Source organism: Anolis carolinensis, chromosome 1 (genome assembly GCF_035594765.1).
Source record: "Anolis carolinensis isolate JA03-04 chromosome 1, rAnoCar3.1.pri, whole genome shotgun sequence".
Classification (NCBI taxonomy): Eukaryota; Metazoa; Chordata; class Lepidosauria; order Squamata; family Dactyloidae; genus Anolis; species Anolis carolinensis.
In genome coordinates, this window is record NC_085841.1 from 190,164,050 (window position 1) to 190,236,138 (window position 72,089).

General features: G+C 40.4%; 1 long non-coding RNA gene across 1 annotated transcript; it reads right to left on the bottom strand.

Moving 5' to 3' along the window:
* Window positions 1–27,295: 27,295 nt before the first annotated feature.
* On the bottom strand, window positions 27,296–34,474 carry LOC134293831 (uncharacterized). The gene is made up of 3 exons (XR_010000800.1): window positions 33,604–34,474; window positions 33,298–33,351; window positions 27,296–27,536 (listed from the first exon to the last, which is right to left on the bottom strand). It is a non-coding gene; the product is annotated as an uncharacterized LOC134293831 (long non-coding RNA).
* Between the last annotated feature and the right edge of the window lie 37,615 nt (window positions 34,475–72,089).

Here is a 72,089-nt window from a genome sequence, read left to right on the forward strand (position 1 = left end):
TGCGTTCTAGGAGAATAGTTTTCTGGCCAATATGAATTGCACTGAATAGCTTCGCTGCTTCAAAGCCTGGCTGCTTTTTATATAGGAGCATCCTTCCTTGGGCAGGTTGAATGGGATGGAGTAGTCTCGTGGCTTCAAAACCTGAGGGAAATCTTGGTTGGCTAGGTTGAACAGCACTGACTAGCCTTGCTGCTTGCAAGCCTGGCCGCTTTCTACCTTGTGGAATTCTTGGTTGGCAAGGTTGAATAGCAATGAATAGTCTCAGTGCAGCAAGTATGAATGCAATTAGTCACCTTAATTTTCATTTAATGACCGTGCAGCTTCAAAGCCTGGCTGCTTCCTGCCTGGGGGAATCCTTTGTTGGGAGGTGTCAGCTGGCCCTGGTTGTTTCCTTTCTGGAATTCCCCTGTTTTCAGAGTGTTGCTCTTTATTTACTGTTCTGATTTTAGAGATTATATTGTTCTGTATTATTATACCACAGTAATTTTAGATATTATATTTATAATCTTACATTATCTGCTTAGAACTGGAATATATGAGGCCCCTTCTACACAACTGTACAAAATCCACACTGAACTGGATTATATGGCAGTGTGGACTTAAAATAATCCAGTTCAAAGCAGATACTGTGGATTATGTACCTTGGCATTCTGGGTTATATAGGTGTGTGGAAGCACCTTGAGTCTATGCTGCCATATAATCCAGTTCAAATCAGACAATCTGTACTTTATAGGCAATGTGGAAGAGGCCTAACTGAAACCTGGCTGTCCCTTGGCCGAGGAGGTTGCTAGGAGACGAAGTGGGCGGAGCCTACCATTCTAACTGGCAACAAGGGGAAAAACAGTTCTTCCTCTTCCTCTAATTTGGATTTTATTTTTCTTGGGTTTTTTGTTTGTTTGTTTGTTTGTTTGAAAGACATATTTTGGATGACTATGTCTTTTGTGGCCAAATTTGGTGTGATTTGGTTCAGTGGTTTTGGTTTTTTAGTCCATAATAAAATGCACATTACATTTTTATATACAGTAGAGTCTCACTTATCCAAAATTCACTTATTCAGTGTTCTGGATTATCCAATGCATTTTTGTAGTCAATGTTTTCAATACATTGTGATATTTTGGTGCTAAATGTGTAAATACAGTAATTACTACATAGCATTACTGCGCATTGAACTACTTTTTCTGTCAAATTTGTTGTATAACATGATGTTTGGGTCCTTAATTTGTAAAATCATAACCTAATTTGATGTTTAATAGGCTTTTCCTTAAAGTTAAAGGTAAATGTTTCCCCTGACGTTAAGTCGAGTCATATCTGACTCTGGGGGTTGGTGCTCATCTCCATTTCTAAGCCGAAGAGCCGGCGTTGTCTGTAGACACCTCCAAGGTCATGTGGCCGGCATGACTGCATGGAGCGCCGTTACCTTCCCTCCGGAGAAGTACCTATTGATCTACTCACATTGGCATGTTTTCAAACTGCTAGGTTGGCAGGAGCTGGAGCTAACAGCGGCCGCTCACGCCGCTCCCGGTGTTTGAACCTGGGACCTTTCGGTCTCCAGCTCAGTGCTTTAACGCACTTCGCCACCGGGGCTTTTCCTTAATCCCTCCTTATTCTGCTGGCCCGTATGCTGGCCCAACATTCTGCTGGCCCGTTTATGTTGGATAAGTAAGACTCTACTGTATAAAGATATGTATGATGGCATGCTTGTGTTTACATCTATCTACACCTCTGCTTACTTACCTATTTATTGATGAAATACTTATTAACTTTAAATAATGAAGGGGACTTTTGGAAAAGCAGTTTGGTCAAAGACTACTGTTCATGCCACTTCTAAGGGGGGGGGGGGATGCCTCTTCTTTTCCCACCACTTGGCACTGTAACAGGGAACAGAGGTGCACATCTGTAAATAAATGCATCATTAGATTCTCATCAATTTGTAAGCCTCACTTGATGTATGGTGAAAATAATCCCAGCGGGGGACAGAGAAGCAACTACTTGCTTCCCAGTTTGCACAGGGCACACAACACAACATGTCAGGAGGTGGGGGGGACAGACTTTAATGGAGATGGTTTATTGTATTTTCTCTTTCTTCACCTGGGGGGGAGGGGAATTGATCATTGCAACTGTCCACAACGAAGAACTATTTAAAATATACCATCACCAATATACTCATTAGCCAAGGAACTCTGGACATATTAAAAGAACACAGTAAAACAACTAATGAGGCACTTGAGTAGTAACAGGTTGTCATTAGAGCAGCATCTGCTCTCATCAGAGTTAATTATTCAGTTGCTTTGTTTTCCAAGTAGGTGTCTGATAAAATTTAGCAGAATCTTAATTAAAACACATTTTCAAACTCCTTAGATGCTCATCTCATCTAAAGAAATCGAGACAATATTCACCATAAACATCAAGCTTCAGTTGAGCCATCAAACGGAAGAAGGAATTCAGCCAACAGAAGTTGCATGTGTGTGTTTGAGACACATTAACCATTACAGTGCTAATAGATTGTGAATAAGAAGCACACATTTGATATCAGGGACTGCTGTCTTTTGTCCTGTAGAACTTCCCTCCAATTAGAAAGAGATGGCGCATTGCCAATTAAGACCCCAACCCTATCCTTCCATGACCTCAGACAGAGTAGACCCAGGATAATTCTATTAACAAGGCGAGTGGAATATCTTCTCTCAAGATTATTAAATATGCTCTAGATTATGAAATATGATTTTCTGTGGGAAAGCAGATGCGACTACTGAATCACATATGTCCTGCATCAAAAACTAGAGCTGATGTGGTCTATACAATGCAATTTTCTGAATCAGCACCCTAAATAACCAAACCGAATCTAAAGTTGACCAAAAACTGATTCGTAACCCTTTTGGTACTAATGTTGGAGAGTGGTCCCTGGTCAAAGTTATGGAGATTTGTAAAAGGACACCATGATGTAATGGGTTGACTGGAAAGGCATGTGTCGACAGCTGATTGGCTGAGCCAGCCAGGAGCCAGAATTCTGATTCGATACTGTCTCTAGCTTGCTGCTGAGACAAACGGTTTTAACTGCCACTTTCACCTCGGAGAACGAAGAGAGTGCTCACTGGAAATAGTCAGGAAGGAAATGGCTGCCAACTGTCCAAAGCCTGATTATTTATAAGCCAAATGAGGCGTATTTAAGGACTGTTTAAAGGGGCTGTTTATTCCTTCTATTCTCTGTGTGAATTCAGAGAGACTTCTGTATATATTGTTGCCCTGTTTGATGTTTTGAACTGAAATAAAGATACTGTTACTTGTTACACAAGCCTGAGTGACACTTTATTATACTGCAGGGTATATCTTGGTTCAGAAACTGTGGTAAAGCTTCTATTTCTTTATATCTACAACCTATAACAAAAGTGGTCCCTGGTCAAGTGGTCCTGATGAAAGTGGTCCCTGGTCAAAAAAAGGTTGGAACCATTGCTCTAACTACTGCACCACATGAGCTTTGCTCTTCATGTCCTAGCAGTGGAAGACCAGCTCCATCGCTAGCCTCTTCTGCCTTTTCCTCCACCCAACACAAGGATTTCAACATCCAAGGATATTTTGGGGGGAACTTCAATGCCACAAAGGAAGAGAAGAGGACAATTATGTACACCCTAGCTGGTTTGTAGAATAAAGGCTAGCATAGTCCTGCTCTGTAGTATTGCAGTCGTGTAAGATCCAATTTGACATTTCTTTATGGTGAGACAGAATTTCCACAATTAATATTGTTCACTATTGCTATTTAAGAAGCACTTTATGTCTTACTAACTAGACACACAGGCACACACACACACATATTGTGCTTGGGCTGAAAACATTTGTGTCTCGTATACAGCGTAGCTTTTGAACAAGCAAAATTAGACTATGTAATCCAGTGAATAAAATGCCCACTTGTAAGGCAGAATGCACCTGCTCTCTTTCAATTTGTAGAGGCTCTCTGTTAACTTTTAAAATCCAGTGTGCCTGTGGAACAAAAAGATATGAGAGAACGGCTCAGGTTTTGCCTCATAAAGCACTTAAATGACAACCATTCTGAAGGATGTAAATTTTGCATTGCAAAAACTCTCGGTTGTCATAGAACCACACATCTGATTATTAAGAAATCCTTAAATATGTATTTTGTCATGTAAAAGGCAGCTTTAAAAGCCAGGAGAGCTGAGTTTTTTAAAAAAATTCAAAGAAGAAGCCAAATCCAAAATGGCACCAGCCATCTGTTAATGCAAGGCTTCGAAGCTCCCTTCATGAGAAATCCCACAATTTTCAAGTGACAGGAATTGAGAGCCACACTGTGGTAATGCAGATAATATAATTAATGAGGGTGGTGTATATATCCTCATCCCATTGCTTTCTCTCTGTCTGTCCTCACGTTTTTCTCTGCCACACACAGAGAGTGCATACACGGCTTTGAATCTTTGTTGTCCTGAACATGAGCCAATGGTTTTTACGACTCATGAAGCAAGCACAGCAGCAGTGTGCCTTGCAGGATGTGTGGTTATACATGTGGAGAGACTCCCTGTGTCATCAGGCCAAACCACTTGATAATCGGTCCTCGGCTCTGGGGTTGCTGCAAGGAGGCATAACCAGGGAGAAGCAGTTTTGTTGCTTTCCACATGTGGGTCATCCCATTTAAGCCAGGCCTCAGTGAAAAGGGGGATTTTTTTGCACCCCTCCACCCATCTGAAAAGTAAAACATTTAAATGAAAACAAGTTTCATATTTTATAAAATAATTAGCTTTGCCCGGCCACACGTTGCTGTGGCTTATGGGAATCATTTGTTGGCCAGGTGGAATAGCAGTGAATAGCCTTGCAGCCTCAAAGCCTGGCCGTTTTCTGGAATAGCACCCTCAATTAAAGAGCCGCTTTGAAGCCTGGCTACTTCCTTAGTAGGGGAATCCTCGTTTGGCCAGCTTGAATTTCACTGAATAGTCTTGCAACTTAAAAGCCTGGCCGCTTTCTACACAGGGCATCCTTGCTAGGCCAGGTTGAATGGGATGGAGTAACCTCATGGCTTCAAAGCCTGGGGGTTTTTCACCTAGGGGAAATCTTGGTTGTCCAGGTTGAATAGCACTGAATAGCCTTGCTGCTTGCAAGCCTGGCCACTTTCTACCTTGGGGAATCCTTGGTTGACCAGTTTGAAAAGCAATTAGTAGTATTGGTGTGGCAGGTATGAATTCTGCAATTAGCCACCTTGATTAGCATTTAATGACCTTGCAGCTTCAAAGCCTGTCTGCTTCCTGCCTGGGGGGATCCTTTCTTGGGAGGTGTTAAATGACCCTGATTGTTTCCTTTCTGGAATTCCCAATTTCCCTGCTTTCAGAGTGTTGCTCTTTATTTACTGTCCTGGTTTTAGAGATTATATTGTTCTGTATTATTATACCACAGCAATTATTACATATTATATTTATAATCTTATATTATCTTCTTAGAACTGGATTATATGAGGCCCCTCCTACACAGCTGTATAAAATCCACACCGAACTGGATTATATGGCAGTGTGAACTCTAGATAATCCAGTTCAAAGGAGATACTGTGGATTATCCTGCCTTGGCATTCTGGGAAATATAGCTGTGTGGAAGGGCCTTGAGTCTACATTGCCATATAATCCAGTTCATGAAACATCTGGAGGGCACAGTTTCTCTGGCCAGGACAAAGAATGGAACTTTTGCAGTGATCCACATATCCAAATCTCCGCATACCCGCATCTCACCATTTAAAAAAACACCTCCTAGGTTTCTGGCGGACATTCCACAGCAGCCATCTTGGGAGCTTCTAAATCTTGGAACAAAGCAGCAAGTCTGGACAATGGAGACAGAAATCCCAGGTCTAACAGGTCTGTATGTGGACCTCCTCTGAAGTCCTGGGATTTTTGCCCCTGTTTAAAACCCGGGATTTAGTGCTGTCTGGAAGCGCCCTAAGGGCCCTTCCACACAGTCCTATATCCGAGAATATCAAGGCAGGAAATCACACATTATCTGACTGTGGTCTCAGATAACCGAGTTCAAAGCAGATATTGTGGGATTTTCTGCCTTGATATTCTGGGATATAGGGCTGTGTGGAAGGGCCCTTAGAAAAGGTACACCTCTTCAGCTATTCCTAAATTGCAACTCTCATAGCCCTTACCAGCATATTGAATGATAATGGATACTGAGAATTGCACTCAACAGCCTCTGGAGGGCTAAATTATATTCACTTCTGAGTTATAGGGGGAACCATTATGAAGATTTTAATCCTCCTCAGGGCCCTTCCACACGGTTATATAACCCATTCTAAGTCATAGTCCAGGGTCTGTCCATTATCAGTCACATAACTCGTTCTTATTATTATTGCTGCATTTGCTGCTCAAATACCTGGTCCCACAGCCATATTTTGAGTTTTTCCCAAAAGACAGAAGGGATTTCATTAGGGAAGGAGTTACACAGATGAGGGGTCACCACTGAGAAGGCTCTGTCTCTAGTCCCCACCAATCAGACTTGCAAGAGGGTGGGATTGAAAGGGCCTCCCCCGAAGATCTTAACCTCTGAGATGGTTCATAGAGGGAGATACATTAGAACACGTAAGCTGGGCTGGAACTGTTTAGAGCTTTATAGGCTAAAGCCAGCACTTTGAATTGTGCTCGGTAGCAGACTGGCAGGCAGTGGAGCTGACATAACAGGGGGGTGTTATACTCCCTGTACGCTGCTCCGGTGAGCAATCTGGCTGCCGCCTGTTGGACTAGTTGAAGCTTCCAAACAGTCTTTAAAGGCAACCCCACATAGAGTGGATTGCAGTAGTCTATTCGGGATGTAACAAGAGCGTAGACCACCATGGCCAAGTCAGGCTTCCAAAGGTATGGGTGCAACTGGTGCACAAGTTTTAATTGTGCAAAAGCCCCCCTAGCCACCACCGAGACCTGAGGTTCCAGACTCAACTATGAATCCAGGATCACATCCAAGCTGCAAACCTGCATCTACAGGGGGAGTATAACCCCATCCAGCACAGGCTGTAACCCTATACCCTGTTCGGCCTTACGACTGACCAGGAGTACCTCTGTCTTGTCTGGATTCAATTTCAATTTGTTTACCCTCATCCAGTCAGACACAGCTATCAAGCACCAGTTCAGGACCTGCACAACCTCCTTAGTGACAGGTGGAAATGAATGACAGAGTTGAACATCATCTGCATACAGATGACACCGTACTCCAAAACTCCTCATGAGCTCTCCCAACGGCTTCATGTAAATGTTAAACAACATGGGGAACAGTACTGAGCCCTAAAGGACCCACAAGACAATGGTTGCAGGGCCGAGCAGGTGTCCCCCAGCAACACCTTCTGGGACTGACCCTCCAGGAAGGACTGGGGCCACTGCAGAACAGTACCTCCCAGCCTCACTCCTGCGAGGCATCCCAGAAGGAGACCATGGTCAACAGTATCGAAGGTCGCTTAGAGGTCCAGCAGAGCCAACAGGGACACATCCCCCCTGTCCAGTTCCTGATGTAGATCATCTACTAAGGTGACCAAGGCTGTTTCAGTTCCATGTCCTGCCTTGAAGCCAGGCTGTGCTGAATCTAGAAAATCTCTGGAGTTAAATACCATTTATTTAATGCCATTAAAATGTCAAATATTAATAAAAACCATCCAAGAAATTGCTGGAGAGGCTGTCAGGAAGTGGGAACATTAGGCTTGCTCAAATAATTCGATTTCCCCGTTACTCGTTACTAATTCGTTACTTTTGTAACTTGTGAAGCAATATACGACCTTGATTGTCCACACGTCTGGATATCGCGGTTTCGAACCGCGACAGGCCGTTTTTCTTATTTCGTCGTTTTTTTCGTTGGGAAAAAAAGGTTTTGCAAATCACCCAAACTTGTTTAAGTGCACTGGGGCAACCTAGCATGTTCTTTCCACCTTGTGGCCAATCAGAGAGCACGTTTAACCCAGGGGAGGGGCTGGTAGTACGTCCTGAATGAAAAGAGCGTGCACGGGCGCCTCGTGGCTCATTTCGGGATCTGCAGAGAGAGGGTGGGTTGGGAGTGAGATTCCGCAGGCAGACAAGATTGCTGCGTCACAGCTTCCTTGGCTGAGCTAGAGCTACAGATTAGAAGACCGGGAGAAAAGGTTGGGTGGGTGAGGTGGGGTGGGAAAGTGTTGGGTGTTTCAGAATTTTTTTTTTCCCAAAGGGCCTGTGGCTTGGCGTTTGCCACCAGCCCTGCAATTTTTCTGCTGCGCCATATTGCCTGCTGCTGCGGGCGGGGTGGGCTTTCGTTTTTATTAGGAAACTTCTCTTTTTTTCAACGCTAGTGAGATTCCAGGCACTGCAGGCAGGCAAGATTGCTGCATCACAGCTTCCTTGGCTGAGCTACAGATTATAAGACTGGGAGAAAAGGGTGGGTGGGTGAGGTGGGGTGGGAAACTGTTGGGTGTTTCTGCAGGGTGTTTTTCCAAAGGGCCTGTGGCCTTTTTCCCCCCACAAGCTTGGCGTTTGCCATTTGCCCACCAGCCCTGCAATTTTTCTGCTGCGCCGCCATATTGCCTGCTGGTGCGGGCGGGGTGGGCTTTCGTTTTTATTAGGAAACTTCTCTTTTTTTCAACGCTAGTAGCAAAGTCTGGCCAAAGGGTTGCACATCCCATTGTCCTGCATTGCATCCCACCTCCTTTGGGAAAAAAGGGAGCCTGTTTTTGCTTCCTGCTGCTGTGCTGCTCTATAGGCCTTGCGATCAGTGCCAGGGCAGCCACTCCAACAGTGATTCCATTGCGCAAAGTCTGGCCAAAGGGTTGCACATCCCATTATCCTGCGTTGCATCCCACCTCCTTTGGGAAAAAGGGAGCCTGTTTTTGCTTCCTGCTGCTGTGCTGCTCTATAGGCCTTGCGGTCAGTGCCAGGGCAGCCACTCCAACAGTGATTCCATTGCGCAAAGTCTGGCCAAAGGGTTGCACATCCCATTATCCTGCGTTGCATCCCACCTCCTTTGGGAAAAAAGGGAGCCTGTTTTTGCTTCCTGCTGCTGTGCTGCTGCTCTATAGGCCTTGCGGTCAGTGCCAGGGCAGCCACTCCAACAGTGATTCCATAGCGCAAAGTCTGGCCAAAGGGTTGCACATCCCATTATCCCTGGTCAGTGGAGCTTGGGACCCCATTTCACTAGCTGCCTCAAAGGCGCCATGCCCTTCCCCTTGGGTGGTAGGGTGGTGGCATGGGGCCGGCCAACGGTGGCCAGCCCCCCTGGTCAGTGGAGCTTGGGACCCCATTTCACTAGCTGCCTCAAAGGCGCCACGCCCTTCCCCTTGGGTGGTGGCGTGGGGCTGGCCAACGGTGGCCGGCTCCCCAGGGGAGTGGGATCCAAGCCCCCATTTTGCCATCAGGCGATAAATCAAACCAACGTCGCACAAATCTTACATTTCTTGGGAGGGGGAGGGGCTTGACCACTGTGGTATAATGGCCTCCAATATGGATGCCTGGGGAAAGTCATTGCGCATTGTGGCAGGCAGCACAATGTGTCTCTTGGCCAATGGCTCCCAATGCCCTAACATTTTGACAGATTTACGGGCACTGAAACAATGTTACACAAGTAGAAGAAGGACTTTCACAGTGAAGGAACCCCTATTGAACAGGAAATAACAATTCAAAAGCAGGAACAGATTTTTTGCAATTGGTAAATAAAGATTTTTTATATGAACTATAAAATTGCGCAATAAATCTTAGGAAAGGGCAAACACTCTGCAATTTAGCGAACAAGCAGGGTGGATTGTGTTCTCCCACTGTACCAAATTTGGTCAGTATAGCTGAAAAAATGAGTGCAGGAGAACCCCCTAACTCCCCCCCCCTTGGGCTGTTTTTGGGCCACTGCGCATGCGCGTCCGCCATTAACGAATTAATTTTGAAAATAACGAATTTTCGTTAATTTCGAATTTTTTGGGGGGCAAAATTCGGAAATGTCTTCAGAAACGAAACGGTACCCCCCTCTGCTTTTGAAACGAGTTTAGAATAAATTTTTTCGTGGATCGCTCAAGCCTAGGGAACATATATACATATGTGGTGGCATTGTAAATATGTAAGGAAATTTTGGTATAAAATATTTCAAGAGATAGAGGATATAATGAGGATATAATGAACATCAAATTGGAAAGTACAGCCCTGGTATTGCATTATTATCAATTTATAATAAGAATAAGATGGATAAAAAAGAAAAAGAAGCAATAACAAATTTAATGACAATAGCAAGATTGCTTATAGCAAGGAACTGGAGAAAAGTAATAAATGTTCAGATTGAAGAATGGTATAAGGAAGTATGGAAATTGGCAATTAATAATAAGCTAACATGCAAATTAAAAGTTAAAAGAGGGATATGGAAAAAAATGATTTTGAGGATGTATGGGGGAAATTTATTGAGAAAGGACTCCAAAAAAGGGATGGAGGGCTAACGCCTCAGGAAGAAATGAGATTTTGGTTAGACAATACATAAGAAGATGCTCGGGGTGGGAGGGGGTTACACAGTGGTGAAGAAATATAGATGGACAAATGTTAACATTGTAGTAGATATAAATCAACAGTAGATATAAAAGAATAATGCAAGTATTGTATGATACATTATATATCTGCTATGCGATAAAAGTAATTATTGTATGAAAAATTTTAAATTCAATAAAAACTATTTTTTTTAAAAAAAAAAAGAATCCCTGGAGTTGCGAGGCCACTCTTCACTCCCCTTCATAGGAAATACACAGCAACTGAATCATAAGGAGAATGGCAAATGCCAGAACCAAGCTTTCTGAATGATGGCAATCAGAATGAAAAGGTAAACAACACAATCCTGGAAGTTGAGTGCACAGAGCTTTGAAACTGGGCATGCACAAGAAACTTGGAAATGCTGACCATGAAGTCATGAGGTTGCGCAAGATCTGCCAAAAAAAAATAAAACAGGGGACAATGTTGTAGGTTCACATCACACTGATAGGGAGGTGTCATCTCGCAGCTGTGTAATAAGTCTGACACACAATTATTTAATTACATACAAATGTGATGAGGTAAGGAAGCACCCAGTTCTCATCAAGCATTTTAAAACAATAGGTTGCCTACTTAAAATGTGTTTTCAGCAGTGTGTGATTAGGTCCTTTATAAAAACTTCAAAAACAGCACTGCATACAGTGCATAGCATTAAAAACCCAGTGCTATCCAGTTGTGAAATCCCGGTTACACAAAAGTATTTTAATCAACCATCAGAAAATAAGAACTAAGATGGGGCCATTCTGGTTTCTCTGGGGAGGGATTTCTAAAGTCTGGGAGCAGCCACAGAGAAAGCCCTCTTCCTTGTTCTCATGAAGTGGGCCTGAGAACATTGTGGCATAGAGATACGGGCCTTTGTAAATAAACTTAAAGCTGTAATGGGCTCCTAAATGTGAACTATTTAATTTTTTAATGAAGGACTCACAAAAGGAGGAAAGGTGGTTCATCTTCAGGATAAAAGTGTATGTTTCTTGGTAAGTTATGATGTTTTCACATCCTTAAATTATGAATGGTTGAAAAGTGATATGTAATGTTTTGTGGGGTGAATGTTTTGGCAAAAATAAAAAGTCTCATTTTCTAATGAAATAGGTATTATTTGAATATGTGCTCATCACATTCATAAAACTGTTTTCTAAAAAAAAAAAACCTCAACATTGTGATGGCCCCTCTACTCAAAGAAAATATCTTCTTTAAAACAATATTTTACATATTAGTTTCTCCAATGGAATTCAGATACATACCTTGGAGAAGCCCGTTTTGGGGGCTAAATTGCTAACACACACACACAAGTTGGTATGCTGGTAGGATATTGTTGGGGTTGTTATTCAAGACAGTAATTTTTCCTTTCTCTGACATTTTAAGCCAAGCAATCCCATGTGTCTTTTAAGAGCCATTAATAGTTTCTACTTCTATCAGTATAGTAGTTCAAATAATTTCTAAGTCGAATGGAGAGGAGGCATCTTTGATGACATTTTGTTGTGTGGGGAAGCTTTCATTTTTGGAAGCCACTTTGATCATACAATATGGAAAGCATGCTATCTTAGCTGTTTCCTACACAAAGTTGGAACAAATCCGTTTTGGAGAAAATCCACTGGCAAGAGCTCGAAGCCTTGAGCAGTCAGTTTTAACATTTTTTTTAAAAAAATAAAAATTAAATGTATTCTTTATGCATATACTGAGCAGCTATTTTGAGATACTGCCTTCTGGGATGATTACTGTCTGATACCAGATAGGAGTACCATACTTCGTAAGTGTGGGCGTGTGGATAGTTTGATTCCTTCGGGAAGTTGCAAGTAGGGCCAATTAGAGCTTTATTAAAGACTGCTGGCCCGCTTCTCTTAAACAGGCACTTTGAGGTGTGAAACCGATATTTTAGCTGTCAAAAGTAACTAAAAATAAAAAGTGGATGCAAATCTGATTGATTTTATTGTATGTAAGGTCTGGTTTAATGATTTGTATAAATGAAATCTGGGAATGAGTAGCAAGCTGCAACTTGAGCTCATTCTCAACCAGCCACTTTTTAGTCCTCCTCAAAAGTAGAGACAAAAAAATATACAAAATATTTTAAAATGGTTAAAATATGTATGTCTTTCTTCAGCAGAAGGAAAAACTGAGAATCCTGAACTAATGAGAAACTTCAGGACAAATTCTGTGCAAAATATGCACATTTTTTCCACAATAAAACAGCATTTTCTGCACAAGAGATGCCACATGAATGCCGTAACTAGGGATTTGTACTATGCATAACTTGCATATGGAATTCCGTTGTACAAGAAATAGTATTATCTTCATCAAAATAATATTTTTAGCAGCCCGTGTTTTCTGTGCCAAAATGTGGGCTGGAATTTGCTATCACCTAACATAGAGTTATGCATTCATGACTAATTTTTATTCAATATTCCTATGCATTCAATTGTTTATGAAATGCATAAGGACCATAAAAGTCCCCCAGTCCTTTTTTTAATGTCAGGAGTTACTTGAGAAACTGCAAGTTGCTTCTGATGTGAGATAATTGGCTGCCTGCAAGGATGTTGAAAAGGGGATGCCCGGATGTTTTGATGTTTTTTCCATCCTTGTGGGAGGCTTCTCTCATGTCCCCACATGGAGCTGGAGCTGACAGAGGGAGCTCATCCATGCTCTCCCTGGGTTGGATTCAAACCGACAACTTTCAGGTCAGCAACCCAACCTTCAAGTCAGCAGCCTGCTGGCTTTTTCCCAATAGAGTGGTAAGCAGATCCCATTGCTCACTTCAGGTGGTACCACGTAATGTAGGATGTTTGCAAAGGATAGTCAGGCCAGGAGGCACTATGTAGTCAAGTATATTTAACAAAATAGCTCATCTGGAATCTCAGCCACTGTTTTCTCTGTATTTTCTGTGTAGAAAAATCTTTTTTTGTAAAAAAAAAAAAAAAAGCTACGAATTTTGTACAAATAAAATTCCCAACTACAATATTTTATGTACAAAACCCCAAATTTTCTACATAGAAAATGTTTCTTATGCAGAAAACAGTTTTAGACAATGCTGTTTTCTTTGTGAAAATACTACAAATAATTTTTTTCACAAAATTAATTCTGTGAACAGTCTTTAACATCAACACAGTTTAAAAAAAAAAGAATGACTTTAAACTATTAATTGATTCCCTCGAGGAGAAAATTTCTGAAAATTATATCTCTACTCAGAAGCAACCAGATCAATTTTATGACCATGGTTGTTTGTTTTATTTCATTTCACATATGCTAAGATTTTTTGTTATTATTCTAGAAATCACAAAAGGACCTATGGATGATTGGAAACTATAAACTAGTAAAAGAACAAAACAAACAGGCCACTCTGGAATGGGGGAGGGCACTCATTTAAGAGTCACAGAAACAAAATGAGCCAAAACTAAGTCATAGAGTGCTCTTTGACTTTGAAACCTAAGACAAGAAAAAATAGAACTCCCTCTTCAAATTTGCACCATACAATATATGAGGAGGGCATTTCAGAAGACATCTTAGTCCAGAAATCCTCAGTTTCCAGTACATTTCAATTAGGGCTCCTCCTCTATTGTTCTTCACCAGCTGATGAAGGTAATTTTATTTAAGTAGAATTTCAATGGGCAATTGGATGCAGAAAGTCTTTTTGATGGGATAGATGGCTACAGCTATTTTATCATTACAGTCATGTTTTTCCAATGATTTGATACTTTTAAATTACTGGAATTTAAATATGATCGTTTGTTTAACTTTAGTTTTACATTTGTATTAGTTTTACATTTGTTTTATTCTTGTTGCAGGCAATTCATGTTGGGGAAAAGGCAAGTTATTAAATGTGTGAGTGAGTGAATGGATGGATGAATGAGGCTCTAAGAGAGTGAGGTGGTTTTCATCTAACAGTTTCAATGTTGTTTCTCCTTGCCTTTCCAGAGAATGATTAAGTTAGGGTCTTTCTATCCATGGAATGAGCAGATCAACCAGTGATGGCTGTCTGCCCCATGAGGCATAAGACTTGTTGACTCTCTACCAATTTATGAATACACTGATCAAGTAGGATGAGACTCTCCAGAAATACGCATCAGCCGGGGCAGAATATCCAATGATGATAAGTGTTAGGAGTTGGGAGTCCAACATGATCTGTAGGGCCACACTGTTCAAACCCAGTAGTGCCTGGTGGTTTCCATGTCAGGGGGCACTGAATTTGTTCCAGATTTTATCCTGAACGTTACATGAGTTAGTGAAGCTGATGAACTCTGTCCCTCATAACACCAAAGGTAGCTCTCCAGATCTTGTTGGGCTTCAGCTGTGGTCAACCCCTTGTCCCATAGCCAATGTCAAGGTGACATTCATGTCCCACAGTATTTGAATGGCTTAAAGTTGTTCACCTCTCATATGCAAGGCTGAAAAAAAGACTAGATACAAATTCAGCTTTCTCTAAAACTTTATATAGGCTCATGTTTGTAGCATTTAAACCAAGCCTGCATGACCTGTCGCCCTCCAACTGTTTTGGTCTCTAACTCCCAAAATTCCTGTTCATTGGACAAGCAGGCCAGGGCTACTGGGAGTTGGAAGCAAAAACAGCTGAAGGGCCACAGGTTGTGCAGGCCTGATTTAGACTCAATAGTTATTTGGAGTGGGTTACTACATCAGGTGGCACAGTGTGTTAAAGCACTGAGCAGCTGAACTTGTGGACCAAAAGGTCCCAGGTTCAAATCCCGGGATCAGAATGAGCGCCCGCTGTTAGCCCCAGCTCCTGCCAACCTAGCAGTTTGAAAACATGCAAATGTGAGTAGATCAATAGGTACCGCTCTGGTGGGAAGGTAACGGCGCTCCATGCAGTCATGCCGGCCACATGACCTTGGAGATGTCTATGGACAACGCTGGCTCTTCGGCTTAGAAATGGAGATGAGCACCAACCCCCAGAGTCGGTCACGACTGGACTTAACATCAGGGGAAACCTTTACCTTCACTACTACATCAGCATTCTTTATGACAAGACGTTTACTTTTTCTATTTTCATAATATCCTCTTTTGCCAGAATTAGGTCTGGATTAATTATTAGGCTACCCATGCCATAAAGCACAATTGTTGGTCATTGTGACTGCTATTCTTTTCTTCATTCATAACCTTCCATAATTTTAAACAGTCTAATTGCTTCATCATGCACTCTACGGTGCATTAGACATACTAAGGCTGACTGTGTATGTACAATTGCTACCAATTTTCTTTTCATTTTACCTCAGTTCACATCTTCTTTCATTATACTCACTGTAGCAAAACAAGAATACACTTTAGAATGGCCAAGTCTTAGAAAATCACAGTGAAAATACATAATCATTTATGAGTAAATAATATCATTCAGATGAAATATGAGTAAAAACCATTCATCAGAGTGGCTAAAAGTGACATGTGGCATAAAAATAACAACACTGGAATACTGTTAAGATTAGCAAATTCCATTAGCCCATTCCAACTACTGATCCAATTATTTCACTGGAAGGAGAGACAAAAATATACCCATTTCTCTTTTCTTTGGTTTCCCAGGAGAAACATGTAAGGTACTTTAAAGTTATGCATACCCCCATTCCAGGACTGCTTTGGCAATTCTATGAGCAGAATCACTAGAAAAGATTGTAATGTTTGGAAAAGTTGAAATCAGTAGGAAAAGAGAAATACTGCTTTACTGGTACATGGGCTTACAACCTCATCAGACTTGCCACCAGAATTGCCTCATGTTGTGGCGAATCTGGCAGTGCCCAAGAGGGAGCATAGGAAACCAGTCACCCTACACCCCATATCACCTGGCTTACACCTTAACTCATCCCACAGGGTGAAGTGTCCACATTGATTCAAATGTAAGTGGAGGCTAGACCTTAATTTTGATCCCAACAGGATTGGACAGATTGGACAGATAAGAATTCAAAGCCACACTGCTTATGGTGAACTCCAATACATCAACTTCAGCGTTCCCATATTTTTTCATCACTTGTTCTTTTCTAGTTGAAAATTGCTCACTTAAGCATTTTGGTAAATTCTTATTTTTAAAAAGGATGAAATACAATCCTCATCTTATCTTTTTACTGGTCAGGCTTAACTGGAGAGTCAATGTAGTATGAAAACTGCATTGGACATGACCCAGAGAAATGGAGGTCCAGATGGATGCTCAGCCATGCAGCCTGCTGGAGGACTTTGAGCCAATCCTATTCCATAGTCTAATCTCATTCATGGGGCTGTACGGAAGATAAAAGGCAGTTAAACTCAATGGACACAGTGCCTGGAGCACACTGGAAGAAGGTTGAGAATACAAATGGAATACTATGTGAAGTTACAAGGTTTTTATAAACGTTCTTTCTTTAAATACATTTTCTTCCATCAACTCTCAAGTTTCAGTGGCTTTTTGTGGGGCTACTTCTGCTTCCAAATCAAATCTGAAACATATTTTCTGAGTCTTTATACCACCCCATCATTCCACAAATATTCTTTGCTTGCTTCAAGAAGGCTTGGCCAAACTTTTCTGGCAGTGGTTCTGCACGCTGTGATGCTTTGCTACAGCAGCCAGCCAGAAAAGAACAGGCTTACTGCCATCCGAGAACTAGGAAACATCTTACTCCTTATTTAATCAATATCAAAATGGCATATCAACATGCACAATTGTTTGTAACCAATTGGCAAGTACTCTGATTGGGACAAGTTCATTCAATCTCCAAGAGCAATACTCAGATTTTATGAAAGGAAAGAACGGCTGCTCCAGGACCAAAGAGAAGTAGAGCCAAGTCTGGAACAGGTCTCTGTGGTCTCCATCATATCTACCCATAGTATCACCCCTTCCCCTAGGGTGCAATATTTCTTTGAAATGTTTGTGGATAAAGAAACCACATGGTCTAGTAAACAGCTAATAATCACCCAATGAGATAAAATGCCATGACTGAATGGCAAATATCCCAAGAGAGAAATGTCTCTGTTTGCTGCAGAGACATTTCTCTGTAGAGAAATAGCAGCATTCCAGGGTTTTTGGATTAAGACTCCCATTGGACCTAGCCAACCAATGTGCATAGTGCTGGGTGATGCAGTTTCAAAACAATTGATTTATTAACTGATAGCATACCTTTCCCCTAGCACAGCATTGTTGTTTCTAGTGAGTCATGTATTTTTTTTCATGTGTCCAGAGTATGACAGTCTCTCTCATCTTGACTCCTAGGAAGAGTTCAGATTTGATTTGCTTTAAGGGCCCTTCCACAAAGCCCTATATCCCAGAATATCAAGGCACAAAATGCCACAATATCTGCTTTGAACTGGGTTATCTAAGTCCACAGTCAGATAATGTGGGATTTTCTGCCTTGATATTCTGGGATATAGGACTGTGTGGAAGGGCCTTAAGACTCATCAATTTGCCATTCTGGCTGTCCAAGGAATCCATAGAACTCTTTCCAAGAACCACCATTTCAAATAAGCTGATTTTCTTCCTATCTTTCTTCACTGCCCAGCTTTCACAACCATACATAGAAACAGGAAATACAAGGGCATGAAAAATTCAGTTATATATCTTTACACCTTAGGATTGTATCTAATTCCTTTACACCTGCCCTTCCAAGTCTTAGGGCCCTTCCACACAGCCATATAACCTAGAATATCAAGGCAGAAAATCCCATAATATTTGCTTTGAACTGGGTTATCTGAGTCCACATTATCAATATTCCAGTTCAATATTCCAGAAAATGTGTAATTTTATTCAGCTGTGTGGAAGGGGCCGTAGACTTCTAGTGATTTCTTGACTGTGGACTCCATTCTGATTCATTACTGGGTCAAGAAAAGGAAAATCTTGAACTATCTCAGTCTTCATTGATTACTTTAAAGTTATGTAAAACAGCTACTTCCTTGTTGATCACATAGGTGAGTACCCAAATTATGACTTCAACAGAAAAGTTGGGTGAAGGCTACGCTCTGCCAGAGTTTCTGACCAGCATGAAATGGGGATTGAAAAACAATCCATCCCATTCCCTGAGCTGATCAGCACAGGGAAAGGGTGATGGCAGCAACGTATATGTGTTGACAATAGATCAATGGACTTGATGCAGCTGACTTCACAAATTGAGGACACTCTTGTGTTTACTCCAAACGCTTGACTATCCCCTGACTTTGCTTACTACTGCGGAGCAAGTTCTGTATAATCCATAAAAAACTCTTGCTATAAGTTATCATGCATTGTGATCACTGCTAGCACTGGCTTCAAGGTATGTCAATTTTTTAAACTTATATAGATGCAACCTCAGACCAATGAGTATGTAAAGGTTGTTTTTTTGACTGACTTGACCATGGTGGTCCACGCTCTAGTTACTTCAAGGATGGATTACTGTAACACACTCTACGTGGGGCTGCCCTTGAAGACGTTCTGGAAATTGCAATTGGTACAACGGTCAGCAGCTAGATTACTAACCGGAGCCCCTGTTCAAGCAGCTTCACTGGCTGCCGATAATATTCCGGGCCCAATTCAAGGTGCAGGTTATTACCTATAAAGCTCTAAATTGTTTGGGACCTGCCTATCATCCCCTATGAACCTACGTGATCTCTGAGATCCTCCGGGGAGACCTCCTCTCACTTCCACCTTCCTCACAACTACGTTTGGTGGGGACGAGAGAGAGGGCCTTCTCGGCCTTGGCCCCCCGACTCTGGAACTCCCTCCCCAGGGAGATTGGGTTAGCTCCCTCTCTATCCTCCTTCAGGAAACAACTAAAGACCTGGATGTTTCGGTTGGCCTTTGGTGAGACAACCATCGGATAATCTCCCCTCGATGGTATTATACCCCTACCCTGTATTTTATTAGGTCCTTATTATCTATGCACATTAACATATCATTTTATTCTTGCATAGCTGCTTCAGTCTCTCCACCTATGTAGTTGATAGAATGGTGCCTGGTGGTTGACTGATATTATTAACTGTTATAATACTGCCATTTTATATTGTACTATTGTTTTTATCTTTTATACTGTGAATTGTATTTATGTTGCGGTTTCTCTGCTTAATTATGTTGGTTGGGCTTCGCCCCATGTAATCCACCCCGAGTCCCTGCGGGGAGATGGTGGCGGGGTATAAATAAATTATTATTATTATTATTATTATTATTATTATTATTATTATTATTATTAAACAACTTAAGAAGAACTAATATCAAACTATCACTGTAACTAATCACTTTTTAAAGTAACTTGAAGCTCTGGCTTCATCTCATACACACATATGAAGACAAAGAGTGTTGGCTGGACTCCCCTGATCATTAATTATCCTACTCTTATTTCAGAGATTTGGGCTACTTGAAAGAATGTGGAGGAAAGAGTGCTAAGTATGATTTACTCAGGGCCACACAGATACTCTGAGTTAACCACAAGCTTGGTTTTATATGTGGAGTGTTCAATATTTCTTTAATAAACAAACAAAATAAATTGTGGGTTAAGGAATGACCTACCGGTATCAGTGAAAAGGAAGTAATATTACACAGTACTACGCACACATATATTCTGGGCAAGGGGATTGAGGTTAAGAAAAAGTCAATCTAAAATGTATGAACCCAGCAGGAAGAGCTGAGATACCATCCTAAAATATCTATGACAGGAATGTCTGCAGCTGACGTTTCCTCAGCTTTGATCTGAGGAAGCTGGTGCCATCATATGTGCACTAACTGAAAGGAAATCTTGCTTCTTGGCTGGAAAGGTAGCAAAAAAACTGGCTACGTTTTGTCCTGCCTCAACAAAAGTCTGGAGCTGGCTGAAAAAAAGAATGAAATGTGATGGGAGAAATAAGGAACTCGAAGCAAGCCAAACTCCCTCTCCCTGACTCTTTTATGTTTTCTTCACAGAACCACAGAGAAGGGGAGAGAATATGGTACATTAGTCTACTCCTTGCTAATAAAATTGATTGGATCTGCTCCCTCGTTGCAACACACACACAAATAAATATGTTTAGTCATTGCTTGTGATGTGCATATGGACGTGGGCCCAAGAAAGACTCTAGACAGGATCATCCAATTTCCTTTTGGATCAGTTTTTAAAACATATGGTACTGGCTGGTTCATTTTGTGGTGAAAAGCCAAGGAAGGAACCACGGGATGTAGAGCTGAAGGCTGCCATGATTTCAGGGCCATAGTTGGGGGCAGAGTATATATTATATCAATTAAATAACAACAGCCCAAATGGGATAGTGCACTTCTTTTCTCTTCCCTCATGTTAATGCAATGTCCTACCTTTCATCTAACTACTGTTTTCATTTTTGTACCCTCCTTTTATCCCCCCCCCCCCTTCCCAGGACTGAGGTCCAAACTGGCTCACAATGTTAGAAGCTGGAAAGTTTAAAAAAACAAGCAAAAGGCAAATATTAACATAGAATTAAGTGTATTACAATTATTAAAACAATTAAAATAAATAAATGAAAAGTTATTAAAAAACAATTCACAACACCCATGCTGCATACTCTGACCCATTCTTTTAAAATTCTTCTGTTTTAAGAGGCTGCCTAAACAAATCAGTTTTAGCCTGCAGCCAGAAGGACAGCAAGAAGAGGTCATTCTGGCTTATCTGTGCAGGGAGTTCCAGAGTTGAGAGGCAGTCACTGAGAAAGCCCTCTCTCGCACTCCCACTAACTGAGCTTGCAGTGGTGGTGGGACTGAGAGGAGGACCTCTCTTAATGATCTGAAAGGCCAGGGAGATCCAACACAGGGAGATCCTGTCCATTAGATAACCTGAACCTGAGCCATATAAGGCTTTATAGGCATAACCAACACTTTGAATTGCATCCAGAAACAAACTGGCAGCCAATGGAGCTGTCCCAACAGGAGAGTTGTGTGATTCCTGTATCCTTAGTTAGCAATCTAGCTTCAAGTCTTTGAACCAGCTCAAGTTTCTGGATGTTCTTCAATGGTGTCTAGATTCAGCAAGTTATAGAAATACAAATGAGATGCAACTAAGGTACGTATGGACCACCATGGCCAGATCCGACATCTCAAAAAATGGGCACAGTTGACGCACAAGTGCTCCTGGCCACCACAGAAACCTTGGTCTCTAGTGAGAGCAAGAATGTGAAATATTGTTTAGAAGTCACCTCAGTGTAAAAAGACAACCATGTCAGCCTCCTCATCCAAGACAGACAGCCATGTCAGCTTTCAGTGGAATGGCTGTTGGGATACCATGCTCCTCTAAGTCCTGATGTTGCAAGATTATGTTGATTGGTTACATGCAAGGGGTTTGTGCTTATTCACCTGGATGGCTGTTTGTAGTTAGACCACATAGCATCTCATCTTAAGGCATATATGGCAGACTAAGCTATAAAAAGTGCCCAGTTTCCTTGCTTCATATTCCAAATGCATTTGGCACCCATGAACCCATGAATTTCTGTACAGTGGAACCTTTACGTAAGAGCATCCCAACTTAAGAGTATTTTGTGTTAAGAGCTGTTGCTTGGTCCTGGTTTTGCTTTGACATAAGAGCAGCATTTTGAGTTAAGAGCTAATGCCAGAGCACTAGAGTAAAACGCTTTAGGGCTTCAAGGGAGCAGCCTCCATGCTTCCTACTCTTTCTACTTAGCTCTTGTCCACTTTGAGAAACTCTAGGTTAGTTAATTTTGTGTGATTTTTATTCCTGGTATGTTTGGCTTCATGAAGAGAGGGGGAGGGGGAGACAGTAAGAGAGGGAGAGAGGCTGGAATGAGTCCAGTAGGAAGAAAATGATGCATCTGCCTCTTCACTTTGTGCTTTGGGCTTCTTTGCCACAACTTCATGTTTCTACCATTTTCAAGTTTATCTTTCTTTTTCTGTTGTTCTATAGGAATGAGCATGTATATGCTATTTGTTATTTATAAAGTATGTTTTCTTATTTAAGAACACATAACAAAAATGGGGGGGCAGAAAGAATAGCATTTCAATGCATTTCAATGGGAAACTTTGCTTTGAGATAGGAGCATTCTGAGTTAAGAGCTCATTCACAGAATGAATTAAACTCTTAGGTCAAGGTATCACTGTATTCTGAATATCTATATTAAACGATGGGGCCTCTGGTGGTGAAGTGTGTTAAAGCGTGAGCTGCTGAACTTGTGAACCAAAAGGTCGCAGGTTCGAATCCAGGGAGCGGAATGAGCGCCCGCTGTTAACCCCAGCTTCTGCCAACCTAGCAGTTTGAAAACATGCAAATGTGAGTAGATCAATAGGTACCGCTCCGGCGGGAATATAATGGCGCTCCATACAGTCATGCCGGCCACATGACCTTGGAGGTGTCTACAAACAACGTCAGCTCTTCATTTTAGAAATTGAGATGAGCACCAACCCCCAGAGTCAGATACAACTGGGTTTAACATCATATTAAATGATGTGACTAGATTGTGTCAGGGTCTGCAATACAGATGAAGATGAAGGGCTGCCAGGCCCAGCATCTGAGTCAGTAGAAAGCAGGGAACAACAACAGCTGCAGCCTGACACTGAGGAAGCTACCCCTGCAGTGCAGGACCAAGTGCCTCAGGCAAGTGGGAGTCCTAAGTTAACTCAGGATCAGGAGAGCAATGAGGCAGAGTTAAGTATCCCAGAAAGACTGCGACTTAGGACTCATGCTCTTCAGCTGCGTAGATCCACCTGGCTAGCACAGAGAAGGGCCAACAGGTGAGAGCACTTGTGCTCTGGAGCATAAAGAATGGCAGTTTGGATTTGGTCTTTGCTGGGAGCAATGTTTGGAATTTGATACAACTTGGAGCTCTGCCAGATGACTTTGTGTACCATAGCATGTGTTAGACCTTGGCTTTGGACTTCATATTATGTTCGGATGTTTTGGTGAGGATCTTTGGACTGGGCTATTGAATATGACTTTTGGATTATCCCTGCATAGTTTGATGTTTGAATCTACTTTGGCTTGGATCCTGGATTGACTGATGACGAGCATAGTGAGTAGCTCTTTATTCTGAGAGATGCTGTGCAGGGTTGAGACAGATTGACAATATTCGAAACCAGGTACATTATCACTCTAGTGCTTTAAAGCAGGCAGTCCCACATTTCTACTGCCTTCAGAATTCTGGGAAATGTAGTTTGGGAAGGTGAGGACCTCTGTAACTGAGAATTCAAAAGGCCTCACCTAAACTACATTTCCCAGAATTCTACAGATGGCAGAAATGTGGGGCTGCCTGCTTTAATGCCCTGATGTGATAATGTAATAAGTCTATACCTCATTGGAGGATTGGGAGGTGACACCATATTCCATAGTATCTGATCATGTAACTAAAGTCAGCAAAATATAAGAGGTTGTTCAATGGGCATGGAGCGTAAGATCCAAGAGTCCCCTCTCTGCTTAGTTACAAAGTTCCACTGGTGAATGACGGGCACTTGCATTGTTCTAACCTAGCATACTATTGTCAGAATAAAACTGGGGGAAGCCATGTACACGGCTATCTGATTATTTATTTTGATTTCAATCCTTCCGTTTTCTTTAATGGGCCTTTATACTGAACTGGGGGAAGAAGCAATGCATGGATGAATACATGAAAGGGGAGCTGGCATTTTGTTAAGGAATTGTCTTCATTTCGTGTGATGTGGTATAATGATCAACCACCACATATTTTATTCTGTACATTTAATCTTTCATTCAGAAACAGTTGGAAAAAAAAACCCGATTCTGTAAACAAGAAACTAATTGATAACCTGAGAGCAGCTCTGCCATTCTGCATCTGCTGCAACTGATCAGGATTAGCGGTAAACTAGGAAAACTCCACTCCTTCATTTCTTAGGGAGAATAGTAAAAGTAGCTCAGGAAACAGATGCTCAAGCACCCTATTCACAACATGATCCCTTAGGCCTAAATATGTTCCCCATTTGCTAATAACTAAAAGAGGCATTAAACAGAACCAGCAATGAGAAAAAATAACTTTTACCACAACATTTGGCATATTTTGCACTTAATTTGAAGATGCCTTCAAAGTGTAGAAAAGGAGTCACCTTTTCAGAAGCTTCCAGTCATGGCTGTGTTGACCTGCTGTGCTGTGTCCTTTGGCAGTGGAGATTTCAATCTATGATCATAGATATTCTGTAGGACATGTCCATGATAGTTAAAGTCTCCCGCTATGACCCACCTCGAAGCTTAAGATCGTCGGATGAGGCCCTGCTCGCGGTCCCGTCAGCCTCACAGGTGTGGCTGGCGGGGACAAGAGACAGGGCCTTTTCAGTAGTGGCTCCCCACCTATGGAACGCCCTCCCCATTGAAATCAGGCAGGCTCCCTCCCTCCTATCCTTCCGTAGGAAGGTAAAAACTTGGTTGTGGGGCCAGGCTTTCGAATAAGAATCAGCAGCATTAATTACTATTATGTATGCTGGAACTCAATTGACAGACCCAGTCTTTTAAATTTGTACACGCCTATCTATATTTTATAAATGCATTTTATGAATGTTATATGTAAGTTAATTTTTTTAACTAATTTATAGTGTATTGTACTGTTTTTATATGTCTGTTTTATTGTAAGCCGCCCTGAGTCCCCTGTTGGGTGAGAAGGGCGGGATATAAATATTGTAATAAATAAATAAATAAAGTGATATCAAACTGGAAAAAAGGGTATAGCGTGAGTTTAATCTAAATCTGAAATCCATCTAGATCAGTGGTTCTCAACCTTTCTAATGCCGCAACTCCTTAATATAGTTCCTCATGTTGTGGTGACCCTCAACCATAACATTTTTTAAAATTTTTATTAAAGTTTTAAGTGCTTACATAAAAGAAAAAAACGTGGGAGGATACAGGTGAGGAAAGGAAAGAGAAAAATAGGGGGAACAAGATAAAAATAGAAAAAAACACAGAGGGAATTTTAGGTAAGGGTTGGTTGGTGTAGGGTAATGAGGGTAAAGTTTATTTTGGTCTTCCGTTTTTTACTTTTCCTGGTTATATTTCGGTATTTAATTGTCTTTTCTTGTTTGTTGGTCACCATCGTAGTTTGAATTCACCTTTTTGTTTCTTTCAATCCGTTGTTAATTTTCTGTATGCTTCATATTTTTTCCAATCAATCATCTTTATTGGTTTGCCTCTGCTTTCTTTCATTAAATATGTAAGTCTGTCCATATCATAAATTTTGTCTAGCTTTTCTAGCCAGAGGCCTTTTATTGGTATTTTATCCGATTTCCATTGTCGAGCAAAGGTAATCCTTGCAGCTATTGATATGTAGGTAAAAATGATGTCATCATTCTCAGTAAAGGTTGTTATACTTTCTGTTAGGCCTAAAAGGTAAAATTCTGGCTTCATCAGAAATTTCTTTTCCAAGATTTTTTGTGTTTCTTCATGCACATCTTTCCAAAATTTAGTTGTTTCTGAACAGGTCCACCAAGAGTGGAAATATGTTCCCTCCTGCAAGCTACATTTCCAACATTTGTTTACCATAAAATTATTTTTGTTGTTACATCATAACTGTAATTTTGCTACTGGTATGAATCATAATATACATTTCTGATATGCAGGGTGTATGTTCATTCACTGGACCAAATTTGGCACAAATACCCAATACGCCCAAATTTGAACACTGGTGGGGTTAGAGGGGATTGATTTTGCCATTTTGGAGTTGTAGTTGCCGGGATTTATAGTACACCTACAATCAATGAGCATTCTGAAATCCACCAACGATGGAATTGAACCAAACTTGGCACACAGAACTCCCATGATCAACAGAAAATACTGGAAGGGTTTGGTGGACATTGACCTTGAGTTCGAGAGTTCACCTACATCCAGAGAGCACTGTGGACAAAATACTCAACATGTCCAAATGTGAACACTGGCGGAGTTTGGGGAAAATAGACTTTGACATTTGGGAGTTGTAGTTGCTGGGATTTACAGTTTACCTACAATCAAAGAGCGCCTTGAACCCCATCAGTGATAGAATTGGGCCAAAGGACAGCCAGAGAGATCTTCAGCCTTCTCTGCCAAAGGGGTCACCTAAGACCATCAGAAATATGTGTTTTTGGATGGTCTTTGATGACCCATCTGAAGCCTCCTCGTGACCCCCTCAGGGGTCCCAAACCCCAAGCTGAGAAACGCTGATCTAGATGTAGGCATATTTTAACTTTCATATAGAAATCACAAACTTCTCAGTTGGATTTACCTCACAACCTCTGAGGATGCCTGCCATAGACATGGGCGAAACGTCAGGAGAGAATACTTCTGGAACATGGCCATACAGCCTGGAAAACATACAACAACCCTGTGATCCTGGCCTTGAAAGCCTTCGACAACACTTTCCACTGAATTTTGGAGTGCTGAGTTAATTCTGTTATTTACAAACAGAATGAAAAAAATCATAGAATCATAGAATTGGAAGAGACCTCATGAGCCATCCAGTCCAACCCCCTGCCAAGAAATAGGAAAATCACATTCAAAGTACCCCCGACAGATGGTCATCCAGCCTCTGTTAAAAAGCCGCCAAAGAAAAAAACCTCCAGCACATCCCGGGGCAGAGAGTTCCACTGCTGAACAGCTCTCACAGGAACCTATTGCTTGGGCATCTGCCATTATTCCTTTTTTCTTCCTCCCCCCTTTTTTTTGCAGAAGACTGTGTATGTATCACTTGCTTCAGCTTTCAATCCTCTGAGTTCATTTGTCCCTTCTCGTTGACACATTATCACTATGTGAGCCGGTTTTAATACTGCAAAAAATCTTGTTGTGATTCATGTGAGTGCATCAAAATTCTTTCAAAGTGGCTTTTAATGAGAACATTTGTAAACATCACTGAAATTCTGCAAGAAAAGAATCTTAATTTAATTTAATCCCATCAAAATTGCTTTACCTGCAGTGTTTGTCAAAGAGAGAGAGATGCAAAGAAAATGAACAGTCCAGACAAAATTGTGGACAGTCCAGTCTTTAATTGTAGAATTCTCCAAGTTCAGCTAGATTTCACAACAGGAGGGACACACAGCAAAGCCAACAACAGAAGTAATATGAGAAAGAAAGGTGTAATTAATGAAGTTATATGACAGTATCTCTTCATTTTTCTTCACTGGAAAGAGTTGTGTGCTTAGAAAAATTACTTTTTTGACTACAATTCTGAGAATCCTCCAGTCTTCATGATCATGGCTCTTCTAAACTGAGAAAGCAAGAAATAGATAATTTATTTAATTCATATATAATGGTCCATGAAAGAGTTTCATTTAACCACTTTCACTCTATGCGTGGCTACAAATCATTGTATATATTCACAAAGTGATCAGCTTGACTGGAAGAGAAAATGTATCCCACAGGACTGAAAAAAAAAAAAGAATTAAGTAGGGCAGGGCTAAATGGCAACTGGTGCTCCAGTATATACAGTTGTCACTGATATAATGTAAAGTCGGCCTGCGCTCTTTGATGTACCATAAACATGTCATTTTGAGCAGAGTCAGTTTTGCCGGCATTTCATCAGCAAAGGCACAACAAACAGCTCCAATTAAGCTCCATTGCTGTTTATCCTTTGCCTCTTTAAAATGCCCATCTATTACCAGCAGGGTGGTTTGCAATGTTTAGTCTCTAGTGCAGATGATATTTAAGGACCCAAAAGCCTTCGGGCAAAAATTCACTCCATCTTTCTCAGCTTAATCCACTGGTTAAAGAAGAGCAGGGCGTAGGAAAACAACAACAACCAGCCCATCTTGAATTATGCCTTGAAACATATGCCATGTTTAGACAGAGTCAAATTTCTAAAACGCAATCTGGAATCGCAATGATTCAGCCTAGTAATTGAATTAACAGCTCTAAAAAAAATGGGTGTACTAGAATGCAAATGCATTTGAGAGGCTTTGAAAGGGTGACATTCACAGTTTTATGTGCCACTTCAGTTCAGAAATGTCAATACAAGCGATTCTTGGGTTTTGGTTCTCTACATGTTTTGGACTTGAGAATTTTTGAGTGTTGCTTGTGTAGACAGCTGAAGAGCAGGCATTGAGAACCACTGATCTACCCTTTCAGTAGACTTTCATGATTAATGGTTCCCAACCTTTTTTGACCAGGGACCACTCTCTAACATTAGTACCAAAAGGGTTACGAATCAGTTTTTGTTCAACTTTAGATTCAGTTTGGTTAGTCCCGCTTCTGTCTCAAGTGCAGTTGGTGGAGATGAGGGAGAAAGCTTGAATACTCATGCAGATTTTTGTGTTCATTCTGTCCTAACTTACCTTTCTTTGTGTATTCACTTTTAATAATGAATATATTATTCCAATTCAGTTTGTATTATTATGGCAAACATCATTCAGAAAAGCATAAAATTAATGCTTTTGTTAGAAATCCTAGCATTAAATGAGCTAAGAAAGAAGAGAGATCCGTTACAGCGTTGCTATATACTGATAATTTTGATATGCATTGCATATATAAATTTTAGGCTCAGATTTTTTTGATATGAACATTTGTATGTGTGAGAGAGTGGTTTTTGTTTTCAGAACTGGACTGGAAAATTCTTTAAAATGCTAATTTTGGCCCAGATGAATATTCGGCAGGCAGGTCAAATCTGTTAAGTTTATGCAGAGTTTGGGGTTTGAGACAACTACAACTGCACATTGCATTAACCATATATTTTTGAAAGATCAGGCCCAGAATCTATAACCTCTTGACTAAATTCAATAAACAGAAAACTACATGGAAGGGAACATCTCATCCTAACATACTTCAAAGTGAAATACAAAACGAAGCTAGACATTTATGGCATAATGTTCTTTAAGTTAGCAGAGCAAATAAAGTCAGCTTCTCCTTATTGGCTGTTAACCACAATAACCTACTCAATTTCATCTTTTGAACATTTCATATGGGGATTTTCATTTTATTTTATTGACTACAAAATATCCAGTTTTCTGGCTAGAGCTTATTATGTAAAGAAAGCATAAAAGGACTCATTACTTTTTAACTACCAGCAGAGAAGGAAAAGAGTACACATGTCTTATTTGCTGGGAACACAGCATTGCCACAGTACTTCAAGCAATGGACAGTGTGGCCTCTTGTGTTGTGTGTTTGTGTGTGTGTAAAAGAGAGGGACTGTCAAAAAGCAGCACCAACATTGATGCTAGCCCACATAAGATAAAGCTGATGAACCGAATACTTAATCTTAAGACAGTTTATAAGAGGATTTTAAAATTGGAGATGTACAGGTAAGCTAAGAGCATATGGAATCATTTCCAGAAATACAGGCAGCACCTTCTTTACCATACATGAATTCATCAATAGAGCTTGCACCATGTTCTCTAGCTGTAAAGACTCTCAAAGACATATCTACACTGACCAATTAGGTTGATATGGGGTAACATCCATCCATAGGTGGTTACAAAATGCATGAGGGCTGATTTGCATTAACCCAGGGAAAGCCGTTGGGTTGCAACTGACAGCCACATGGCCACCTACCCAATCTTGGGGGCTTCTTGTTCCTTCTTCCATGTTGGTTTTCCCAATTCCTTTCTCCCCTCATCCTTCACATGTCACACAACACCGAAGAAGGAAGATGAAGACCCCAGATCAGGTTGGTGTGAGACATACAAAGGAAAATATGTATGTCCATGAGAGGTTAGCTTTTCAAGAGTATTTCTTCCCTATCTGCATACACACACTTTGTTTTTGTTTTTTTTAAAATCTGGAGTACATATGAATCTGTTCTTCCACAAGGTTGATCCAGTGTATTATCTAGCTACTCATGGCTTCTCCAGTTAGACTTCTCTCAGTCTAACTGTACAGGGGCCTAAATCCTGTTGATAATCTCAATTATGTGTTGGCTCACTATTCATCAATTGACTCAATGAGTCTAATGTAGTTGGCTATAAGCAAAAGGATTCCAAAAAGAGACAGAGCCCTGGACTGCATAGATATTAAACATCTGCTCCTCTACTGAATTTTGTCCCTTACGCCCAAAGTAATAATAATTTAAAATATGAATTCCCAGTACTACATTGTGGCTTCCTGGATATTAGCGAGCCATGATGACTCACATGAGGAAATAGCTATTCCATTGAAATGCCTCTGCCCCATATCGTCTGGTTCTATCTACATTCCTCCACCCTTACTATAGCCCTGATGTCATAAACTATGCTTTGCATAAGGGGAGAGATATGTCTGTGTAAGAGAGAGTCTTTTTGGATACAGTAAGGAGTCCAGGAGACTATGTGGGAAATATGAGTAGCCTTTTTCATGTGTCTCTTTGGATCCAATGCACTGGGAGTATGGGTATACAAGTAGCAGCAAACGATAAATTCCCTCTGATATTTAATGCAAACTTTAAAGAAACTGTTCAAGGTGCTAACTGTATTTACACACAATGAAAAGCTCATTAAAAGTCTGGACTGGAACCCAGAATAGATTCACCACTCCACTGACATTGAAGCCATGAGTTTCAATTTTAATAACACTGTATAACAAAATGTGATTTTTTTTCTGTTCCTGGTTTGAAAGTGTTATTTCCTATTTAATTGTGCAATTTGTTTTTGTGGCTGTCGCAAACTATGTTGAATTGGTTGAGACTCGATGAGATCATCATTGAAAAACTAGAGCAAAATGTGCCACAGGATGTCCCACAAAAACAAAAAAAAATGCAGTTTAATAAAAAATTTCCATGATTTTATGAAGGAACCAATTAGAAAATGACATTTATAACCCAGGAACAAAAATTGTGCTACATAGTGTAATCAGAGAGCCAATATGGTGGGAAAGACTGAAGAAGGCCAGGGTTTGAATCCCTAGATGCAGCTACACTGTAGAATTAAAGTGTATCTTTATCTACTCTGTTTCCCCAAAAATAAGACCTACCCCAAAAAATAAGACCTATCATGATTTTTCAGCATTCTGAGGATGTTGGAAATATAAGCCTTATTTCAAAAATAAGCCCTAGATATAGTTCATTTAAAAAGTCAATTTGGAAAAATAAGACTGCCCCCGAAAACAAGCTCTAAAGCATCTTTTGAAGCAATAATTAATATAAAATCCTGTCTTATTTTGGGGAAAACAGGGTACCATGGCACACTATTATGGATCCTGGCAATTACAGTTTAGTGAAGCACCAGCTCTCTTTGACACAGAGGGCTAAAGATCTTGTGAAACTACAACTCCCAAGATTCCATAGTATTGAGCCATGGTAGTTAAAGTGGAATTGAACTGCATTGATTTTAGAGTGTAGAGTTCAGTTATGGGAATTCATTGGATGATCTTAGGCAGGTTATTCTCTTTCAGTCTCAGGAAAAGGCAATAGCAATCCTCCTCTGAATACATCTTCCCAAGAAAACCCTAGGATAGAGTTGCCAAAAGCTGGAATCATTTTAAAGACATATAACAGCCCCATAATTCCTCCCAATAATTGTGCTAGCAAGGCCTTCTGAGCATTGTGGATTAAAAAAATACTTGAAGGCTACATGTGCCCACCCTTGTCTTGGGGCAAACATTAACTAGAAGACAATTCCTCTATGAGGATCAAATTGTGAGCCAACTTTGAGGTTCTTCAGAGTTCTTCTACAAATGTAACATTAAGTTCAAAAGGAGTGGGAGAAGGTAAACTGAGATGCATGGAAAAAGCTGCAGTTTGTTTATCTCAAAATACAGTGTGGCGAGTGTTGCTGAGATTTTATTAGAGTTAGCTCATCATGGCTGAACAAATGATTTCAGGCTGCACCAAGACCTATCCAAACAAACCAACAACAGGTACTCCCACTTTTAAAATATATAAACCAGCAGACTTTCAATTATATTTAAAACATAATACACATGCACACAGAAATCTACATCTGTCCCTCACTTTCAATCTAGGCATTTCCAATGCTCCTGTTATCGTCTCATACCCCAGCTAGGGGCTGTAATGGGTTGCAGAAAAGAGGAAAATTGGGTTTTTTTATCATTCCTTGGTCTGAAGCAAAAATTGCATGAATGAATCATGAAATTGATTAAACATAAATACCTAGCAACAGCCAAGGATGCACAACATTCTGCCAAATCATATCAACGTCTCATCCAGCCCACTGTTTGTTTGTCACATTGGTATCTTGCCTTTCCATCCAGTGCTGCCCAGTGCCACCAAAATGAGCACATATACAACACCATTATTATCACCGAATAAAGCAAAACACGTTGCATTCATTGTTTTCATTTTCTTCCTAGTCATCTCCTCCTCCACCTGGAAATACCTCATACACTCATGTATAAATCTAGACATTTTAGTTAAATACGCAACTACCAAAACATGGGTCAACTTATTCAAAAGTCAATGTGAGTACTATGCCTTAATGCTTATCAGTCCCTTCTCTGAGTAGAATGATGAAAACGTTGTTGAACCACGAGAACACCCCCTTTGATTAATTTATAGTTTTCCGAGGGCATGAGAATAGAAATATAATTTTAAATTCTTTTTTCTTTTCTTTTCTGAACTTCTGCAATTGCAGAAAACAAGAATATCGGGAGCAAATCAGCGGTAGTGGCTCCCCCACAAAGACTATATTGTTTTGACTCTTTTAATAAAATGTATCTTTTCCTTTCAAGTTTCTGCTTTCTTTGTATCCTTTAATACAATTTCTATCCCCATGTGTATATGTAATATACAAGACTCATGTTAAAATATAACAAGGCAAATCTCAGAGGTCTTTACATTTACATCTCCCCAACAAGGCATTTCTCAGACAGGAAAGGTTGGGCTGATCCCCCTGCTATTCCTGCCAGGAGAATAATCCAGGTCCATGGTGTGTATATATGTAAAGATAGGTAGTTTCTGTATCAGATCTGATTAAGCCAGTCAATGTTTGTTCAGTCAAGTGCTCCATTTGGGCTGAGAGATTGCTGGCTGTGGAAACAGAGGCTTAAGATATGTACATTTACGAAGTTTATTTACAAACCCAAGACTTGATTGAAGAGATCATCACCTTTTGTTCCTAGTGTCTCACATCTTTGTTTTTTCCAAAGTATTTCCCCATCACCTGAAATTGGACAATTAAGCCTTTCAGAAACTCATAAAACATTTTCAAATATGGATACAGGTTTTCTGGAGCTTTTCCCCTCCCAGAGCCGATTGTCCCTCCTGGACCAATCCCCTGTCATCTCCCCACCAGAGGAAATCCCCACCTGGTGGAAGTGATGTCATCGGAGCCCGGCCCAATTCAGATAGGGATTCAAGCCGGCCCTTTTCTTGGCCAATCAAGGAAGAGAGCAGGAGGTTTGAATAGCTGTACCTTCAAAGCATCCACTTGTACTTGCATCTGTCCTGGCCAGATCAAATAAACTTCTGTGGCTTGTCTTCAACCTGCTGAGTGTCTCTGTCCTGGCCCAATTTGGCATAGTTTAGACTCTCCAGGCATGGATCCTTTTATTCGCAGTCCTAGTTATCCACAACGAAAGGAAAGAACTTACTACCTCATCACACCAGAGCATGGATCCACTTTAAATCCATTTTCTGCCTCCTGCAGAATTCTGGGGTTTGTAGTTTAGTGAGGCCCAGGACCTGTCTGGCTGACCTGTTTAAAGGCCCCTCGCTAAAGTGGATTTAAAGTGGATTTAATGTGGAACCAAACTCTAGTGTGATAAGGTTCTTAGTCTGTCTCAGGAGACCCTAAAACAAGCACCAGCTCCCTCTACTCTTTGCTGTGTTGTTGCTTCTGACTTTTAAAATGCTTTTGTGAAGAAAAGGTGGCTGTGGTGCTCTCCCCTCTTTGCAGAATGATCCTCAACTTCTCTAGGGCCATATCAAAATCCATAATATTGGCTCCCAAACCTGCAATTGACTTATAAATGTATATACAGTGTTCCCTCACTACTTCACGGTTCACTTTTCACAGATTCGCTGTTTTGCAGTTTTTCAATAAACTCTAAAAGACTATTATAAATCATAAAAAGGTAAAGGTAAAGTTCCCCCTGACGTTAAGTCTAGTCATGTTTGACTCTGGGGTTGGTGCTCATCTCCACTTCTAAGCCAATGAGCCAGCGTTGTCCGTAGACCCCTCCAAGGTCATGTGGCTGGCATTACTGCATGGAGCGCCATTATAAAATATAAATAATAAAAAAATACATTTTCATTAAAAAATACAATTTACAGCCTAAGGAAGGGAGGAAGGAGAAGTCAAAGGTAGAGAAAAGGAGCCCAAGCAGTAACAGGAGGAGACGGAGGCAATTTATCAACACACGTTTGGTTGATAAAGACTTAAAATAGTGTATAACTACTAAAATAAATTTAATAATTTATTAAAATAAATATAGCATCCTAGTTCGCGGATTTTCACTTATTGCAGGTGGTCCTGGAGCCTAACCCTAGCGATAAGTGAGGGAACACTGTATATAATGCATCTGTGTATATGTCCCCAGGTAGGTGAGTAAAATAGATAAGATGTGTGGTCTATATAATTCTTGGCCATGTCCAGCAACCAGGGCTGCAGAGGTTTAGCCCCAGTTAGGAAATCTGTGACAGTATGAATTAGCTGCTCAAAAGGGTAGCTTGGGCTGCTTTCCATATAATATCAAGGGGAAGGAGTTTTGGCTACAGTCTCCAGGAATTTAATCCACTGTTTCACTAAAAGAGGCAGTGGAGTTGCTTGGCTTTTTGAGCTTGCAGTCCAACAGGAAGTTAAGTCCCATTATACTCAAAGGGGAATTGCTTCTGAGAATGATTAGACAAGTAAAGGGTTGTATTGGCAGCCACTTAAATATGATGCCTCTCAGAAATCAGGTATACAGACCTACTTCTGATATGAAAGATCTCAGCTTCTACCTAAAGCACACATGCCTTTCTCCATTATTTACTGAAAAGAGAAAACAGTTGATCTAGTGCCAGAATATTTGTTTTCCATTGCTGGCATCACACTGAAAAGGCTCTTATTTGATGTAAATGGTGGGGTGGGGGGGGGGCACACAAAATGGGGTGTTGTACATCAACTTGTAAAGTCCCCCCTTTTTTCTAATTTGTGGCATACATATGAACATATGGCTCTGTGTCTGAATTTTTATTTGTTTGTTTAGTTTCTCCTTTCTTTCTATTTTGGTTTGCTGTCACAAATGTTTTAATTATCTCCTGCATTGCTGTTTCAGTTACGCATTGTCTCTGTTTCTTTTTGACTTGGGGGCAGCTGTTGCTCTCTCCAGATTTTGGGCTCAAATCTGCTCATCATTATGTGTGAGTGCATTGCCACATATCTTTTTTTAACAAAAAGGGGGGAGAAACTTCCTAGGACTGTACTGTAAAATTTCATCCCATATGTGATGCAGGAATTGTTGCAAGGTAGATAATGACAAAAGCTATTTTTAAAGATGTACACATTTGAACATTATTATCTATTTTTGTGGGCTTGTGCAGACTAATTGAAAATGCCTAGTTTTATTTTTTCTGATGTTAACTGATATAAAAGATCACTCATAGTATTGGGAGCTAACAGAAAATGTTTCATAATAAACATAACATGCATGTGTTAACAAAATAAAATCAGAATGAACAGGAATAAAATCTGTGACTTTCTGATCTTTTTATGTCTGAATGCACCCTGAGTTTGATAATGAATGCTTCTTTGGGTCTATTGTTGTGTGCCTTCAGGGCATTTTAATTTATGGAGATCTTAAGACAATCCTATCATGGGGCTTTCTGGGGCTGAGATTATGTCACTTGCCCAAGGTAATTCTGTGCATTTCCAGTGCTAAACAGAGAATCAAAACCTGGTTCCCAGACTCCCTCTCCAACACTCAAAACACTATAGAACACTCACTCTAAACAATTATTATGATATCATATTAGAGCCTCCAGTGGCCTAGGGGATAAAAGCCTTGTGACTTGAAGGTTGGGTTGCTGACCTGAAGACTGCCAGGTTCAAATCCCACCCGGGGAGAGCGCGGATGAGCTCCCTCTATCAGCTCCAGCTCCATGCGGGGACATGAGAGAAGCCTCCCACAAGGATGGTAAAACATCAAAACATCTGAGCGTCCCCTGGGCAATGTCCTTGCAGACAGCCAATTCTCCCACTCCAGGTTGCTCCTGACACGAAAAAAAAATCATATTAGAAGAATTAAACAACTCATCCATCCTCTACAAACTGTTGGAATGTGTATTTATTTATTTTATTTTATTTATTTAAAACATTTATATTCTGCCCTTCTCACCCCAAAGGGGACTCAGGGCGGAGCACAACATATATATATAGCAAACACTCCATGCTGAGATATAAAATAATTATAATTATTTTAATTTTTCTAATTTTGTTAATAAAAAATAATTATAAATATACACAAGCATTAAAATCAGTCATATCTACTTTAAAATCAGCTATTTAAACCAACTCAGGACACCATGCTGGCTCTGGTCAGCAGAGAAGGTTCCCTATAATTGACTAATTGCACTGCCCCAAAGGCTTGGTCCCACAGCCAAGTCTTTACCATCTTACTGAAGGCCAGGAGGGAGGGGGCTGATCTAATCTTGCCAGAGAGGGAGTTTCATAGCCAGGGGGCAATCACTGAAAAGGCCCTGTCTCTTGTCCAAACCAAATGCGCCTGTGATGGTGGCAGGACCATAAGCAGGGCCTTCTCCAAAGATCTTTGTCTTCATGATGGTTCGTAAAGGGAGATGCGTTCAAACAGGCAAACTGGGCCGGGGCCATTCAGGGCTTTATAGGCCAAAGTCAGCACTTTGAATTGTGCCCTGTTACAAACAAGCAGACAGTGGAGCTGGCATAACATGGGAGTTGTGTGCTCCCTGTACGCCGCCCCCAGTTATTAACCTGGCTGCCTTTCATTGGACTATTTGTATCTTCCGGACAGTCTTCAAAGGCAACCCCACATAGAGCATGTTGCAGTAGTGTATCCTGGATGTAACAAGAGCATGGACCACAGTGGCCAAGTCTGACTTCCCAAGATACTGGCACACAAGTTTTAATTGTGCAAAAGCCCTTCTAGCCACCGCCACAACCTGGGATTCCAGGCTCAGCTATGAGTCCAGGAAGACTCCCAAGCTGCCAACCTACACCTTCAAGGAGAGTGTAACCCCATCCAGCACAGGCTGTAACCCTATGCCCTCTCGGGCCTTGCAACTGACCTTGTCTTGTCTGGATTCAACTTCAGTTTATTATATAGCAGAAGTTGGAATAGTTTATCTCTGTTTTGTACAACAACTCCCAAAACCCCTAACTAGTCTGGCCAGAGGCTATGCCGGCTGGAAGATTATGGGAACTGAAATCCAAAAATGAACTGTTCCAAGCTCTAGAGTGCAAAAGTAGGAGTCTGCCCTGGGTGTGGAAAAGGATGAGTTGTAATACTACACCACAAAGGTCCTAACAAACAACATAACTGATCTGTCTCACACCCTCCCTTTGAAATATCTCCTTTGCCTACCACAAGTGAGAAGAAAGAAAATCCCAAACGATCGAGACATTTCTAAGTCATGCAGCTTTTCTCTCTTTAATTCACAATAATATTGGCCTCACAGACACTATAAACTGGTTGTTTCTGCAAATAAAAGTCCACTGCTCAAAGGAGAAATATTTTCAAGACTAAAAGGGGAAAGAGGGAATGTTTCCCTGCTCCCTTTCTCAAACCATGTAAAAGCTGTTTTGTGAAATTAAGCTGGAAATATCATAAGTGGGAAATGACCACAGGATAAATAGAAACCTTTCAGAATGGAAGAAAACATATGTTATTTATTTTCCTTGTAAACAGAAGTGGCAGATTCAATCAGCAAGAAATATCAGATCATTATGACCATTTTAATCATATAAAAGAGGGAGGTTCATACATTTTCTTTATGGTGCATTTAACAGCATTTTCACTTTATCGTCAAAGGAAGTCAATAACCCTTATTTACCAATGTACAAGAGATAAACTAAAGAATCCTTTTGACTCTTGCAAGGTTCAGAAATCAAGGTGGAACAATTAAGTGTCTGTTCTGTTACCTTTTGCACTCTTCATAAGCATATGGGAATAATTAAAATGTAGAGTATCTGAAAGATTTACAAACAGAGGTCAAAATTCAAAACAGAATCAGGCACAGAGGCCCAAGGATAGCTAGAATCCAGGGCACCATTTATAGAGTAACAGGGGTGGTATTGGGGGGGGGGGGGGGCTGCCTTCTTATCCTGGACCCCAAATGATGATTTTAGGGCTATTTCTAAACAGTTTCCTGTTTTTAGCCAAAAATGATTTAAAAATTATAAAGACCACAAGACCTATGTCCATTTTGCCTCAAGTGGGAGAGATCAGTTTAGCTCATTCAGATAATAGGAAAGGAAGTGGGATTCAGTCTTTTTTTGTGCAGATATAAATGTATGGCTACTTTTTGTAATTCTATTACCTTAGTTTTTATATTTGTTGTCACCTTGTTTTACATTTGTATTCTTTCTTCCCCATATTCTTCTTTCTTTCCTCTTATATATACATTCTGTGAAAGAACATAAACACTGTATTGTCGAAGGCTTTCATGGCCAGAATCACTGGGTTGCTGTGAGTCTTTCAGGCTGTGTGGCCATGTTCCAGAAGCTTTCTCTCCTGACGTTTCACCCACTTCTGTGGCAGGCATCCTCAGAGGTTGTGAGGTACCTCACAACCTCTGAGGAAGCCTGCCACAGATATGGGCAAAACGTGGCTTACATTTTGCAAATATTAGATGTCTTAAAAATACATACAGCAGAGACTAAAAATCAATTAAAATTTAAAATTAATACATATTAAATATTTAAAACATCACATTCAATATTAAAATCACATCATCCAAAAATCATAATCCAAGGCTGTTCCGTCGTCAAATATACATAATTCCAAATCAATTATTGCACTATACTAATTACCAAAAGCCTGATTCTAAAGCCATGTTTTTACTTTCCTTCAGAAGGCTAGACAGGAGGAGGATGATCTGATGTTGCTGGGTAGGAAGTTCCACAGCTGAGGGGCCACCACTGAGAAGGCCGTGTCTCTCGTCCCCACCAACCGCACTTGCAAGGCAGGCAGGACTGAGAGCAGGGCCTCCCAAGATGATCTTAATCTCCAAAGTTGCTCATAGGGGAAGATAGAACATGCAGGGAAGGGGATGAGTGGCCCAAATTGATTTAGCCTATCTTAATATGTCTTCCAAATTGTATAGGGGACGGGCTGTGGTGCAGGCTGGTTAGCAGCCAGCTGCAATAAATCACTTTGACCAAGAGATCATGGGTTCGAGGTCAGCCCGTGTTGGGGTGAGCACCCGATAATTAAAAATAAAATATAGCCCCTGCTCATTGCTGACCTAAGCAATCCAAAAGATAGTTGCATCTATCCAGTAGGAAATTTAGGTACCACTTATATGTGCGGAGGCTAATTTACAACACCATAAAAATCATCCAGCCGCTGTTGGAATGAGGAAGTTGCCATCGCAGTGGATGATGAAGCAGCTGCTTCCCCTGTGGCCGGAATCAAGCATACCCTCAGGAAGCTGGAAAAGGTTTAAATTGCCTCTGCGTCTGTCTCTGTCTCTGTTCTATGTTATATGGCATTGAACGTTTGCCTTGTATGTGTGCAATGTGATCCGTCCTGAGTCCCCTTCGGGGTCAGAAGGGCAGAATATAAATACTGTAAATAAATAAATAAATTTGAACTTTCAGTATAATTCACAATAAGTCTCACACTTCTTTGACAATTGCAAACTATTTTTAAAGTGACTGAAAAATTCTGTTGCAATAATATCTCTTGTACAAATGGTGGCACTGTGGTGCAAATTCTTTCTTGTTCCCATCTCCCTCTTAGGGCCCTTCCACATAGCCATATAACCCAGAATATCAATGCAGATAATCCGCAATATCCACTTTGAACAGGGTTATCTGAGTCCACACTGCCATATAATCTAGTTCAATGTGGATTTTATATAGCTGTGTGGAAGGGCCTTAGTTTCTATCCTTAAAAATACAAACATTTATTCCCTGTTGGTTTTCTTCGTAGAGATCTTCTTTGTTATGGCTGTGTTTCAGGATCACTGCTACAGTTGTATGAATAAGCCAATATTTTATCACTATCACTTTCACATGCATTAAATTTTCTCTGTCCAATTTTTCAAATCAGTCTGTAATTTTTTAAAAAATCAAATGTATCAACATTTGCAAGTATTTTTGTTCTAGTTTTACGCACTATGTTCATTATGCACAAATCATTCTCTAATAAGCATAGTTTTTCTCCAGTTTCCATTCATCTGGGCAGAATTCTCCAATATACACTTTTTGTTTGCAATTTTTGAACTCAGAAATTCATTTCCAAATGTAGAGACACGGCCAATCCAATGCCCACGTTCTGCATATATTGGTCTGGGAAATACAAATCAAATGGACTTGTTTCAAAACACAGACCAAACTTTACCTCTCTCCTAGCTTGCATCTCTAGTGCCCTAGTGCCCTCCTCTGGCTTGCCTCCCCAATGCCCTGGTGTTTCCATTTTCCCATGTCTTTTCAGCAGATGGGAGGGACTGCCTTTTACAGTTTCAAATTGCATATATTGAAAATCAGGCCTTTGAAATTAAATTAACGTCTTGTGTGTTCTTCTCCTGTCACTTTCTCAAATGTTAAAATTCTGGCCCTTGATTTAAACAACCATGAGCTTTGATCAGCTGTATCCAGTGTTCTAGAACATGGCTGGCAATGAAAATAAATGAGTTTTTTTGCACAACAGTTCATAGCTAATAAGTGGACTAGCTGAAGGAATTGTAATGCAGCATCCTCCCCCTCAAAACACCCTCCCACATGTTTGGAGCAGAAGCCATAGAACAGCATTGGAGGAGCTAAAGAGACCTCCCAATATTTTTGGGGCCACGGGTAAGTGAAAGCAGGGATATTTTTTCTGTGTCAGGAGTGACTTGAGAAACTTCAAGTTGCTTCTGGTGTGAGAGAATTGAACGTCTGCAAGGACATTGCCCTGGGGATGCCCGGATGTTTGATTTTTACCATTCTTGTGAGAGGCTTTTCTTATGTTCCTGCATAAGAAGCTGGAGCTGACAGAGGAAGCTCACCCTCTCTCCCTGGATTCGAACCGACCAGGGATATTACATCCACGGATTAGGGCTTTGTACTGTACTATCAAAATATGGTTTTTAGGATTCATAGTATGGCCAACATGACTTGTTGCTGTGTGCATTAAAGTTATTTCCAAATTAGGACTACCTATGGAAAACTTATCATGTAGTTTTCTTGGCAATATTTATTCAGAGAGGCAAAAGAGTGACTTATTCAAGATCATCCCAGTGGGTTTCTTTGACTGGGTGGAGTTTGAACCCTGGTTTGCCAGAATCCTAGTCCAACATTGAAACAATTACATCACGATGACTCTTCAGCACACCTACTCTACTCCTGTATTTGTAATCCCAAAAATGATTTGATCCTGTGTCAATAGACATGCTGACTGCTATGTTTTCATATATCAGCCTAGTTTTCCCGGACAGCTGCGGGAACATGAAAGCCATGTTCCAAAATGATCATTTATGAGTCTAATTGTAGAGAAGAGTTAATATGATACTTAGGCTCCTTCCACACAGCTGAATAAAATCCCACATTACTTGCTTTGAACTGAGATATATGGCAGTGTGGACTCAGATAACCCAGTTCAAAGCAGACATTGTGGGTTTTTCTGCCTTGATATTCTGCATTATAAAGCTGTGTGAAAGGGCCCTTAGAAAGCAGCCAGTTAAGGTTAAATCCATACATAACCATCAGGGTTTTGGAAGTCTGCTTTAATTTGCTTTTTAAAGAATATGGGCTGGAGATAGGCAATGAAGCAGATGGAGAAATACCACCCTTCACATGTGGCAGATTCCTCAGCTTGTGAGAAAAAAAATAAAGCAACATAACTTTCCCTTTCTGATTAGATTGGTGCATTTCCTCTTATATTATGGTTCTGGTGTATCCTGGTTTAGGAAAGTCTTTATGTGGCATCTTGTATGAAAAGAAATCTAATCTTAAGCAGATGTCTAACATTTTATCCTTTAAGGCTAGTAATACAGCTGGGAGAATTTTCAGAAAGGGTTTTTCCCTTTACCAGTGGAATTGGGGGTGGGAATCACCACTCAGGTCTCCTTAGCAATTCGGTTCCACTCTTTCTGCATGTGTGGTCTGTAAAATACTTTGGTGATAAGGATAATATCCCTCTACACTGGAGCATTTCATTACAGAAAATGAGGGAAAGTATACGGACAAAAATAAGCAAACAGAAAATCTTTCTGTTGAAAAGAATAAAAACGACATCCTGTAAGAGAAGGACATTCTTTGCTTTATCAAAGCTAATTCACAAAATGCATGAACAGGTATACAGTGTTCCCTCACTACTTCGCGGTTCACTTTTTGAGGATTCGCTGTTTTGCAGGTTTTCTATAAACTCTAAAAGACTATTATAAGTAATAAAAAAAATACAGCCTAAGGAAGGGAGGAAGGAGAAGCCAAAGGGAGAGAAAAAGAGCCCAAGCGGCAACAGGAAGAGAAGGAGGTGATTTATCAACACATAATTGGTTGATAAAGACTTAAAATAGTGTATAACTACTAAAATAATGTATAAATATTAAAATAAATATAGCGTCCCTACTTCGCGGATTTTCACTTATTGCGGGTGATCCTGGAACTTAACCCCAGCGATAAGTGAGGGAACATTGTAGCTCATTTAACAAAGTCAATGTGTTCCTGGGCATAGCATTTTAAACAGAAAATTTGGTAACAGAGGCAGAAATAACATGGAAAGAATATCCTGTTTCTGCAAAGATAAGGCCTACCTCGAAAATAACTATCATGATTTGTCAGCATTTCTGAGGATGCTCGAAATAGAAGCCCTATTTCAAAAATAAGCCCTACATATATGTAGTTCATTGAAAAAGTCAATTTGGAAAAATAAGACTGCCCCTGAAAAGCTCTAAAGCATCTTTTGGAGCAATAATTAATATAAAACTCTGTCTTATTTTGGGGAAAACATGAAAAGAATGAGCTCTCACACCACAAAAAAAAAAGAAGATGATTTCCAGCTAAAGGCTATTTTGAGAAAGCTGGGACTTTATCCATTGCTGCAGCTATCCAGCTACATTTTAAGCCTGACGCTCAGTTATAGGTGGGGAAAGAGCTACATCTTGCCACTGGAGGCTGCTGGGGAGTTAAACGGACGGTGTTTTATACAGAATATACACAGAGAAGGACTTAAAACGATGGGGAGGGGGGATTATCTTCCACCATTAAAGAAATGCTGCTTATTTCCCGCAAAGCCTGATGAGGCAAAAAAGGGGACCTTGAAACCTTCCCATGAAAGTTTAAACCTGCGCCTTGGTTCTTGTGTAAACTTTTGAGAATGACCTTTTCAGAACACAAATCTTTATCAAATTGTCTTGATCTTCTGTATGCTTTTAAAATTATTTTGCTTTGCTCTAGGCTAGTATTGGGTGACATTTGTTATGTCTTGCAGCAGCCCAACTTTGCTCGCTGGCAAATTTCGAGTTCATTCGTATTAGTTTGGACGAGAAAGCTGACCCTCAAAATTACCTGTTGTTAAAAGACCCAGGGGGGGGGGGGTAAACCAGAGAACAGTAGACTAAAGAGTGCCTAATACAGACAGTTTATATTTTCTGTGTATCTGGATTATGTCTCCTGGCAGAGATATACAGGTCTTTAACTCACAAGTCTCCATGGGCAGAAGGGTAATAGCAGAATATAGATGGCTGGATCACTCTGGTTAGCCAATATAAAATTCTTTACATTCATTAGCAATAAAGCTCAGATTTGTTTCTTTGTATTATTAACACAAGCATGAAGCCTTATGTGTTCACTTTGTGATAGTTAACTTTGAACAGACCCTTTTCAGCATATTGAAAGCTTCATAGAATATGGATATAATTATTCACAAAGTTTCTTCTCAAAGATATCAATGAGTTATTGCAGACATTTTCTTCCTGTTGCAAATTTTGAAAACTACACAGCTTTTGAATAGCATTCACATTTAGAGGATTATTCTAGGCAAAATTTGCATTTACTTGTTTGTAAAAAAACAGTGTTTTTTACTTTAAAAAACAACATTTTCTGCATGGTAAGTAATTAAGGGAAGGTACGGTTTTCTCTGCTGAAAATACTCTTTTTTGTGCAAATCAATCATGTGCATAGTTTATACAGAATAATCCTCTTTACAACATTTTCAGTGCAGAAAATATTGCAAAACACAGGATTAATATTTCTGCATTGAAACCTTATTTTCCATGCAGAAAATTCTGTTTTCTGCACAAAACAGCCACATATGAATTTTGCAGAAAATATATCCTGAATTGTTGTATGTCTTTCGGGCTGTGTGGCCATGTTCCAGAAGTATTCTCTCCTGACGTTTCGCCCACATCTATGGCAGGCATCCTCAGAGGTTGTGAGGTATCCATACCTCACAACCTCTGAGGATGCCTGCCATAGATGTGGGCGAAACGTCAGGAGAGAATACTTCTGGAACATGGCCACACAGCCCGAAAGACATACAACAACCCTGTGATCCCGGCCATGAAAGCCTTCGACAACATATATCCTGAATAATGAAATTTTTCATCAGTCCAGGATTCTTCTTGACAGAGAAAACCATGAGGTTTTAAAAACCATTTTCTGACCATTCATGGTAGACCTCAAGCCCTACTACAGTGCAAATATAGGAATGGTCATTATCTACACTTTCAGGTATCCAGGGGTGGGGAGACTTAGAACATATCCTTCACAGATGCAGGTGTCATGCTGTATTAGTTATCTGTCATCATTGTATTTGATACAATGATATTGTATCTTTTCACACCTGAGTCTCCCCAGGGGTGAGAAGAGCAGTATAGAAATGTAATAAATAAATAAATAAAGTTGTACTTTCCAAGCAGGCAGAACAGCTACTTACAAGATTGTCTGTCTCAGGTGCCAAAATAATTTGGCAAAAGGAAGGGCAACATAATTTCTACTCTGCCTCAGGCAGCTAAATGTTTTGGGCTGGCCCTCCCCCTTCTGTTCATTTTCCAGAATGTCAATAACATCATGTAAGGGATTTCAATTAAAATAGCTACCCATGGACTAAACTGAAATTCCATTTGAATGCAAGTATTTGCCTTCTGTAAAATCTCAGATTTGGGAAAGAAGCCACAAAGGTTTCCCACCAAAACTGTCACATTTATCAGAAGAATTTGCACATATAAACCCAGGGCATATATAACGTAATTGTTACTGGGGGCCCATTCTCCCATTCAAAAGTATCATGAATGGAAGCTTTTCCACTGCATCCCATCCTGACAATTAGATTGTGTTGAAAAATATTTCTAAAAGAAGGAAGTCAATACCTTTTCAAACATATTGTATAGTATATGCATTCTGCACACATCAGCATCTTAACAATTTATTTTAATTTCCTTTAGAAGTGTTGATTGACCAAGAGCTCCCACCTAATTCATTTCACTTTGAACTTTTATCTCTGTCTTCCCCAAACTCCATACAGATCCATTATGAGAATCTGATGCTGACGTGAAACTAGAAATGAATCAATATACCTATTTCATTTTATCGTTTACTAAAATGTTTTAAATCCCAAAATCATTTTCAAGTTTCTTTCAAATTCTTATCAGAAACAGAACAATAGGTAGCTGTTATTATAGGTAGTTTTTTTTTTTTCCCGTGTCAGGAGCAACCTGAGTTGCTTCTGGAGTGAGAGAATTGGCCGTCTGCAAGGACGTTGCCCAGGGGATGCCTGGATGTTTTTGATGTTTTGCCATCCTTGTGGGAGGCTTCTCTCATGTCCCCGCATGGAGCTAGAGCTGATAGAGGGAGCTCATCCACGCTCTCCCCGGGTGGGATTCGAACCTGGCAGCCTTCAGGTCAGCAACCCAACCTTCAAGTCACAAGGCTTTTATGCCCTAGGCCACCGGAGGCTCCATTATAGGTAGTTATTCCCAGTACAATAGCATTGAACTTGTCTGTCATGTTGCTATTAAAGACAAGGAACTTGTTAGAAAATCATGGAAGTAGAAAATCCAAATCAGCACCCCCAAAACACAAATATGCAAGTATTCAAATGAAGACTTTTAAGAGGAAAGTTATTGTTGTTGTTGATGATGATGATGATGTTATTATTATTGTTATTATTATTGTTGTTGTTGTTGTTGTTGTTATTAATTCATTTCTATCCACTTTTCTCCTGTGGGTGAGATTCAAAGCGGCATACAACATATAAAATTCATACAAATACATCCAACTGCAATACATAATCAGTTAAAACACATTATCCCACTATAAAAACCCAATTCTCATCAAATAAAACACATTTTAAAACTTACAGCAAGCACAATTTAAAGATATCTATAACTTCCAGCAACTGAAGTTACTTGTCAAGTATTATCAAAATATTTATCAGACTGGCAGTGCCTATTATCACTGTCAGTCTGATGAATATTTTGATAATAAAAGTCAAGAGTGAGTTCTTAAACTTACTCTTGACTTTGAGAAGGTGATACCCCGGTTGGCTTGAGGAGCAATTCTATCAGTTTTGTTTTACTATCTATGCAATTAAACAAAACCAACATCAAAACTCAAGTACTTTCCATCCATTTAAAGAAAAACCGGGTGGAATTTTTACCCAATAGCTAACTGTGGTAGAACTGTTTCCTGGAATGTCACCCCATGCAGCAGTAGCGCACAGGAATATCATGAGGTCTGCTGTGTAGTCATTTTCCACCTAACTCTTCCCTTCATTGAAACATTGCATCAAGAGCAATAGACTACACAAGAGCTACCCTCCTATACATGCTGGATATGAAGACACTTTTTTCTATTTGTAAAAAATATACCATGCAATCCCATGCAATATATTCCTCTAAAATCTTACTTCCATTTTCCCCAGCATCATGATCTATGGAAGCCCAGTTTTATAGATATATAAAATAGGTATAAAAATCAAATGTTTGCTGATAATAAATCTGCATTTGAAAGCTTTGCTAATCAGCCAGATTTTCCTTTTTGTGGACTACAACTGAAGTATTTTCTTCACAGTCCACTGTAAACACTGCATGTTGTTAACAGATTGATGGGAAAGGATCCCATTCAGAAGGGTACTCCCTCCCCAGCAACATCCGGCAGGCTCCATCCCTTCTGGGTTTTAGAAAAAAGCTAAAGACCTGGCTATGTGTACAAGTGTTCAACAAACAAGTTTATACGGCTTTAACATGGTCTGGATCAAGGTTTAAGCGCAAGTATTTTGGACAGATTGATTTATTCACTTAATATGTGGGGTCGGGCTGTGGCGCAGGCTGGTGAGCAGCCAGCTGCAATAAATCACTCTGACCAAGAGGTCATGAGTTCGAGGCCAGTCCATGGTGGGATGAGCACCTGACAATTAAAAATAAAAAAATAGCCCCTACTCGTTGCTGACCTAGCAACCCGAAAGATAGTTGCATCTATCAAGTAGGAAATTAAGGTACCACTTATAAAAGTGGGGAGGCTAATTTAACTAATTTATGACTCCATAAAAATCATCCAGCCACCATTTGAATGAGGAAGTGCTGCTGCAGTGGATGATGAAGCAGCTGCTCCCCCTGTGGCTGGAATCGAACATCCCCTCAGGAGAAGGTTAAATTGCCTCTGCGCCTGTCTCTGTCTTTGTTCTATGTGTATATGGCATTGAATGTTTGCCTTATATGTATATACAATGTGATCTGCCCTGAGTCCCCTTCGGGGTAAGAAGGGTGAAATATAAATACTGTAAATAAATAAATAAATAAATTATATGTTTTGTGTTTTATATATTGTTTCATGTGTTTTAATGCTTAATGTAAATGTGTTTTTAACTATTTTATGTTGTATTGTACTGTTGTTTTTGTTGGCATTGATTTTTTTGCCAAATGTATAAGCTGCCTTGAGTCCCTTCGAGTGAGAAAGGCGGGATAGAAATTATGTAAATGAGTAAATAAATAAATAAATAAATTTTACTTTTGCCAATTTTTGTGACCCAAACATTTAGGTAATAGAACCCCATTTCAGGTAGGGATCCACATTTTAAGAAACAGTGGTTTGGATCAGTAATGGGTAAAAAGTGTTGCTAGATTATAAATCTCTAAGCCCTAGATGGCATAGTAAGGAATTTGAAGGACTGTTTTGTGCTGGTTCCTGCTTTAAGATCTGGAGGAAACTCTTGGCAGAGGATACATCTCCCAGCATGCCTCAGAACTTACAAGTTTGTAATCAATATCTTTGAGTTGTTCTCTATCATCACAAGGATCCTCAAAGTTTCTGAAGCCTTAAACTCAAACACCCACAACCATCATCTCACTATTAAAATAAACACACAAGGGGGAGGAGGAGAAAATTGAGATTAGCAATAGAAAATGGTGCATTTATCAAACTGTAATATATATAATCTTTCAGTAGTTAAAATTATATATATAACTGAACCATGCAATCAAAAAATATACTTCGTTGTGAATTTCTGATATTCTTTTCTAGTTGGAAGCCTTCTTCAATCTCCAAGGGAATTTCTGAGAATGAATAATTACTAGGCGTCTCTTCTCTAATGAAGACAAATGCCATATCACATTATTACACAGTGTTCTTCCAATTCATGGCAAACTCTAGTATTTGTCTGTGCTTTGATGAACACAATGCCAATCCAGAAAAGTATCTACTATTGCACTATTGGCCAAGTACACAATCACCTTAAGTGTTATTTGACTACTACTGAGGATAGAACTGAGGACCTTGGATAACTCTTTAAAAGTTCAGGATAAAACCTACATCAAATTTACTACCATACTGAAAAGGGGATCATCAGCTTCCACTGCTTGTAGAAAAATGAGATAATGTCTTGTTTTTGTGCTTGTTTCTGTTCTAGTGTCCAGGCAAAAATAAAGGCTCAGAGTGTCTTAAAAAAGATTAATAACAAGTTTCTTTCTCCATTGTATTCTCTCACTCACATACATAGATACACACACACACACACACACACACACACAGAGAGAGAGAGAGAGAGAGAGAGAGAGAGAGAGAGAGAGAGAGAGAGAGAGAGAGAGAGAGAGAATATGTGGAAGGGGAAATATATTTTTTAAGAATTTAATGTGCTACCTAATTTTCCCCCAATTCAAATTCTTCATCACTTTTTAAACAATGATTTAATTTGGGATCATCACCTCTTCTGAGCAACTGCAGAGGCAACCAGGAACCTAATCACACTTACATTATAACCCCCGTATCCATAGGGGATACATTCCTCAATCTACCATGGAAATAGGACACTTCAGATCATTGTAAACCCTAATGAAATGAATGACTTTCATTGGAAGTTAACATAGAAACTTAATGGAGAAACTAAAAATTCCTAGAACAATATCCTCACTGGGAATTTTCTAGGTTTTTAAGTGCAACTCGAGGTAACTTCCAGAGGAAGAATGCCATAGAATTACCTAGAGGACCTAGAAAATTCCCAGACATGACATAATTTTAAAATAGATGAAACAACAGGTATATATCCAGCATGTATAGGGGTTGTGTTGAGGTTGGATGGCCCTGTATCCTGGGTTACACAAGGCAGGCCTCTGTCTGAAAATCAATTAGAGGACAGTCGTCCATTTGAAGGTTTAGAGCAGGGGTCCTCAAACTTTTTAAGTGGAGGGCCGGTTCATGGTCCCTCAGATTGTTGAGGGGCCGAATTATCATTTGAAAAAAACAAACAAACGAGCAAATTCCTATGCTCACTGCACATGTCTTATTTGTAATGCAAAAAAACCCAAAACCCAGCAACAATTATAGTAGAGTCTCACTTATCCAACATAAACGGGCCGGCAGAACGTTGGATAAGCGAATATGTTGGATAACAAGGAGAGATTAAGGAGAAGCCTATTAAACATCAAAATAGGTTATGATTTTACAAATTAAGCACCAAAACATCATGTTATACAACAAATTTTAAAGAAAAAGTAGTTCAATACATAGTAATGCTATGTAGTAGTATTTACGAATTTAGCACCAAAATATCACGATGTATTGAAAACATTGACTACAAAAATGCATTGGATAATCCAGAATGTTGGATAAGTGAGTGTTGGATAAGTGAGACTCTACTGTACTTATTTATTTATTACATTTCTCCCCTACCCTCTCTCACCCCAAAGGGGACTCAGAACGGCTTACAAGTTGTATGTACATACAATATATTATATTATTAGCATAGCACAATATTAGCATTATATATTACTATATTGCACTATACCACTATACCGTAATATTATTAGTAATATTACATTTAATATATATAATATAATTAATATTATTATATTATACAATATTATTATATTGTATTATTACTATTATTATTATTATTATTATTATTATTATTATTATTATTAGCCGCCCTGAGTCCCCTATTGGGTAAGAAGGGCAGGGGTAGAAATACTGTAATAAATAAATATTATATTGTATTACATTATAATATTTATTATCAATATTATATGTATACACAATATTTTTTATTACAATATATTATATTATTACCATATCATTCATTTACAATCTTTCATATACAATATTGGTAAATGAAAAACAATACAATATTTAAAAATAAAAATAATTTTAACCAACATATTGTAAACTTATCAGGATTTCAGTGGGAAGTGTGGGCCTGCTTCTGGCCAATGGGATAATCAAGTAGGATTGTGGTTGTTGTGCCTTCAAGTCATTTCAGACTTTGGGTGAGCCTAAGTCTAAAACTGAGGGCAGGGGCCAGGTTAATGGCCTTGAAGGGCCGCATCCGGCCCCCAGGCCTTAGTTTGGGGACCCCTGGTTTAGAGATAAAGAGCCATGAGAAGAGTCCCTGAAGTTATCCACCAGCAGCTAACACCAGGTTAGTAGATTGAGCAGCCAAAAAAAGGTCCTTGTCTATTTAATTTTCTTCACTCAATTAGGATGCATTGTATTTTCATTTAAATTACGGTAACATCAATTATTACCAACAAGTCTTACACAGATATATGTCCTGCTTTGCCCTCTTTGGGGTACAGAGAGTATCACAGATGCGTGGTCACCCTATTTGCTTATGAGACTATCACTTTTGTTTATCAAAAACTTAACTTGTGATGAACTTGACTTTAATATACCATAGTGTTGTTTCCACTATGCAGATACAATATGATGATTTTGTCATTGTGTGCCTTCAAGTCATCTCAATTTATGATGAACCTAAGATGAACAGGTCATAGGGTTTTCTTGGCAAGATTTGTGGATTTCCCTTTGCCGTCTTTTGTGGCTGAGAAAGTGTGACTTGTCTAAGATTCCAATGCTTTTCCATGGCCAAGAAAGAATTCAAACACATATTACCAAGGTCATTGAGTCTTGTGGGAGGCTTCTCTCATGTCCCCCGCATGGGGCTGGAGCTGATAGAGGGAGCTCATCCGCACTCTTCCTGGGTGGGATTCGAACCTGGCAGCCTTCAAGTCAGCAATCCAACCTTCAAGTCACAAGGCTTTTATCCCCTAGGCCATCGGAGGCTCCTAGTGATGAAAACTGGGAAATGTGTGTCAAATGTGACCAGAGTATGGTCAAGATGGCAAAAGGTATTTATTAAGAAATAACACAAATTAGGAGAGGCTGCTGCAGTTTGCTCTTACTTTAGTCTTCTAGGAAGGGCCAGATTCTGCTGCTTTGGCTCCACTCGGAATTAACTTAGTAGAAATAACTTTGGCACTTTGAACTCAGTTTGCAGCTATTAAATATTCGAGGTCAAAGAAGACACATGGGAAGAGGAAAGAGAAACTGAGATGCTGAGAAAACAGCTGAAAAATGGGATGGTTCATTAGAATGGAGAGTATATGATGAGTTACAGAATGAAAGAAGGCTTGAAAGGCTATAGATATACCAGCAATTGACTACTGATGTTTATTGACCCTTACCACTTAGCAACAGCCTCCTTGGTTGTTCTGCATGGCCTTTAATTTTCCTACATAATCTTCATCACTGTTATTTCTGAACTAAATACTTTTAAAGGCAACCCCAATAAATACGATATGGATAACAGGTAAACGGCAGTGAAAGGATTTCCAACAAACCTAAAAATCCCAGATGCAACCCAAATGGCTGTTGGCTATCATCATGATGCACAATAACTTCCAGTGAGTATTGTAAAGTTTTGTTTGCAAGGTTTTGTTTTGTTTGGTTTAGTTTAAATTGAATTTGAGCAAAGTCAGGAGATAATCTGGAGAGTCCAGCAAATTCTGTAATATCCTGCAGCTTTGGAACAGTCTGGACATTGAGATTGGGTTCAATTCACACTACATACTAGGACCAGCTCCCTTTCCTTGTAGCCATGGTTCTACTGCTGCCTCTGTTCCTAGATAGTCAAAGACTCCATCCGAGCTCCATGGCTATTGTGGATGCCTCTGCCAATTCCAGAAAGGAGTGCCCATACAGCTAGCAAGAAGGAGGAGAGATCGTCCCCACCTTCTTGCAGGTTGTGCAGGCACCCATCTCTGATATCAGCAAAGGTGTCTGTGCATGCCAGCAGCTTGAAAGGGTAGCTAGGGATGGTTGTGGCAATGACACAGAGGAAGTGAGATGCAGGCCACCTCAGTAGTGCAGATGGTTCCCGAACCATCTAGACAACAACCTTGGATTCAGCACAAATGTGCCCAATCCAAGGAAGCTCCAGGCAGATTTACACCAGGTTAAGTTGCCCAATGTAGCTGAGTCCTTAGAACCATAGTTCTTAACCCGTTGGTCCCCAGATGTTTTGGCTTCAACGCCCGGAAATCTTAACAGCTGGTAAACTGGCTGGGATTTCTGGGAGTGGTAGGCCAAAACACCTGGGGACCCACAGGTTGAATACCACTGCTTTGGAAGAGTCAAAATTGTAAGTCCTTCCAGAGGTTCTGTAGAGAGGCCAAAGCATAGGGCTTTGCTGTGGAAGAACCAACAATGGAAGAAACATGTTTTTTAAAAATAAAGTACACAATAAAACTGTATGGCTACATTCTGTAAATAGTACTGTGATCCTTAAATCCTAGATATCTGCAATTCTTTAGTGAGTCTAAGCTAATAAACAAGCAGATAATTAACAAAGGGAATCATGCCTTTCAGTCGTAGTGACTTCATATTAAGGCAACCTTCTGGTTTTAATATTTGGCATGTATGCGTGAAATAATTTATTGCTGTTTCAAAGTCATTTCAACTGTTCAACATTTGTTGGTTTGCTGAAGGAGATAGTTTAAAAAGAGTCTTTCATGTGAACATTAGTTCTTAATTTTAACATTTCCTTATTTTTTTTAAAAAGGGGGGGGATTTGATGTGGCAATAAACCTTAGAAACATTCTAAGTGGAGAAATATTGTAAGCAGGTGAGGTTTTTCTTAGAGAGTTTCCAAAATGTGTGTTCAAAATAACAGCTTCGATCAATAAATCTGTAAGTGGAAAAGCACATTAATGTTGTAAAGAGGTGCCATAAGTGTTTGAAGGCCAGAAATCTACAAACAGAAAGTTGCAGTTTAAGCAGTGCAAGGATTAAATTACACATCCAGTTCCTAAAAACCATACAAAAGTGAGTAGTCACCCCTCCTAACTGAACACCTAGACAGGAGACTGAGCAGCTGGAAACACAGATTCATAGTCTTTCTCACTATGATGAAGTGTGCTAACCCGATTTCAACTGTAAGCATGTCATCTCATTGAATTTATATCTGTATTTTTGTTGTTTTTGCTAGTACCTACAAGTCAACTTTGATTTATGATGAGCCTATGAATAAGAGACCTCCAAGTCAACTTTTCCTCAGCAGCTCTGCTCAGGTTTTGCAGACTCCGGACTGTGGCTTCCTTGATTGAATCTCTCCAATTGGAATGTCGTTTTCATCTTTTCCTGTTGCCTTCTACCTTACAAAGCATGATTGTCTTTTCTTCAGGGTCATGACTTATGATATGACCAAAGTAGTACAATCATTTTGGCTTCTAGGGAAAGTTCAAGCATGATTTCATATATAAAGGTAAAAGTAAAGGTAAAGGTTTTCCCTTGACATTAAGTCTAGTTGTGTCTGACTCTGGGGGTTGGTTTGTTGTCCGTAGACACCTCCACGTTCATGTGGCCAGCATGACTGTGTGGAGCACTGTTACCTTCCCGCCAAAGGGGTACCTATTGATCTACTCACATTTGCAAATTTTTGAACTGCTAGTTCAGAAGAACGTTCATGTGATAACAACCACTGCTTTTGTTTGGCTGCATGCTTGCCAAATGAGTTTTTTGTTTGTTGGTTAGTTTGCTTTCATTTCGTTTTTAGGGAAATTCTTTGGAGAGCATGAAACTGGAACAATAGAAAGTCTGGGAGAAAAATCCCCTTCTAACTCTAAAACCATCCTGACTCTCCTCTCTCCTGCCACCAGTGGAAGATTAAGATAAAAAATTGATTATGGATTCTGTACAATAAAAGTGATGAAGGGTTTATCTATACTGATCAGAAAAATGTACTCAAAGCAAATGCACCACTGGCAATCTTTACAATGTACAGCGACTTCCAATGAGTATTCTAGGGTTTGTTTGTTTTTTAACTTTAATCCAAATTTGCCCCACTTAGGCAGTTCAAGCGAGTTCCAAAGTATTCTTTTTGTGGCAGTCTGGACAGTTAGCTTAGATCTGTTTCAGACTGCTTCTTTCTCCAGGTGGATACTGCTGACATCATCCTTTCCCTGTTCTGATCAACATTTTTTTATTGTGTCACAAGCGACTTGAGAACATACTCCAAGTTGCTTCTGGTGTGAGAGAATTGGCTGTCTACAGAGATGTTGCCCAGCCCAGATGTGTTCACTGGGAGGCTTCTCTCGTGTCCCTGAAAGCTATAGCTGAAAGATGGGAGCAAACCCCATCTCACGGATTTGAACCCCCAACCTTCAGGACAGCAATCCAGCCGGCACAAGGGTTTAACCCATTGTGCCACCACGACTCCTCTGATCAACTTAGGAAAAGGGGATGAATTGTCCCTGTGTTGTCTCTTGCCGCCACCACTCTCCACCAGCCAAGGAGCTCCATCTGAGCACCTGGCTGTTGCAGTCACATCAGCTGATGTTAGGACAGGATGCCCACATGACCACCAAGAAGGAGGGGAGATCAACCTCCTCTGTTTTGCTGTCCACATGCACCCCCTATTTTGACATCATCAAATATGACCTCGATAATCAGAAAATTAGAGCTCTTTTCTGCTAGCTAGGAGCAGCAGTGGTGACACAGAGGACAAGGTGACACAAACACTACCCAGCTGGTCCAAGGTGGTCCTACACTGCCTGGACAATGGCCCTGGATTCAGCATATACATGCTGTATCTGGGGCTGCTCCAGGCTAAATTTACATCAGTCTAACCTAAGTTCTAAGAAATGCATCTCTTTCAGCAGTAATGCGTTCCTTGTATATCTTTAGACAAGAGCTTGACCACTATACCAGTGGTCCTCAATCTGTAGTGTTTTGGCCTACAACTCCAGAAGTCCCAGCCAGTTTACCAGCTGTTATGCTTTCTGGGAATTGAAGGCCAAAACATCTGGGTTGAGAACCACTGCACTATATTGTAGACAAGTTGAAGTTTCCAGTTTTACTTTTCAAGAGCAGCCTGCACAAATTTCTTATGCCTTCACAGTATAGTAATTTAGTCCTTGTGATACAACAAAAGCATATTTTCTTGTCCTCTGATCTTTCTTTTTCAACTGTTGCCCAAACCAGCTGAAATCAGGCAAAAGAATAACCGTGACCATCACCTAATTAAATCAGCCCTCATCCAGACTTCAGAACTTTGTGGAATGTAAAATGTGGTAAGAAAAATTCTACATACAAATTAGTTTGGTGGCCTATGTGACACTGTGCACAACAAACAGAAAAGAATATCAGATGACCCTGTATTGTTCGAACGTTCAACACTTGTTAAATGAAAATATCTGATTGGAAGATATTCTATGGCAGTAGTGGTGAACCCATGACACACGTGCCAGAAGTGGCACTCAGCACCCCCTCTCCTGGCACGCGAGCCATCTCCCGCCCCAATGTTCTCAAGGAGGCACTGGAAATTCTTACAGCTGTTTGTTTTTCTTTTTGAACACTGTATCATATTGGAATGTTATTTTGATGTAATTATATATTTTTCATATAAAAATGGAAGAGGCTTGACTGAGGAAAGAGAAATAGAGAGAAGCAGAAGTACAGATAAAAATAAACGGGGGTCACAAAAGTGGCACTTTAAACTAACAGCCAAGGAGAAGAAGTGGATGAGGTACACTGAGAGGTAGCTCACCAGGGTGGAGAAGATCGTGGACTTGATGCACAAGTGCTTCTTGGCAAGTGTTGTTACACTACAAGGGCAACAGTTGTTGTGCATAACATTATGGGGAGAAAGGGAAGGCGTGAGGGAGGGGAATGCAAGGTGGATGTAATAGTTGAGGCACTTAGCATCAAGAACCATCTCAAGAATCTTTCAAAACAGATTGGAAGGGGAAAAGTAGAGGAGACAAAGATAAGCTTTCTCTGACATTTAGTTTACAAAATGTTTTCTCCTACTGAGAAAATATTTAAGTTCATTTGGACACCAGATCGAGTGCCTCTTAAAGACATCTGAAATAACTGAAGGAGGAAAGCTCTTGTTCCAGGGAATATAGTAAGATATCTGTTTTCCAATGTCATGCTGACATTCAACTTCAGTTGGGCAATAGATTCACTTTTGCAAAAATTAATCACATCAACCTGTCTGACTGTTGAAGAGCTGGGTTACAACATTTCCTGCTATTAGAGATGTCTCTAGTACCCATTTTTTAGCATTTCAAATGCCAGGGAAAGGGAGGGAGGAGCTGAAGCAGTGCAAAGGCATAGAACTATAGAATTGGCAGAGACATCAAGAACCATCCAGTCAGAGCCTCCCCTAGGTGATTTTGAAGAGTAGGCAAACAGAATTTTTGCACACACACACACACCCCATTTTTGTGCCCCCCAAACCAATAGCTCTCAAAAAAAAAACATTGCAACATTCACACAAATTAAAAAAACCCACTTGCCTTCCTTCCTACAGACTTCAGTGAAGGAGGAGGCGGCAGCGGAGGCGGTGGTGGCAGGCGAGGCGGCAGCGGCGAGGAGCAACTGCCCGCTGCCTGGTTGCCTGGTGTGGTCCTCATGCCCCGCCCCCAACTCCCGGGTCTCCTGCCGCCATTCCACCCCACAACCCACAACCCACACCCACGCCCACGCCTCTTTCTGCCGCAGTGCTGTCAGCCCCATCACCTGCATTGGGGGCCGGCTCCGTGGTCAGGCCCACGACGGCAAGGTCCGCCGCCCCAGCCACCCGTCCGCACTTAGATCACTCATGCAGATGGGTGGCTGGCGTGCCTTATGTGCCGTGTGAGCGATCAAATCCCTGCGCATGCGCACAGGAGTCTCATCGGCCATTTTGGGCGATGGGAGTCCTGTGCACACACGCAGTATTTCTGAGGCAGAAAAAAAGCATGGGCAATGGCAGCGGGCAATGGCGGCGCTGAGCGGCACCATTCTTACACGGGGGCGCCTCAAGTGCGCCCCCTGTTGGTGTGCGCCACAGGCGACGGCTTAATTTGCCTCGCCGTTGGACCGCCTCTGCATCCAGTTAACCCACAGCCATGCAGGAATAAAAAATCAAAGCACTCCTGACAGACAGCCATCTAGCCTCTGCTTAAAAATCTCCAGAGGAGACTCCACCACACTCTGGAAGTTCTTCCTAATGTTTAGGTGGAATCTCTTTATCCGCAGTATGAATCCATTGCTCTGGGTCCTGGTCTCCAGGGCAGCAGGAAGCAAATTTGCCCCCTCCTCAATATGACATCCTTTCCAATATTTAAACATGCTTATGATGTCCCCTCTCCGCCTTCTCTTTTCCAAGCTGAATATACCCATCTCCCTGGCCTGCTTCCAGTCCTTTGATCACTTTGGCCCCTTCCACACAGCTGAATAAAATCCCACATTCTCTGCTTTGAACAGGAATATAGGGCAGTGTGGACTCAGATAACCCAGTTCAAAGCAAATATTGTGAGATCTTCTGCCTTGATATTCTAGGTTATATGGCTGTGTTGAAGAGCCCTTTCTTTGCCCTTCTCTGGACACATTCCAGCTTAGTCTACACTGCCATATAATCCAGTTCAAAGCAGAAAATCTGGATTTTATACGGCAGGTGGGGCCTTAATCAATTCAAAATATCTATCTGTGTCATATAACATAGCCCTCGGATAGAAAAAAAAGTCAATATGATGGATTTTTCAAAATGCTATTTGCAAATGCCATAGTAGTACCTGGTATTTTTTACAATTTTGTACAAACTGAAGAATCATTCATCTATGTCTAAATGAAAATGACATTACATATTTCCTATGATTTATTAGTAAACTACTAAGTAGTAACACCAAGCTTTTAGGAAAAGATTAACAACATTATGCTGCAGTAACCTGTCATTTTCATTTAAGTAAAAGCTGTTGAAAATGCTCACTCCTTGCAATGGAACACGCAAAATTCCCTGCCTAATGGATGTAGAAATGGCATTAAATCCCTTTTGCACTAGAACATTAAAAACAAGTTATTTGTATATGTGTGTGTTGTGAGTTAAACCCACATGCACTATTATGATAGAGAAAACAAGGCTACCTAAGGATGTTCTTTTCATGGATTTGCTGTCTTACTTTCTTTTTTCTTCTTTTTATTGTGTCTGAAAACATTTGATGTAGCTTCAATCACAACTGCTGCTTCGTTTACATCTGATAGTTCACAGGTCCTTTTCTGATCTTTTGGCAAATAACACTCTTCTCCTTGAATAGACTGGGATGTGTTTTTCTTTCTTTTTGCTGTAAGCCTATAAAAACATGCTAATGAAAAATTTAAAAATGAATACTTCTAAAAACTATTTTTGATTCATTTACATGGGCAATATTTAAAAACACTGCATGCACTGACTAGGCCATACACTCAACTTGCAAACTTCAAAATTAACTGAATTCGAAACAGTCTGAAATATACAGTACTCTAAGGTATGGGTCCTTAATGCTAAACTATAAATCTTCAACTAAAGTAATGAAAATTAAATTGTTTTTTTATTCATTCCATGCTCATTGAGACATCTCATGTATTTTCATGAACTTTTTTTCCAGAATCATTCCAAATAGCAAATTCAGGCACTCATATATGTATTGATCTCGAAATAAAGTTGTGGCCTACCAAAAATAAAGCTCTGGTTTCTGCAAATCTATTGAATTCCTTAGGTGTACAGAAATGGATAGCTATCCAAATTAAAGGAATTTAAAACACACACAAGAGTCACCACTTCACCAGCATCCCATTCCCTGAGATTTCAGGGTCAAAGCTTGAGAACAGGGCTATGACACAATCAATTCTTGTGGTGTCACAGGAGTAAGCTATTTTGATGTCTCAAGCCCCTTCTACACTGCCCTATATCCCAGGATCTGATCCCAGATTATCTGTTTTAAACTAGATTGTATGAGTCTCCACTGCCAGATAATCTGGGATAAGAAGATAACTGGGATCAGATCCTGTGATATAGGGCAGTGTGGAACGGGCTATAGAGGTGGGTCATTGTGGTATCACCAAGGCAGGAGCCTCTGGGAAGCCAAATAGAAGCGTCCTCCACACAGCTGTTTAAATCCATATTGAACTGGATTATGTGGTAGTGTGAACTTGGATAACCCAGGTCAAAGCGGACATTGTGGGTTATTTGCCCTTCCCAAAGAAATAAAGATGGCCCCTACCTTCCTGTCCTTTAAAAAACTACTAAAACACACTTATGCACCTTAATGTATAGAGAGGAGGACTAGCACACTAATCCCACTGGAACACTGGCTACTTTTATTTGCTTTCATTGGCTGCTATGGTTTATTTTAAATCATGACTGATATTAGACACTTTTTAGGCATCTAAATCGGTGAATTGTCTAGGGCACATGTTTTTAGTTTATATGTGTTATTAATACATACTGGTGGTGGCACAGTATGTTAAAGCGCTGAGCTGCTGAACTTGCGGACCAAAAGGTCCCAGGTTCAAATCCTGGGAGCAGAATGAGCGCCTGCTGTTAGCCCCAGCTCCTGCTAACCTAGCAGTTCGAAAACATGCAAATGTGAGTAGATCAATAGGTACCGCTCCGGCAGGAAGGTAACGGCGCTCTATGCAGTCATGCCGGCCACATGACCTTGGAGGTGTCTATGGACAACGCTGGCTCTTCGGCTTAGAAATGGAGATGAGCACCAACCCCCAGAGTCGGACACGACTGGACTTAACATCAGGGAAAAACCTTTATCTTTACCTTTAATGTAATTCTGTTTTATTTAATCAATGTATTTATTATCTTACTTTTGCTTGTACCCTACATTTAGCTGTTGGATTTTACAGTGTTTTGTATAGATGTCTGTTTGATGTTTTTTCTGTAAATGCATATGACCATTGGTCAGAGCATTAATAAAGTGATTGATTGATATTATCTTCTAATTTTATTTTTTCATTCGTTATAAGCTTTTTATGTTATTATTCTGATTTCTGTGAATTTGACTTCGGCATTGAATGATTGCCTTTTTGGTATGTAAACCGCCCTAAGTCCTCTTTGAGAGAGAGGGTGGTCTATAAACACAGTAGAGTCTCACTTATCCAAGCTAAACGGGCCGGCAAAAGCTTGGATAAGCAAATAACTTGGATAATGAGAGATTAAGGAAAAGCCTATTAAACATCAAATTAGGTTATGATTTTACAAATTAAGCACCAAAACATCGTGTTATACAACAAATTTGTCAGAAAAAGTAGTTCAATACGCAGTAATGTTATGTTGTAATTACTGTATTTATGAATTTAGCACCAAAATATCACGATATATTGAAAAAATTGACTACAAAAATGGCTTGGATAATCCAGAGGCTTGGATAAGCGAGGCTTGGATAAGTGAGACTCTACTGTAATAATTATTATTATTTATCATTTTCTAGAAAATACTTCTTTCAGATCACTATTTCATCCCACCCACCCATAGACAATATTATAGAATCTTTCGACAATGTCTAATATAAAGTTCAAATAGTACTCAACTGTTTTTCTCCCAATAAATAAAAATTCCAAAAATGATCTAACCAAACATTAATAAAATATTAAATGCCAAAGATGCCATTAAGATTTTTTTTTTAATGGAAAAAAAGGAAAGTGTCAGGGTTTGGCTTCATTTGTTTATGAAGGAGCTGATTGAAATATTGCTGAAGAAAATAACAGAATTTCTTTGTTTTGGTTGTAATGGCCTTTGTGCTAGGTCCTTAGTATAGAAATGGTATAAAATAAAAGGGTGTCTGTGTAATATACAGGCCAGTGCATGGTTTATGTTGCAAATAGTATGAAGTCAGCATTACAATTTTCTAATGCAGTAGCAGAACATCTGGAAAAAATAAATTTGTTTAGCTTGAATAGCAGATCTATTTATTGAGCCTTCTTTCAAGAATATGTACATATCAACTCTGGGATTGGATCCTCAAAATGGGGGGAAGGGGGAGCAGGGGGGAGAGGGGGTCTGGTGAATTCAAATTGATGCACTACTTATTCCACAATAGTAATTCAATTAATGATTTTATAGACCCTATCAGTCAAATGGAATATAGAATCAAAGCAATTAACTTGCTTTGCCAATGCAGCAGAGTCTCAATCTCCACAAAGTGCATTGCAAAAAAAAAAAAAGATTACCTTTTGCTTTGTGCCAGACAGAGCAAATTGCATTTGAGGTTTGGAGCTTCTCTTTTCCACCATGAATTCCATGAAATAATATTGGGCAGTTTCTCCTGTGAGCTTGAGGCATTTTCATGAGACTGTTTGGTCCATATTAGACTCAAAAGAAATTGCATCTATATCACTCTTGCTACTGTGAAGAGATCCAAAACGGTTCTCTCTCCTTCTCTCTCTCTCTCTCTCACACACACACACACACAATCTTTATCTCCTCATGCAAGGAACTCTTTAAAACATACAGATTTGAACTGTGGATTGCAATACTCAAATCAGCAGCCAAAGTGACTAGAGATTGCTTTCTGCCTTTTGAAAGAAGAAAATAATCAGCACTTTTCCCATTCACAAAGAAATGGGACTCTGCATTTTCTGTCAAGACAAAGAACAAAATAGCACAGGAAACAGCTACCTTAGATTCACCCCAGACCCCATTGAAGTACTAAATGTCCACAAAGTCACAAACCTGGAAGGAGACTCTATGACAGTGGTTCTCAACCTGGGGTCCCCAGATGTTTTTGGCCTTCAACTCCCAGAAATCCTAACAACTGGTAAACTGGCTGTGATTTCTGGGAGTTGTAGGCCAAAAACATCTGGGGACCCCAGGTTGAGAACCCCTGCTCTATGAGCTGCCAGTTAGATCCACTTAATGGGCTTAGTCTCCCAGTCCACAGCATGCATGGACTAGAGAGGAGCTTTGAATCATATGACCCATGAACCACATGCAGTCCCCCCAACTTGGTTTGTAGCCTCTGGAGAGCTCCCAAAAGAAGAAGGGTGCATACAGATACACAAAAGAATTGCATCTTTAGGGCAGTAGTTCTTTTCTAATATAAAGTGTACCTCCCGCTAGCTTATTTTGCAAAGACTCCCATTTTTAATAAAGTGTTTTAATTCCAAAAGTCACTTCCCGCTTCATTTCAAGAGGCTACAGTTGTCCAGGGAGGGAGAGGTCTTGGGGCTGGAAGAATTGTCTTCCTGAGCTTGGCTTGCCCATTCTTGAATTCAGAAATGGAGAATTGTATGCAGGGCAATAGCCTTCCACTCACTCAGTGGTGTAGTATCCCCGGTGCTAATGAAGTGCTTAATGAATCAGATAACCGTGTTTGAAACAGACAGTACCCTTGACATCTACTGTTGAGTTGAGCCATTAGCTGGCTTCATTTCCCTCCTTGCTTACTTGCTTATTCGCTCACTCGCTTGCTTTGTAAAACAATTTTGCATTTCTTATAACGAAAGGCAAAATGTGCAGGCATTATTCTGCTTGTTTGGGGATATTGGCCATTGGTTTGCAGTCAATGGCCATAACCTTATGTCCTTGACACTGATGGAACTTGACACTTATGTCCTTGGGCCCCTGGTGGTGCCGCAGTGGCGCTCCATGCAGTCATGCCGGCCACATGACCTTGGAGGTGTCTATGGACAACGCCAGCTCTTCGGCTTAGAAATGGAGATGAGCACCAACCCTCAGAGTCGGTCATGACTGGACTTAACGTCAGGAAAAACTGATGAATTTAGTGATATCCATGGAGATTCACACACACACATACCACCAAGGGAGAAACAAGATGGGTGAAGAAGAAAAAGAAAGGAGAAAGATGATAATAATAATAATAATAATAATAATAATAATAATAATAATAATAATATAAAAAGATCTCAGCCGGCATTTGGAAACAATACACATTGACAAAATTACGATCTGTCAACTGCAAAAGGCCACCTTACTGGGATCAGCGCGCATCATCTGAAAATACATCACACAGTCCTAAACGCTTGGGAAGTGTTCGACTTGTTATTTTGTGACACAAAATCCAGCATATCTATCTTGTTCGCTGTGTCATACTATGTCGTTGTGTCAATAATAATAATAATAATAATGCCTTTATTTTTATATCCCGCCACCATCTTCCCAAGGGGACTCGGGGCGGCTCACATGGAGCAGAGCCCAACAACCGGGCAATGGCGCAGGCTGATTAGCAGCCAGCTGCAACAAATCACTCTGACCAAGAGGTCATGAGTTCGAGGCCAGCCCGTGCCTGTGTCTGTCTCTGTCTCTGTTCTATGTTATGGCATTGAATGTTTGCCTTATATGTGTGCAATGTGATCCGCCCTGAGTCCCCTTCGGGGTGAGAAGGGCGGAATATAAATACTGTAAATAAATAAATAAACAAACAATGCAATTAAAATGAACATTACATACAAATGCAATTCATAGTGTAAAACAGAATAAAACAACAACATTGTAACAATAAATAATGACATCAACTAGCAACCAGACATAGTTTCTGTTATCTCCATGGGTGGGTGGACTAACTGCAGCAATACAGGATAGGTTGATAACTAAAGTCCATGATCATATGGCAGTAGATGAGGGCAATAATAAAGTTCAAGGATAGATTATTAATCCCATTTGGGGCTGGCTATCTAAAAGACTATTCAAAGGCACGATGGAACATCCAGGTCTTTAATTATTTTGTAAAGCGAAGAGGGATTCAGTATGATCTCTTTTTCCCCCTCTTCCTAGCATCCTTTCATTTCTATGAACCTCTTCACACATGCTGCCAGAATTGCCCAGTGTCGCTGTGAATCCCAGCACTTTCACCATGGAGCCACCCTAGAAGTACTTTTACTGTGTGTGACGGGAGCCAGTGAGCCCCATAACAAAAGTGCAAAAAAACCATCACCCCTGCCAAATTTTAGCCTGTCTAAAGAGATGTTATATGTATCTACAGTTCAACGCAATTCCATCTGCACTTTCTCTGTAGCCCCCTTCCTTCAATTTGTGTTCCCATTTTTGTATCCTTGTCCATCACAGTTTTATTACTCCCCCCCATTTCCTGCTCAGACTGTCCTTCCTTTCCCCGGTGTGCCTCTGCCCCACAAAGTAGAATGCTTTTTCCTGCTTCTCCCCTCCTTTTTTTGTTGCCTCTCACACTTGACTCTTGCTTCCACAGCTACCTCTGCCATGGAATGAAAAACAGTGGCAATGGTAACATAGGTAAAGGTAAAGGTTTCCCCTGACGTTAAGTCCAGTCGTGACCGACTCTGGGGGTTGGTGCTCATCTCCATTTCTAAGCCGAAGAGCCAGCATTGTCCATAGACACCTCCAAGGTCATGTGGCCGGCATGACTGCATGGAACGCTGTACCTATTGATCTACTCACATTTGCATGTTTTCGAACTGCTAGGTTGGCAGGAGCTGGGGCTAACAGCGGGTGTTCATTCCGCTCCCGGGATTTGAACCTGGGGTCTTTTGGTCCACAAATTCAGCAGCTCAGCGCTTTAACACACTGTGCCACCAGGGGCTCCTATGGTAACATAGGTGGGTTAATATAGAAAACACACATCACCACACAGCTCTGCCCAAACAACATCTCGTTCAAATTATACTAAGTTCATTTGAGGAAAAGATACTTCTCATTCCAACTTAATTCCAGAACACCCGGGGGTAATATAATTTAATGACATTAATATTAACACATTGGTTCCAATCTTGGGTTTTCCTATCTCCAATACAAATTAAGGAACAGATGGTGAAGTAAGAATTCCCTTTTGACTACTTTGTGAATTTATCTGTATTCTTACTATGTAGTATGTATTACTTGGGTTAACGTTTATTAGTCTGTGTGAGAATAATGAATGTATCCATTAATGTATAGGTCTCATGACAGTCCTGGTTCTTTAAATAGTTAGTTACATATAAAGAACGACCAACTACTATCTTGAGAAAGACTTGACAAATCCAAGTCTTCATGCCACATGCTATTTCAAATGCCAGGCTTTCTGGGTCAGGAAAAGCATGAGGCAAATTGCCTTGAAGGCATTTTGCCTCACATATATTACTCTGATTATTATAATTTGTATTGTTACTGACAAAGTCAAAGAACTACAGGCAGTCCCTGAGTTACAAACATCGAACTTACAAATGACTCATAATTAAGAACAGGGGTGAGGCAATAGGAAGTGAGAGAAATCTACTTCTAGGAAAGGGAAATTCACTTCTGGAAGAGTTATGACGGGGAAAAGGTATCTCCATTGAAGCTTTATCACCAATCCTTGTTTCCAAAACAAGCCATTTAAAAAAAAATCAAAGTACCATATGGGCAGAAAATAGGTGAAATATTTTGAAAAGGGGCACTGACAGCAACACAGGGCCACAGAACCCATCTATATATATAAAAAAATAATGTTCATTTTACTATGGAGTAAACAACAAAACCACTGAACCAAATTACACCAAATTTGGCCACAAAAGACATAGACATCCAAAATATGTCTTTCAATTAAAAAAAAAACCTAGAAAAATAATCCAAATTACAGAGGATGAGGAAGAGCCATTCTCCCCCTAACTGCCAGTTAGAAAGGTAGGCTCTGCTGCCTTTAGCCCCACCCCACCCCCGCCACCTTTGGGCCCCGCCCCCTTCATATCCTAGCAACTCCCTCAGCCAAAATGGCACCCAGGGCAGAGGCAGAGTGCACTTTGGCCTGATCCACAGTGCCTATAAAATACAGATTATCTGATTTGAATTAGATTATATGGCAGTGTAGACTCAAGGTCCTTCCACACAGCTATATTACCCATTTATAATCTTATATTCTCTGCTTTGAACTGGATTATCTTGAGTCCACACTGCCATATAATCCACTTCAGTGTGCATTTTATACAGCTGTGTAGAAGGGGCCTAATATAATCCACTTCTAAGCAGATAATATAATATTATAAAAATAATATGAAATAATTACTGTGGTATAATAATACAGAACAATATAATCTCTAAAACCAGGACAGTAAATAAAGAGCAACACTCTGAAAGCAGGGAAATTGGGAATTCCAGAAAGGAAACTATCAGGGCCAGCTAACACCTCCCAACAAAGATTTCCCCCAGGCAGGAAGCAGCCAGGCTTTGAAACTGCAAGGCCGTGAAATGCTAATCAAGGTGCCTAATTGCAGCATTCATACCTGCCACACCGAGACTATTAATTGCTATTCAAACTGGCCAACCAAGGATTCCGCAAGGCAGAAAGCGGTCAGGCTTGCAAGCAGCAAGGCTATTCAATGCTATTTAACCTGGCCAACCAAGATTTCCCCTAGATGGAAAACCCCCAGGCTTCGAAGCCACGAGGCTACTCCATCCCATTCAACGTGGACTAGCAAGGATGTCCTATGTAGAAAGCAGCCAGGCTTTTAAGCTGCAAGACTATTCAGTGCAATTCAAGCTGGCCAAACAATTATTCCCCTACAAAGGAAGTAGCCAGGCTTCAAAGTGGTTCTTTGATTGAGGGTGCTGTTCCAGCTACTCCTTTAAACAGCCAGGCTTTGAGGCTGCAAGGCTATTCACTGCTATTCCACCTGGCCAACAAATGATTCCCAGAAGCCACAGCAACGTGTGGCTGGGCAAAGCTAATATATATACATATATGAAGGAGGAGGGGGAGGCAAGTGCAGGAACCAAGACCCACCAAGCACCTTGCTGCTGCTCAAAGGCCTGCAAGGCCTCCATGTCCACTTGCTGGAGGATGCCGTCCTGCTCTGCTAAGGCTTTGAGCAGCAGTGAGGTGCTTGGAGGGGCCCAGTTCCTGCCCTGGTCCCCTCCTCATCCACCTCCTCTACTGCTGCCTCCTTCTGTCCATCCCGGGGCCACGAGCAAGAAAAGCAGGAGAGCAGACAGCACATGGAGCCACCGGTAACAGTTCTGGGGCAGACATGCCTTGTCCCCTAGCATTTCCCGACCTTCTGTGGGAGAGGGGGGGAGAGTGCCACCCGGGGGTTAGCTCCTCCGTCTTTGTACCCTCGGCTCCTCTCTCATCTAGAATCGTAAATACAGATTTAACAAATCACACTTATGACCCATAAAAAAAATTGCACAGCCCCTAGTGGCACAGCGTGTTAAAGTGTTGAGCTGCTGAACTTGCTGACCGAAAGGTCAGAGGTTCAAATCCGAAAAGCGGAGTGGGTGCCCACTGTTAGGCCCAGCTTCTGCCAACCTAGCAGTTCGAAAACATGCAAATGTGAGTAGATCAATAGGTGCCACTCCAGCAGGAAGGTAACTGCGCTCCATGCAGTTATGCCGGCCACATGACCTTGGAGGTGTCTACCGACAAGAAATGGAGGTGAGCACCAACCCTCAGAATCAGACACAACTAGACTTAATGTCAGGGGAAAACCTTTACCTTTATGCACGTGCAGACGCACACATACATATATATGGAGTTACCCTTAAAAAATGTACCAGTTCCAACTTAAAAACAAATTAAACTTAAGAACAAACCTACAGAACCGATCTTGTTTGTAATTTGGAGACTGCCTATATATCCTTGATCCCAAGGACCCCAATGATACTATCTACCCCGTGGATTGAATTCTTATAGTATAGGTTTGCATTTCATTGTTGGGAATATCTCACCGGACAGATAACACCAGGACATGTTTCAAATTCTATTGCATAACTGAGTCTATTGATGCCCATTGAAACAATTACAAGAGTTTGGCGCTGTAAGATAAAAGTGCAGGATACATTTGTTGATTTTGACCACGGACATATTAGTTCCACATTCAGTCTTCCAACCCAGTTGATTATTTTCTTTCTTTTGACTTATTTTCAAGAGGTGACAGTTCTCTAGATCTTGCTCACATAATCCAGGCCTTCGGTGTCAGTGCCTGAAATGAATTACTGTTTATATTAGAAACTTCATTTAATAAATTAGGTCTGGTCCATGAACTGTCAAAGTTACCTTAAGTCTGTAATTCATATATAACAGATGCCTTTCGAAGACTTGTCGGTTAGAAAGTAGTCAACATGATTGTTTCCTTTTTGCCATTACTAGGTTCTATGGGTTTAGCTATCTGCTGCCTATGGAGAATTAAAAACAATTTAAAAGGGCATCTGGTAGAAAGCACTCTAAGGCACAGAAAAATTGTTCCATATACAATGCGCTTCTGTTTAGGCCAGAGAATTATTCAGTAATTGGCACTTGTTTAAATAGACCATTCAGATTCAGCTTGGCTTGGGTTTTCCAATTGCAGATTGAGTTACTGAACTTTTTTTCTTTCCAAACAAAAAACTTGGGGAGTTCTGATTTTTTCCAGCATATTCATGGCACCACTGTGATTAAGAGCAACAGCTAATTTTTTTGTACAAGAAACAAACACATTTTTCAAAAAGTGACATAAATAATTCAGACATTTTTTTTCTCCCAGATTGTTTATAAATTATATATATTTAGTTTACTCTGGCCTAGTTTGTGTAAAACTGACTTTAAAAAATAAAAGGAGAAGCAATGATTTTTTTAATAGCAAAATTTGAATGGTAAGGAGAATATGAGGATGTGTCATTCTAATTTTGGGATAGTTTCTTTATTTAAAAGGGTAAGTCAGAAATCCTATTATTAGACTGGCTGTTGCAAGCCTACAGTTCCATTGTTTACATTTTTCAAAGCCCTCTTAATGTGGGAACAGTTGTCACATGAAAAGTTAATAATGAAGCATATCTATAAGGATATAAAATAATGTTGTGGAAACATCAGTTCACATCAACTCTTATAAGTTCAGACACTTGGAAAATTTCCTTCTATAGCTTTAGGTGACAACATTATGTTTTTCCCCCTTTTTTCTTTTCCAAAAGTTTGGTTTATGCATTCTAATTCTTTTTAGGGTGTATTCTCCCCAAAATGTCTGTTTCGCAGTACAAGATATTTTGAACACAACAGCTGTCCAATGAAAATTTCATTGTTCTTCCTGGTAACACATTAAGATTTCAATCAAAGCTAAATCCATCGCTTTGGGAATTGAGAGCAAGTTTCCTATGTCTCTGTGTCTATGAAATGAAAATGAAGCACGTACCCATGGAAATCAGGCAAGGCAGATGTGTGTCAGAAAGGGGGTCAGAAATGGTTAGTCAATGGTTGAGGAAAAGGTTAGTTACATGCTAGAACTATATTGGGCAAACCACACACTCGCACCCTCCTCTGCCATTTTCAGCCAATCTTAAAATGTCCCAATTTATCTCTCCTTCTCCCACTTTCCACCTATGTCCTCATTTTACCACAATTGTAACATTAACAACTGTTGTCTTTGGGTTGCTGTGAATTTTTCGAGCTGTATGGCCATGTTTCAGAAGCATTCTCTCCTGACGTTTTGCCCACATCTATGGCAGGCATCCTCAGAGGTTGTGATGTTTGTTGGAAACTAGGCAAGTGGGGTTTATATCCCTTTGGAATGTCCAGGGTGGAAGAAAAAACTCTTGTTTGTTGGAGGCAAGTGTGAATGTTGCAATTGGCCAGCTTGATTAGCATTGAATAGTCTTGCAGCTTCAAAGCCTGGCTGCTTTCTGGAAGCATTCCCTGTTTTCAGAAAACGGGAATTCAAGACAGCAAACAATCAGGGCCAGCTAACACCTCCCAACAAACGATTCCCACAGGCAGGAAGTGCCTCTGCTTTAATTGAATGCATCTAAATTTACACTGCATGAAAAGCTTTACAGAATTTTTAATAATAATATAATGTCTCACTAGTAATAAAGATTAAATAAATAAAATAATAAAGTAAATAAAATATAAATCATAGATTAAATAAAGTAATAAAGACCATGAAGGTCTCCCTCCAGGGGCAAACCAAGAATGGGCAGCTTGGAAGTCCCTGAACAGACTCAGGAATGGAGTGGGCAGATCAAAAGACAACCTGGCAAAATAGCACTACCTAAAAGAATCCTACATCTTATGCGACTGTGGAGCAACAACAACAACAATAACAATTCTTTATTGATTAGTCACTTTTGACCATATCAAAACATGTAAAACATACAATACCTTCTGCTGTCAAGAATTCAATGACTGCACATTGCTTAAGTCTGACTGACCATCTGCACAGGGTTCTATACTTTGCACTTTAACACCACAACCATTCAATGCTTAGACTTCCCACCAAATGGAACTATAGAGAAGAGTCTACTGAACAAGCCAGTATCTGCCGCATACCAGTACTGCCATCTGTTGAGGAGTTACGAAGGTAGAGGCATTACTTTTCATTCAACCCTCGTAGTTTGATTTAGTCAAGGAAGTCATGTCCCTGAGGCTGCAAAACCCGATTAGGGCAGTGAATAACTGGTCATTCACAGGGTCATCAGAAGGTAAAGTTAACAATAACAACAATTCCTACGTTCTTCCTAGAAATGCTAGCTAGGAAAACAATACATGGGGAGTCACGTCTTTACCACTAGATTGTGGCTTCTCTTTCCGATGAAATTAAAGCTAGTAGAAACAGAGTAAGTTTTAAAATAAGATCTGTGATAATCCAGTTTGATGCCGCCTTTAAATCTTTCTAGATTGCTGTAAACCAACTCTACAATCCAGGTTAAGACGAGTTCTCCTGTTTAAAAGAAATAGCAAATGTATACTTTTTTTTTCAAGAAAGAAATGCTTTTGGATCTTTTAAAGGAGCAAAGATGCTCCAGTGGAAAGTGGAATCCCTGCCACTTAACTCAGCTAACAGCATTTCTGTTTTTCCAAACTCCTGGCTGTCTGACTGATTTGAATGTAAATTTCACAAGGCACTTTGCTGAGATTGAACGTCTGCTGCATTGCAAAGCCAAATTAATTGCTCGATTCTATATTCCAATTGACTGAGAATACAATGTTGCATCTATCTATATATATAAAAGAGTGATGGCATCACGGCGATGGACAAAACAACAAATCTACAGCCCCCCCAAACTCGAAAATTGGCAACGCAATCCATCATCCCCGCCTCCAGTAAGATACAACAAATTTACACATAAAACACTATCACAACACCAAAAAATGCCAAAACTAAGTACGCATGCGCAAAAACACCATGCTTCAAACCTTTATGGCGCTCGCGCGGCTCCAGTAAGATTTATAGGACAAACACAATCACAGGGCCACAAACGGCCAAAAACTGCAACAGGCGATGTGCGCCTGCGCGCACCCCCCCATCCCTTCCCGCGCGCGCACACACACACCTCGCCTCAGAGCTGAAGGAAGGAGGGC